This window comes from Lepidochelys kempii, chromosome 3 (genome assembly GCF_965140285.1).
Source record: "Lepidochelys kempii isolate rLepKem1 chromosome 3, rLepKem1.hap1, whole genome shotgun sequence".
NCBI classification, from domain to species: domain Eukaryota; kingdom Metazoa; phylum Chordata; order Testudines; family Cheloniidae; genus Lepidochelys; species Lepidochelys kempii.
The window spans coordinates 33,810,335-33,882,423 of NC_136382.1; positions in this window are offsets into that span (position 1 = coordinate 33,810,335).

The following is a 72,089-nucleotide window of genomic DNA, read 5'->3' on the forward strand; positions in this document are numbered from 1 at the left end:
AGTGCCCAGCGTGAAATATTGACATCCCCCACTCCCTAAGGTACTGTAGCTTGAAACAATCAGCAACAGTGACAGATCCAGGAAACCTCAAGAATATCAACTCTCTCACTGGTGACTGTCCTCAAAGAGAGATGTTGTTTTAGAGGGGAAAATTCAGATAGCGTAGAACTGCTTAAGAGTTAAATCTAACACCCAATATCAGGAACCTTTGCAGCTGCAGAAGGCCATGGATCCTGCCATTTGTCAAAGAATGGCCTAACTGAAGGAAAGATCAATCCACAATCAAAGCCCTTACACTATCTGACGATCTTAAACCAAAGCTAAGAGTTGTTAACTCACTAGGGAAGAAGAGCTTATAAAAACCACAAGCTTCCCAGTCATTTCTAGTGGGTGGTCTTGGCTGGCATTTAAGTCCAGAATTTTATAAACAGAGATAAAATACTCTAGTGTGTAGACACAGATTAATCTCTACATTGTGTGTGTCTGTTTGGGTTTTTCAGTTGAAATAAAAAAAGTAAGCAACATTCAGTGAAGGAATTAAGGGGATGTCATTAAACTCCGCAATTAGCATGTTCACTTTGACACATCTTTATAGCTGACACTATGATCTTATTTCTAGGTGCTCACATTAGGTGAGGGGGACCATAAAAGTTCTCAGAGGTGTGCCAAGATCTCCTCCAGAAGTAACATTCCCTCAATGAAAATGGTACTTCAAGGAGTGCTGTCATGGTACCAGGCTGGCACGGCACTATAATCATTTATGAAATCCAGGCGGTGCTTCTGGGGATGATGTTACAGAACATCTGGTTTGTGGATTCATAGCAGTGTTATTCCAAGCCTGAGCCTAAGTAGTTCAAGATGAAACTATAGCACCTCTTCTAATGGGAAACCAGTAAGGATGGGAAAACTAATTTGGATAACAAAAAGGAGTGCTTGTGGCACCTTAGAGACTAACAAATTTATTTGTGCATAAGCTTTCGTGAGCTACAGCTCACTTCATCGGATGCATTCAGTGGAAAATACAGTGGGGAGATTTATATGCATAGAGAACATGAAACAATGGGTGTTACCATACACACTGTAAAGAGAGTGATCACTTAAGGTGAGCTATTACCAGCAGGAGAGCTGGGTGGGAGGGGGGGAAGCTTTTTGTAGTGATAATCAAGGTGGGCCATTTCCAGCAGTTGACAAGAATGTCTGAAGACCAGTGGGGGATGGAGAGGGGGAATTCCAATTCAGCAGTTTCTCATTGGAGTCTGTTTTTGAAGTCCTTTTGTTGAAGAATTGCAACCCTCAGGTCCTGGGGGGCGGGCCAGTCCTTCCTTGCAGACAGCTCCCCAACCTGAAGCAAATACTCGCCAGAAACCACACACCACACGACAGAACCACTAACCCAGGAACCTATCCTTGCAACAAAGCCCATTGCCAACTGTGTCCACATGTCTGTTCGGGGGACACCATCATGGGACCTGGTAGCGTTGGCCGCACTATCAGGGGCTCATTCGCCTGCACATCTACCAATGTGATGTGTGCCGGCAGTGCCCCTCTGCCATGTGCATTGGTCGAGCTGGACGGTCTCTGCGTGGGAGAATGAGTGGACGTGAATCGGACGTCAGGAATTATGGCATTCAAGGACCAGTTGAAGAGTACTTTGGTCTCTTTGGTCACTGGATTGCAGACCTGAGGGTTGCAGTTCTTCAACAAAAGGACTTCAAAAACAGATTCCAATGAGAGACTGCTGAATTGGAATTAATTTGCAAACTGGATACAATTAACTTAGGCTTGAATAGAAACTGGGAGTGGAAGGATCTTTACACAAAGTAAAACTATTTCCCCATGTTTATTCCCCCCCTCCAAGCTCCACTGTTCCTCAGATGTTCTTGTCAACTGCTGGAAATGGCCCACCTTGATTATCAGTACAAAAAGTCCCTTCCCCCACCCCCCGCTATCCTGCTGGTAATAGCTCACCGTACGTGATCACTCTTGTTACAGTGTGTATGGTAACACCCATTGTTTCATGTTCTCTATGCATATAAATCTCCCCACTGTATTTTCCACTGAATGCATCCGATGAAGTGAGCTGTAGCTCACGAAAGCTTATGCTCAAAAAAATTTGCTAGTCTCTAATGTGCCACAAGTACTCCTGGTTTTTTTTGCGAATACAGACTAACACGGCTGCTACTCTGAAATTTGGATAACGTAAGCCAAATGTTCTCACTTTCCCTCCCGTTTTCAGAACAAAACTCGAATCAACTCTTTTTAGCTTCTAGAGTGTTCTTAAATTAATATTTTTCTTTGCAGCTTCAAAAAGCATGTCCTCAAATGCATATCAGCTTTATGACTCAAGAGATTTGGTTGGTTTAGAAAAGTGTTGGAGAAGTACACAAACTTTAGATATTTATCTGAAACGAACCCCAAAATGTCTGAAGTCACTAGCATTCAGTCTAAGGAAAGTATATAGGTCTCCTACTGACAGCTGAATTTCAACAAAGGCATGGTACATAGGTATTCTGAGGGTAAAGCGTACGGGGATTATGCCTCTATATCAGCAGAACAATTGCACATGAATAAAAGACAAAAGGTACTCAAGGAGGGGAAAACCTCTATCTCTGCTTTCTCTCCTAGCAGTTCATACATGACAATGAGATGTAGATAGCAACTTCATTATCAGACACATGAAAAGTTCTTTTCAAATTATATGTTTTTCAAACTAGTCAGTTCAAACAAAATTAGAATGATTATTAATTAAGAGTATGTGAATAAATTTGAATATATTACTGGTTTTTGCATCTTCACTGTTTGTTATCTTCATAGTCTTGTTTTACGGAATTTCATGGCTATGCAGCAATCCTATTTGGTGGGTTATCTCGGTGGAAGAAGAGACAGCAGAAGAATTAGAAAAGGAAGATGCTCAGTTAATTAGGAAGGGTATTAGTTCCTTCTCCTAATTAAAATCAAACTAAAATAAGAATTTGACAGGTGTTTGGCCAAAATGAAAGCATTAGCTACTTTTTCACTTTTGGGGAAGTGAACAAGGGGGGGGGGGAGAGAGAGAACTTGAAAGGCATTTTGAGGACATTTTATAATAGCTTTTATCTTGTTATTCAATGAATTCTCTTTGACAGTTCTTCTGAGACAGATTTTTTTCCCCTCTCATAGCTCTGCTCAGATATTTAATTTTTTTCCTTGTAGCGTAGGTCAGTTGGGATTCTTTTTTTACTTGCTTTACATTTTGTTTACTTTTTACAATGCTTATTTTTTAAATTATAGTTGGATTTTTGTTGTTTCTATTGGCTTATTTTATTGCCAGACTGAAAGAGCTGAACTGGGGCCTATCCTGAAGGACAGTTCCTGAGAAAATGCTTCTGATAGGACATCTCAACAAAGATCCCATGGTGGACATCCTTCCACATCATCCTGTCTGGGAAGCAGGAATGATCTCAACCCCTTGAAAAAGTTACAGGACCCTTCCCAAAATGGTGAATCCTCACCACAGATCCACATGAGGCAAGGGCAATGCATTGAAGACCCTGTGCTTCTACATGAACTCCAACCTCCAGTGTGGGAAACTTCAAGTCACATTATCTTTTCTGTGGCTACTCAACAGGGCTAGATAGGAGACAATGCGTATCTCCACTAATCACAGCCCAATGGTGCTTCAACACCCACAAACAATACAACTTAAGAACATAAGAAAAATCATACTGGGTCAGACCAAAGGTCCATCCAGCCAAGTATCCTGTCTGCCTACAGTGGCCAATGCCAGGTGCCAGAGGGAGTGAAGCTAACAGGTAATGATCTAGTGATCTCTCTCTCCTGCCAGCCATCTCCACCCTCTGACAAACAGAGGCTAGGGACACCATTCCTTACCCATCCTGTCTAATAGCCATTAATGGACTTAACCTCCATGAATTTATCCAGTTCTCTTTTAAACCCTGTTATAGTCCTAGCCTTCACAACCTCCTCAGGCAAGGAGTTCCAGAGGTTGACTGTGCGCTGAGTGAAGAAGAACTTCCTTTTATTTGTTTTAAACCTGCTACCCATTAATTTCATTTGGTGGCCCCCTAGTTCTTATATTATGGGAACAAGTAAACAACTTTTCCTTATTCACTTTCTCCACACCACTCATGATTTTATATACCTCTATCATATCCCCCCTTTGTCTTCTCTTTTCCAAGATGAAAAGTCCTAGTCTCTTTAATCTCTCCTCATATGGGACCCGTTCTAAACCCCTAACCATTTTAGTTGCCCTTTTCTGAACCTTTTCTTATGCCAGTATATCTTTTTTGAGATGAGGGGACCACATCTGTATGCAGTATTCAAGATGTGGGTGTACCATAGATATATATAAGATATTCTCTATCCCTTTTTTAATGATTCCTAACATCGTGTTTGCTTTTTTGATTGCCGCTGCACACTGCATGGATGTCTTTAGAGAACTATCCACAATGACTCCAAGATCTTTCTCCTGATTAGTTGTAGCTAAATTAGCCCCCATCATATTGTATGTCTAGTTTTTTTCCCCAATGTGCATTACTTTACATTTATCCACATTAAATTTCATTTGCCATTTTATTGCCCAATCACTTAGTTTTGTGAGATCTTTTTGAAGTTCTTCACAGTCTACTTTGGTCTTAACTATCTTGAGCAGTTTAGTATCATCTGCAAACTTTGCCACCTCACTCTTTACCCCTTTCTCCAGATCATTTATTATCCAGATTTACTTGGTTTTGGGGATGTACTTATTGTGATGGGTTTCCCCTGGAGTGCCACTTAAAACTGGGTTACCACTCAGCCCTCTGACCCACCAGCCTGGGCTCCCTCTCACACTGTGCTGCTGTGACAAGCTGCAGACCCACACCCAATCCTACACTTCCTCACCCAGCTGCAGTTACATGCAGGCTCTATGACTAGCCACTGCATGAACTAACAATAGAGAGGCTACAGCTAAAATAACCACCAGCTTCGCAGCATAGGACCCCCCCCACCCACTGGAGCATAAATCCAAAATTATACCATCTTGCACTGCACCGGGCACTGTACAGTGTAAGCTCATAGAGTTTGCCCCTCCCTAAATGTGGAGAGGAAATGCAACAGCCCCCTGAGCTAAGATCCCCAAGCACTTCACTCCAAATTTACTGGTTTAGATTAAAACATAAAATAAGTTTATAAATTACAAAAATAGATTTTAAGTGATAGCAAACAGATCAAAGTGATAAATAAACAAAAAAGCAAACTAATCTTAACATACTAGAAAGATAGGATTTGAATTAACAATCTCTCACCCTGACTGACGATACAAGCAAACTGGCAGATTCTCAAGGTACAAGCCGCACTTGCTTTACAGCTTGGAATCCCCCAGGTTTTTCATACACAGGCTAGAAATCCCTTTAGCCTGAGTCCAGCACTTCCCCCAGTTCAGTCTTTGTTTCTCATGTGTTTCCAGGAGTCTTCTTATGCGGGGAGTGAAGAACAACAGATGATGTCACTCCCCACCTTATATAACTTTAGCATATGGTGGGAACCCTTTATCCCAAACTCAGTTTGTGGAAAAACACTGATATCCCAAGATGGAGTCCAGAGTCCTGTGGCCTGGCCACATGACCTTGTATACCTTGCTGAGTCATAGAAGCCATTCCTTACAGGCTGTGTGGAGCATTCTCAGGAAGGTTAATTTCATCCATAGTCCATTGTCTTTGCTGATGGGCCATCAGCATGATCTGGCTTCTTCACTGTTGTTCCAGAATGGCTGCTTGTGGGTGTCACCCAGAGTAAGGCCGATTGAAATATGGATACATAATCAATATTTCTAACTTTAGATACAAAAGTGATACATGCATACAAACAGAATAATCATATTCAGCAAATCATAAGTTTTCCAATGACACCTCACATGACATCATACAAAAGGCATCATAATTATGCCATGATCATATCATAATAATATCACTGTGAAGAATATGGGGTGCAGTGTCACACTTCTATAATTTTGTTTAATATTATAAGGGTTTTATATATAATGGTGATACACATTAACTACCAACTTTTAAGGGGTCCCAGACAATTTTTCCATACAATCCAATGTAAGGTCCTTTTATTACAATCCACTTTTGTTTCCAAAAGTAGGGAGAAATAGAAATCTTTGAGGATCTATCAAGATTTCAGGGGAAACCCAACTGCTTGGGAAGGGCTCCTGAATAGTATTGCTGTATTTAATGAAAATACTTTAAAACTATAATAATTTTCACGGATGGAGTATTCACTCTACATCAGCCCCTGAAGGGGTTAAGGTGGACGGGTGTGCCAGTTAACTGTCGGGGCTGCACCTGGAGGAGGAGCCAGGGAGCGATGAGGACTAATTAAAGGATGAAGACCACCTGGACAGGAACAGGCTGGGATGTATGAAGCCAGCTAGGTGAGGGCAGAAAGGGGCTGTGGGAGGGAGGAGATCAGCTATCACTCTTTCTGAGGCTGGGGAGAAAAGGGAGCTTGGCTTGGAGGGAAATGTATGTCTAGAGGAGGGTGGTGAAGGAGTCTGATGGAGGTAATGTAGAGGGCAGTCCTGGGAAACAGCAGCATTGTATGGGACAGTGCAGAGCTTAGCTGCTGGTTGCAGGGTCCCTGAGCTAGACCTGGAGAAAATGGTGGATCTGGGTTCCTCTGTCAGCCACTGGGGAATTGGCACCATTGAGGGGCAGTGAATACGAAAACTCCCTGGAGTGGTTGGTACAGAGAGACTTTGGTACACAAATCCCTCATGGAAGGGGGAAAACTACAGTGACCTTGCTGGAAGGCTAAGCCCTGAAGAGGGAGCAGTCAAGTCCTGAGAGAGAGTCAGATAGACTAAGTATTTGCAGGAAGGAGCATCAGACTGGTAGAGCTAGTCCCTAGATGGGGCTACAAGGAGGTACTCCAGTAGTGAGTATAGGATCTCATGGCACTTCCATTAATCAAAAATAATATGCAGCAAAATAACTGCATATTATGAAATCATGCTCACTGTACCAAATCAGTAAAATAAATTAAAATAGCATCTGGTACAATCTAGAGTTTTTATCTGTAATTTTCTTTGCTAGAGTGGTTACTGCAAACATTATAGACCTTCTTATATGGGAACATAGCAACTGCCATACTGGGTCAGAGTTATGGTCCATACAGGCTTCTATTCTGTCTTTGACAGTGGCTACCAGCAGGAACTTCAGAGGAAGTTACAAGAGAAACCCTAATGGTCAGTTGTGAGATAATTGGCATCCCAGGTAAATTTCATCCTAATCTCCAGTAGTTACTATTTTAAATCCTGAAGGACAAGGTTGTATATCCCTGTGATGGGGTGTGCATACCTCACATAGGCGAGAAAGGGATAATCCCACGCTATGGGTGAAGGAAGTCCTGCCCCTCAGACCATGCTGGGCATGCTTCAACTGCTGGGCTAGTATAAAGGAAAGCAGCTCAGCTCACTCTGCAATGGCCACTGAGGAGGAAGCACACTTGGTAGAGCCTCTGACTCTGGGAACCAGAGATCCTGGAGACCTGTTATCTACAGTCGATCAGCAGGAGTCAGAGTTCCAGGGAACTACCACATCAGGGACCTGGAGACTCTGACAATATATGGATTACAGCTTCAGGAAACTTGGTAGGAAGTGGCCCAGGGAGGCAGAGTGAGTAGTATCTCCCCCTGTGTAAGGTCAGCATATTGTGGTTGGATCCCCACTGACTGGGCGGCAAACGCATTGACCACTGACAGGGCCCTGGGCCAGAACCCGGATCTGGCCATTGAACCGCACAGCTCTGAACTCTGAGGGCAGCCATACTGACTCTGACCTGCGGGCCATACTGCTGTTAGCCTAAGAGTGGTCTGGTAGACTGCCCCCATGGTAGAATCATGACCCCAATCTTGCCCCCAAAGAGGGATGGGGTCTGCACACCCTGCAACAATCTCTTACAAATCTTTCAACAGCATTAATGATAACTCTGGATATTCCCGTTGTTCATATAAATGTCCAGTCTCTGACATTTGCTAATATTTTGGTCTCAATTACATTCTATGGCAATAAGTTCCATAGTCTAGTACATACTGGGTGAAAAGTATTTTATTAGTGCTGAAAAAAGCCAAGCCATCTCTTTATCTCTCATCTTAAGCACTGACCCAGCAATTTAGATGAGTGGTCCCTTTCATTTTGCTGGAGTGGGGTTCTAGTTTATATCCCTTTAATTAAAAAAAAAAAAAAAAAAAGGCTTTCCCCCACGCTAGGGTGATCAGATAGCAAGTGTGAAAAATTGCATACTTTCTTTTTCGGGGGTGGGGTAATACTTCCCTATGTAAGACAAAGCCCATAACATTGAGACTGTCCTCTATAACATTGGGATGTCTGGTGACCCTCCTCTTTCCCCCCGCGCCCTCCCATGGTGAAATTAAATTCACTGCTTGGGAAACAGGGTGAAATTTCTTCCTTGTGCAGAAATCAATGAAATTGATTGAAATTCTAGTTTCAGTCACAAGTTTCTGAAATAAGAGGGTCATCCTAGACCCATTCAGTCAGTGAGACCATTTTGAAGTGACCTTTGAACGTACGTTCCCTAGGGTAAAACTATTATAGCTGTATGAAGTTTGTATCCAGTATAAGGATTTCCAATCAGGGATTCTGATATTGCCTATCTCAGTGAGAAACAAATTGTTGGCACTGACAAGCTTCTGGCAGCAGCAGACAGCTGGAAAATCATAAAGAGATTATAGAGGGCATTTTACTGGCAAGTGGAAGCTTTTACTTCATTGAACTGACCACAGATGAGTTTAGCTGAACAGCTGGAACTCAAGAGTATGACACATTGTCTAATACTTGATGCAAAGGTAGGAAAATACTGGTAGGTAAGCCACTTTTGCAGATACCATGTACAAACTCTTTGAAATCAGTTTGCCTCATCTCTATTCTAAGTGTCAAAAAATACATGCTCTGTGGTTTTGCAGTAAGGAACAATATACTTCTAGCCTGGAAGCCTTGTTACTAATTTCAGCACCACTGATGCTGTCATTATCTTCTCTGTTCAGGTCATCTTTGGACCATAAATGTTGTTTCTTCAAGAAACAAAAGCCTATGATAGATTTGGGGAGAGGGAGGGAGACAAACAAAATAAAAAAAAAATACTTTCACAGCTTTCCCATTAGTTCTGGGAAAACATAATAAAGCCACAGCTGGTGGGCACTTATTTTTTTCTTAGCATTTAATAATAGAATTAATTGGTAAGTGGAAAGCTTTCAACCCTTTCTGTTGTACATTGCCCTCTGCTATCATTCTGAATAGACGTTAGAATCCAAGCTAATTGTAATTTCTTAAATAAAGAAGAAATATATTTGAATCATCAAAAATCAACTTTTATTGTTTTTGTTTGTTTTTTCGTGAAAAAGTGTTAACGTTGTATATCCATAATCTCTGGAAAAGGTGTAGTTAGCATGAGGAATTCAGGCCCCTGATAAATTCTCTGTTGTACCCTTCCAATGTACACCCACCCACTGTGATTGTCTCATTGTGACATCACTTGCTTGAATGACATTTCAGTAAGTTTTGGGGTGAGAACAGCTCTGTAGAACAGTGACAAAAAAAGTCAAAGTTAGCAGTGTTAAGAATGATGAACTGCAGTTTCAACTGAGTCATCTACAGTAGTACATGCTGATTGATCCATCCCCATTGGAGACAATTATCATTTAGTCATTGTGCTTTTGCAACAGTATTCTAAAGCTGCAGGACATACCTAGCCAGCTTCAAATTAGGGATGGTGAACTTATTGTGATAAAATGAGAACTGGTCTTAATTTTTGGCCAGACCTGTAACTGAACTAAAACCAAATATTCATCCGTCATTATTTCAGACACAGATCTGAGTTCCTGTGCTTTCCAGAGTGGGTCTTAACATGGAAAAGTCAGCCGGTGCTCAGATGCAATGGTGATGAGCATGCTCTAAGAGCCTGAAAAGAACAGAACTGGTAATTTTGGAATTTTCCAAGCCCCCTCAATATGCATGTTTCTTTGTACAGTGAATACCTAGTGGTGGTGTGCTCTGCTGGACTTCCAAAAATCATAACTTCAGCAAAAATGACTGATATATAGGAGTAACCTGGTTTAAAATGCAAGATAATCTTTGTATTTGTTAGCTGATTCCAGACAAATAGCCCTTTAGCTGGTAAAACAATTCACAGAAAATATCTTGTTTCATCAGTTTTGATTTCTATCTCATTATACTTCTGCCTGAAGATGACGTTTATCATAGAACACTATTTATGAATCATTTAAGAATATTTAAAAGCAGCATCTAGCAAATTGTCCCCTTGCTTTCTGTGCAGATGCAGGGGAGAATGTCAGTCTGTAAATATACTATATACTGTTTGCTAAATTAGCTAAATCTCTGCCCCCCCATCCTATTACAGTTTATTGACTTGTCACCCCAAACTGGTGATAAGCAATTACACAGCCTGAGAAGATGAGTGACTTCAGGTTTTTAGGATTAGATTTTCAAAAGCACCGAAGTGTTTTAGGTGCACAAGGCCCATTGATTGACCTGTATCTATTTCCTGCCTGTGAACCATGTCAGACTTGTCACCCTGCCCCCAGAAAGTCTTGCAATATAATAGATAACACCCTAGTCCTGCTGTTGTTATCACATAAACTAATAGATTTCTGCCTGGTACAATGCAAGAATTATTGAAATGAAGTGAGTGAAAATGTCATATGAAGGCTCTGAGGAATAAAGTCAAGGACCTAAGTAAGGAGCAAGTCTATGACTGGGATGACCAATAGCATTTCAGATTATATAGATTGTGATGGTTACTAATAATGCCTAGCTCTTACATAACAGTTTTCATCAGTAGATCTCAAAGCGCTTTACAAAGGAGATCATTATCATCCCATTTTTTATAGAGGGGTTAACTGAGAGACACAGTAGTGAAGTGACTTGCTCAAGGTCACTCAGCAGGCTAATGGCAGAGGCAGGAATATAAGACAGCTCTCCTAAGTCACAGTCCAGTCCTTGATGCACATCACCACACTACCTTCCACAGGCCTGCCCTACAATTCTAATGGAACCCCGTTACACTGAAGTGGTATTTTTCAATAGAACGTAACCTTTCATTAAAACAGAAGAGGATCTGCTTGGCAAGCTATTCACTCCCCTTCATCATGGGAATGTTCATAAGAACTCCCTTCATCTCCCTGTAACTGTAGTGGCACAAGGGTAACCTCGGGAAGTCCATATCTTCACTTTCACAGGGAAACAGCTGAATGATCAACTGAGGTCTCTTCAAATCCCTATTATAGCAGATGCAGCAAGAGGGGGAACCAACACTTTCCTCTTATCTTTTCCCCCCAGAGGTAGTGGCACTTGCCTTCTTGTTCCTCTCCTTCTTTGCTTACCCTGAGCAGAGGAGTAGGTAGGTAGATACAAGGGGAAATTTTGGATAGCTATTGGGGGCTAATAGCACTCAAATGGACTCTAGTTACGTCCACACATCACACAGTAGCAGGAGTGTCCAAAGCCTTTCAGTGTTGGCCTATCCTCTGATCAGCTGGCTAGCTTGAGTTTAAAGCACTACCAGAGTTCAATTAGGTGCAACACTCTATAATTCAAGTAAACTTTATATTGAAGGAGGGGTGCTGGAACAATTGGCATAGTGGGAGTGCTGAGAGCCATTGAACCAAACTGTAAACCTTGTATATAACGGAAACCACTTCAAGCCACAGAGACTGACAGCACCCCTAGTTCTAGCACCTATGCAGTGAAGATGGTCTCTTAGATAGGCCTTTCTGAGCCCCAGTTGTTTTGAAATATTGTAAATGGGATGAGGCTTTTAGTGACTCCTACTACCATTATTGTATCTAACTATGCAGAATGGGGTTACTTAGGTTTTGCAAGGACCAATTTTTTGCATTGTCAAAAAACAAAGCAATTTTTTTCTGGTTAAATGGCTGAAATGTGAAGCTGGCAAAGAGAAATTATGCCTGTCTTGTTATGTTTTTATTTTATTTTGCACTGCTTCAGACATAAGCCAATGTGACTGATGTATTCTGGCATGATATTTCTCAGTGTGAGATACTGATATAAAGTTAGATTACAGTTTGACTGATACTTGTGTGAATGTTACCCTTCTCAACTGATTTAAGCAGACACTGGTGGTGGCATGAGAACATCCTCGTTAGCAGGTGATAATGTGAAAGCACTCTTTCGCTAACCTTGGCTTTTTATTGTTTTGTTTTGCTTCAGCCTCCCATTATTTCCAGCAAAATCAATGGCATCCACTTACTGCAAGACAGCCTCGTGAACTGGGCAGACTTGGTACAGCCCATGTTGTGGGGGCGAGGAACACAACATGTCCTGGCTGTTGGCTGAAACATTTAAAAAAATTTTTTTTGGTGGAATCCTGGTCAGTGTGCAGTGCACCCTACTCCATTAATACATTGTTAAATTGAAGGCTCAGATGTGCTTTTAGTAACCACTGACATTTTATCTGAAATAAGGATGAGAAATTTCACTTACTACAAAGCAGAGCATTAAAAAGGCTCCTTATCTAGGGGACCAGAATAAGGATATTAGTAACACTGCCTGCTTCTTTTTAAAACCCTATTAGTGTCAGGTAATATGTTTCTCCAATGGTGCTTGACATTCACTTGGCTACAAAAATATTGAGACTGAACTTTCCTAGGGAATATTTTAACATACACAAAGAACTATCACCAACTAAAGAAAATGGAATCTTTGATTGGCAATAAAATACATATTAGCTTTGTTCCTAAAATTGCTGTAGTGATCTATTTCTAAGCGGCGTGTGTGCACATGTGCATATTCACACGTGGCCATACACCCTCATTAACTAAGATGTAAACTTACACTTTTGTCTGAATTTAGCAATTATGAAGCATGAGCATTGGAATGTTCCACAGATCAAAATCCAGTGTTTATTTTCATACTGCATAACATACAATGGTGAAGGGATATCAGTCTCACACTGCTGTGTTGATATATACCAACCTATTGCATGCAATATTATTTTTATTTACATGGCATTTTAAGTCTGTAAGGCAAATACAACTGTTCTGTGCTAAACAGGCTGCCCCCCCCCCAGAGAAACTTGCATTCTAAAAGGCACAAGCAAGTGTTATACAAACGCATGATGTGTGATCATTAGAGTGGGAATGCCTTGTGAACAGAGGTGCCGACTCTATGGGTGCTCTGGGGCTCAAGCACCCACAGAAAAAAATAGGGGGTGCTCAGTGCCCACCAACTACAGCTGTTTGGTGGGGCCCAGTGGCTGGCTGCCGATCAGCTGTTTGATGGCTGATGGAGGTGCTGGGGGAGGATGGAGAAGAGCCAGGAGCAGGCCGGCGGAGGCCTTGGGGGAGGGGGCTGAGAGGAGCGAGGGACAGGTGGGCAGGAGGCTGGCAGAAGGGGGGAGTGGGTGCAGGAAGAGGTGGAGCGAGGGCTGGGCCTCAGGGGAAGGGGAAGAGTGGGGGCGGAGCTTCAGAGCCAAGGCAGGGTGGAGTACCCAGTGGGGAAAAAGAAAAGTCAGTTCCTATGCTTGTGAAATAGGTATGTTTTCAAAGGGACAACAGGGAGGCACCTTAGAATACCATACTTTAAATGGGAGGCTGTCCCAAGCAAAGGCTAGAATGCATGATGTCAGAAATATCCGTCACAAAAGAAGTGGGGGTAGAATGTAGATAGTGAGACTGGGTAGGACATGATGGAGGGAGATGTAACTGTGTGGCGTTCTAAAGAGCTTTGATAGTGAGCTTAATGCTAGAGAACAGAGAAAACCAGTGGCTGATTAGCCAGTGGGCCAATGGGGCCCTTGCCCAGGGGCCCTGGCTAATTGGAGGACCCCAGAAAAATAGGCACTCCTGTGCCCTGACCTGATCCACCCACCTGGCGCTCCTGCCAGGGAGCGGGGGCTTGCACCGCTCCACCTACCCCTACACCGGGCAGGCAGAGTGGGGCAAACCCCCAAACCCACTCCCTGGCAGGAGCGCCGGGAGGGCGGGGTGGGGCAAACCCTTGTGTTCCGACCCCATTTGTCCAGTAAGAGCATGGGGGGGTGGGGAGAAATGAAGGCAGAAGGGGTGGGGAAGGGCTCCCACAAAACCCTAAGCTGCCTCTGGAGAAAGCCAGCACTAATATTCAAAAATGGTGGGTAAGCCATGAGCAGAGTGTCAGGAAGCAGGAATGATCTTTACAGCAGCATTTTGGATGGCCTGAAGTAATGGAGGCTGGTGACTGAGTAATGGTCAAGATAACTTTGAAAGCGTTACATATAGCACATCCCAATTAAGGTAGAGGAGGAGACTGGAGTTTAGTATCTCTGCTAATTGACTTATCTAACAAAAACTATATATTTGAACTAATATACTATAATGCATTGACTGTCAGTTTCATAGCACTGGGTATTTCATTTAAGAACTCTGAAATATCGAGTAAAGTAGAGAAAAGGGGCACGGTCAGGTGGCACCTTTGCCACATCAATCCTTTGCTGCATTTTCAGTACCTTGGGACCATTAGCAGTTGGCATAAGTGACCCTGAGACTATTCTAACATGGTGCAGGGGTACTGGTTCTGAGCACTGTGTCGTCGGTTACCTTTGCCCACAACTCCCACCTGACTTGTATCATGTGCAGTTAAACAATAACAAAGGATCCGGTCCTTAAAATTGCCAAAGGAATTCTGAAACCGCATAACCTATAGTGGCAGGAAGTGAATCGGAACGTTGTATGTATATTATTATTTCTTTGTGTGTTGTTTTTAATTTTTCAGTTAGATCAAGTTGTCTGTCTGTCAAGTACCAATGCCACAATAAATAAATGGTCAACCCCAGTGTTATTTTGGAGGTGGAGGAAAGAGGCCAGCATGCCCCCATGCTTGCAGTGCACTAGTCTCACCACCTCTTTTGTTCCCACTCAGTCTCTGAAGTGCAAATAGAGAGGCATGTGTATAATCAATCAGTAAATTTTTAAGACATGACACATTCAACATTGCCTACATCTAACCCAACGCTAGCACAGGATCCCTTCTCCCATCACACACAAACTCCTTTCTTACATAACGCTCTTCACGAGTGATTTTTGTTGTTTTATTCCCCAGTGTCAGAGACTCAGTGTTGCCTGTCTCAGACTCCCAGAGAAGTTAAAATGACTGTCATACATCATAAAGGCTCCCCTTTGTTATGAGTGCTTTGTGGTTGGTTCTAATGAGAACAGTGAATTACTTAAGGAAACAGGAGGAATTAGGTGGTTCCCAGGCATGTAATTATCTATCCACTGTATGAGCCTCAAAACTCCCACTGGTAGGAGTTTTCCAAACCTTTCCTTCAAATGTCCAGTTTAAATATAAAACTTTCAAAACATTACTGATAATCTCCAACCCCCGCCCCCCAAAGAAAAAAATCTTTAGAACTAGTAAAATCAGATGCCTGCTGATCATTACAATTGTGCTTAGGATCGTACAGAGCAACATCTTGGCCATCTCATTCAGAAGATTACAAACAGCACCATGCACATTAATAGCACCTTTCATTTGAATTTCATTTCAGCACCTCTCAAATTGCTTTACAAACACTGGTTGAGGCTCCCAATACATCTGTGAGTTAGGTAAGTGTTAAGTCCTTTTTACAGATAGTGAAGCTAAAGCACAGAGAAGTTCATGTTTCAGAGTAACAGCCGTGTTAGTCTGTATCTGCAAAAAGAAAAGGAGTACTTGTGGCACCTTAGAGACTAACCAATTTATTTGAGCTAAGCTTATGCTCAAATAAATTTGTTAGTCTCTAAGGTGCCACAAGTACTCCTTTTTTTAGAGACGTTCATGTGGCTTGCTCAAGGCTAGGTAGGGAGTAGGTGGCAAGGGGACTTCAGTATTTCCATGCCTACTTTACCAAATACCTGGGGGTAAATAAGAATTGGTAGCCTGTGTTTTTCAAGCCAGAGTGCTCACCTGAGCTTTTGTAGCCTATAGCAAAGTAAACATAAATATTGCACATTGAGTATCACAATGAAATAAAATCAATTCTATTCCACCTACTGCTATATAACAGATGTTGGTTCTTCATAAAGAATAGGAAATCTGCATTCCTACTTTTTCAATGTGAAATTGACATATCCCTTACTGCATTTTTCTAACTTCCAAATGAGCTCTAACAAAAATAATATTGGTTGATAGGAACAGGACAAGTCCTCTAACCTTTCCTATCCTGCCAAACAACTGCTTAGGATGATTGTTTCTATTTTTAAGACCACCTACAACATTAGCCATCATCCCTCTTGCCATCTACATTTGAGATTTGAAAAACCTTTTGCTGAAGAAAAGGACAATGCTCTCATCCAAGCTTGCTGAGAGTACTTAGAAGTAGAAGCTGCCGCACAGTGATACATCACTGTCTGACAACACTCTAAACCTATTGTTTTCACTCTAATGTTGAAATCGGTTTTCCTTTTAAAATGATCTCCTTTGGGTGCTGAAAAGAGTCCATCAGTATAATGCTGATTGGCTCGACTTTAACTGCATCAGAAAATGTAACACATTAGGTCATCTATCAGCACTGCCATTATTATATTGTCAGGTGCTACAAAGCTTAGGAAGTTACCAGTTCCCTAAACCCATTGTATTGCAAGCTGTTCTTGGTTCTCAGAGACTAGCTTTACTATACATATGGTTGTGAATTTTCTAAAAGTGAATGGCCTCTACTAGGAGGTGAATCTCAAAAGGGTTGGTTCAGATGAGTGCAAAAAAAAAAAAAAAGATCAGTAACTCCTTTAGTATGTAAATCAGGTTAGAAATATCATGAGACTAGGTGGTCTTGTGAGATTTGCAGTATTGTCCTGGTTTTGGCCAGACTGAAAATAGTGGCAGAACTTTTCTTAAAGTATTTCAGCCAATCCACTACCGCTTCTTATCAAAACCAAGAAGTGATCATTCAAAATGCAAAGCAGGGAAAGGAAAGGTTTGAAAATAGATAACAACACACTGGGGCCTACTTCACAAATCAAGAAAAAGCCCCCTATCTCTGAGAAGGTGAGAACCATATGTTTGTGTGTATTCCTTATATTCTCTGTTAAACCAGAAACCAGAAAAATAAATAAATAAACCCTCCCAGCTCTGTCACAGCTTTCATTATTTCAGATCTTTCCCTTCATAATGCAAAGTAAACTTATTGTCTAATTAAGTTAATAGATGTCAGTCATTCAAACATAAAGAGCTGCTAGATAGGCCAGAACTGGGGAATTCTTTTCTTTAAGTATCTGCACTTAGTTTTAAACATAATGGCATTAAAACAACTGACTGAGGTCTTTAAAGACATCAGGGCTTGGATCAGTACTTGAGGCATTCACCTGTGAGGCAATTAGGCTTTTGCCTCATATTACAGTATTTTGGCAAGTTTCCTGAAGAATCCTCTTCGTGTGGCTTCTTATTTTCTTGAAGGGCTACACTAAGAAGATGTCTACAGTTTACAAAGATGCTGACAAGCTGTTTCTTAGTCGTGAGAGAGACCAACAGGCCTAGCTGTAATAGCATTTATAAGATGTCAGCTTGTCAATTAACTTCTATAAACATATTATGGTATTCTATAGTAATGACCAAAAAGTATTGCAGGGATTTTTGTAAGCTTTGAGTCATTAGTGTCAAATACTTTGACGCTTTTAAAAGCGGTGATGAAATATGCCTATTTCTCATGAGGCCTTGGGATGAAATACTTATTCCTGCCTCAGTGCAGGGGAATAGACTAAATGACCTCTTGAGGTCCCTTCCAGCCCTACATTTCTATGATTGTCTCTCCATAACTTATTTCATAATTCTCACCTTCTGTTATACTTTTTTCTACAAATATATCTGGGGGGCTGTTCATGAGAATATTCCCAGTTCCATAAGTTCTTGAAAAGTCTGACAATGCTGTAACTCAGCTTTAAACAGCAGTTCATCATAACTGACAAAAATAAGATCTGAGCCACAGCAGTACAAATCAAGCCTATTTTTTTGGGAGGAAAAAAAAGCAAACATTTTAACAAATATCGAGGCTGATATTTATACCCTTCTTTCAGAATCAAAATATTTGAGTTTGTGGTTGGTTGTTTTTTTTGTGAAAAATCAAATTTTTAAGGAAAACAGGCACTTTTTGTAGTTTTGACTGAAAATGTTCAACCAGCCCGAGCCATAACAGCCAATAGCAGGAGAGAAATAAATGCTGTTTGTCTGGGCAGTAGATAATGTTTCTATCCTGCTAGGTATATAAGAGGTGAGCCGGCCCAGTAATGCATTAGTCAGAATATCCAAATTGATGGATTTATATTAGGGCTGTTGATTAATCGCAGTTAGTTCACTCAAAAAACTCAAAAAAAATCATGGTTAAAAAAATTATTTGCGATTAATCGCAATTTTAATTGCATTGTTAAACAGTAGACTACCAATTGAAATTTATTAAATATTTTTGATGTTTTTCTACATTTTCTACATCTTTACATTTTCAAATATACTGATTTCAGTTACAACACAGAATACACTGCTCACTTTATATTATTTTTGATTACAAATATTTGCATTGTAAAAATTATAAACAAAAGAAATTGTATTTTTCAGTTCACCTCATGCAACTACTGTAGTGAAATCTCTTTATGGTGAAAGTGCAACTTACAATCAGGTTTTTTTTGTTACATAACTGCACTCAAAAACAAAACAATGTAAATCTGTAGAGCCTACATGTCCATTCAGTCCTACTTCTTGTTCAGCCGATTGCTAAGACAAACAAGTTTGTTTACATTTATGGGAGATAATGCTGCCTACTTCTTAATTACAATATCACCAGAAGTGAGAACAGGCGTTCATGTGGGACATTTGTAGCTGGCATTGCAAGGCATTTATGTGCCAGATATGCTAAAGATGCATATGTCTCTTCATGTTTTCGCCACCATTCCAGAGGACATGCTTCCATGCTGATGCCACTCATTAAAAAATATTACTGTATTATTGAAATTTGTGATTGAACTCCTCAAGGGAGAATTGTATGTCCCTTCCTATGTTTTACCCACATTCTGTCATATATTTCATGTTATAGCAGTGTCAGATGATGACCCAGCACGTTTGTTTTAAGAACACTTTCACTGCAAATTTGACAAAATGCAAACAGGTACCAATGTGAGATTTCTAAAGATAGCTACAGCACTCAATCCAAGGTTTAAGAATCTGAAGTGCCTTCCAAAATTTGAGAGGGATGAGGTGTGGAGCATGCTTTCAGAAGTCTTAAAAAAGCAACACTCCAATGCGGAAACTACAGAACCCAAATCACCAGGAAAGAAAATCAACCTTCTGTTGGTGGCATATGACTCAGATAATGAAAATGAACTGCTTTGAATTGTTATCGAGCAGAACCCATCATCAGCATGGACACATGTCCTCTGGAATGTTGGTTGAAGCATGAAAGGACATGTGAATCTTTACATGTCAGATGCGCTAAATATTTTGCGGTGCTGGCTACAACAGCGCCATGCAAACGCCCGTTCTCACTTTCAGGTGACATTGTGAACAAGAAGTCGGCAGCATTATCTCCTGCAAATGTCAACAAACTTATTTGTCCGAATGATTGGCTGAACAAGAAATAGGACTGAGTGGACTTATAGATGCTAAAGTTTTACATTTTTATTTTTGAATGAAGTTATTTTTTGTGCATAATTCTACATTTGTAAGTTCAACTTTCATGATAAAGAGAAATTGCACTACAGTACTTAGGTGAATTGAAAAATACTATTTTGTTTTTTACAGTGCAAATATTTGTAATAAAAATAAATATAAAGTGAGCACTGTACACTGTATTCTGTGTTTGTAATTGATCAATATATTTGAAAATTTAGAAAAATCCAAAAATATTTAAATAAATGGTATTCTATTATTATTTAACAGTGATTAGTCGCGCGACTAAGCGCGATTAATTCTTTTACTCACTTGACAACCCTAATTTATATACAAATATTGTGTATTCTGCCATGATTTTCTGCCTTCTGTGGCATAAGTTGAACATTTGTTTGAGAAGTGGATGTGGTGATAGTTACACTCAGACAACGGTGAAGGGAAGAAAACTGTCCCCATAATGGAAGCACAAGCAGGAGATGTATAATGTCTTGGGTACTAAGTTTAGAGCAGGGGAACTGCCCTGAAGAATGTGCTTCAAGTAAGCTGGCTGGGATCAGTGTCAGGGTCTGGGAAGAAATGGTCCACCAGAGAAGTGCTAGGCCTGGTAACAACAGCATTATGCAAGTTACATTTAATTTTCCTGCTTAGAAGCACCTTGAAGACTTGCACAATAAATAGAACTGAACATATTTTCAGCACTGTTTGATTTTTCTTTGCAAATTATTTGTGTTCAATCAGGGAGCAATAATAGTGCAGTAATTAGTAAAAGATGTGTATGGAAATAAACAGAGAGCTAATAATGTTTCTAATTTAAATCTACAGTGATAAATATTACCTTTAGATTAGAGACTGCATAATCAAATGGAATGGAAATTGAGCTGCTCTCCCACTTAAAGTTTTAATGCCCAAATGCACCAAAAAAATGGCTTATGTCCTGTCTGTGTGCAGGTGTCAGGCTGCACGTTGTTCACTCATATTAACAAAGGCATGTCAGCATGCAAATTGGTTATGTGCTGGGATATAGGTAGGTCAATGGGGAGTGGAAAGCACAGCTGAATAGAAGATGAATAAAGAGAAAGCAGGTGTTGTTTGATGTTGACATCCACAGGCAACTTAAAATCTACTAGCCATAGAACTGCTTTAACAAACAAGCCATTGGGTTTTTTTAAGGAAGACTGAACTATGTAGCAGCCAAATATTATTATTGTTAATTATTTATTTTATTAATTAGGAATTGTGTATTTTCCATTGTTTTCTCATAAACAAAATTATGAATCTAGTGGGTCCTTATTTAAACAGTCTGAAAACATAAACAATAAACTATGTTGGGCAAAATTCCACCATAATATTCACAAATGTTTATCTTATGAAAGTGACCAGCAACAGTAGGTGAAGTGCAACAACAATAATAGTATCTGTATAATTCTGCTCCCGGGTGCATTTTCTGCACCTGAAGGGAAACTGTAACCATTTTTTCTTAGATGATAAGTCTGAAATTTCAAAAGGTAAGAAACATCTCTCCGCTGGAGTGAACAGAGAGTTGTTTTGTGCAGGGGCACCTATTTTGTTATATTTGGGTGCACAGTGGGACCCTGATCCCTGACTAGGGCCTATAAAGGTTGCATTGCTATAATCCTGTTGGGAAGTCACTACAGGTATTCATAAAACTTTTTGTTTGTTCTTGAAGGTGGTATGCAGAATCAATTTAATAAAAACATTACTCACCATCCACTTAATGGTGTATTAGCGAGACAAAAACAATACATTTCGTTTATTAAATTTTGCAGTAAGAAATACAGTAAACCCAATGATCCATTGTAGTATTTTTCTTTATGATGCCTACTCCTTGCTAAATCTCATCAATAGAGTTAGAATTCTATAGTTCCATTCCCCTTTCAACAGAAGTGAGCACAGCATTGCTAGCATTATTACTCCCTGAATCCAATGCTGAATTTGCAGACCAGCTGGCAGAAGAAAGGCCTCAAACCTGAAAAAAATTAGTGATTTCATATGTTATATTATTTTAAAGGTTGCCTGCAAAGATTGTATATTTTTACCTTCCTTTCCAATCTATGGAAAGGCAGATTTAGGGTTATAATAAATCCTCACAGGCTCCAGGGAAAAGGCAGCACAGACCTGTATTATGTTACTCTTGGGTAATTCATGTGACGACAAACATAACAGTATTTTTCAGTCAAAATGCAACAGTGAATGGTTTATAATACAAGTGAGTTTAATGGATTAGTGGAACATTATGGAAGAGAATCCCTCGTCCATTTCAGCCGTGGAAACACCACATTTGACCAACATAAACATAAATAACCCCAACCTGTATTAATATCTTCCTCCGACCTGTACCCATACCCTATGTATGGAACGTCCTCTCTGTGCTTATTCAAAGTCCTTCTGCAAACAAATTGACTCTTCAAAGCTTTTCAGTGATAATGCTGAATTGATAATCCAGATAACTGAGTTATAAAAAGGAAGAGAAAACCACATCACAATGAAACTATACCCTCAAGCTGTGCATAATTTTGTGTCATAATTGTAATCCTCACAGGACCATATGTAATCTAATGGACTGGAGCTTGAGACCAGGGTTCTATTCTTGAGTCTGCCACTGACTTGATGTGTGACCTAACTTCCTTGAGACCCAGTTTGCCCTTCTGTAAAATGGGGGTAGTAAGTTTCATGTATCTTTGTGGCACTTTTTAAGATCTATGCTAACCAAAGATGCCCCACCAAATCATACTATTTAAATAATTATAATACCTTCTTTCATTTAGCATTTTTCATCCCTTGATTTCAAAGTGCTTTTCAAAGGAAGGTAAAAATCATTACCTTCAGTTTACAGATGAGAAAACAGAGACACAGCAGGGTGAAGTGACTTGTGCCAAATCATACTGTGAGTCAGGGCTTTGGATGAGCATTGCTCTATAGGATAGGAAAGTATCTAGCTAATAAGTCTAGGGCCTAGAATCCATGTTATGATTTTATTTTATATATAACCATTTGTTTCCAATACTACTTCTTGCTGTCACTTGAATCACTACGCTTTGTTAAATAAAATTTTACTTGTTTTCAATATGAATATATCTAAGTGTTGTGTGTTAAGTGGAACGGTGATCAGAGGTGTGACTGGTAAGCTGGGTACGGCTTCTTTGGAAGCATTGAACCTGTGAGTGTCCAGTGGACCAGGGGCCGGAGACTCCAGGGAGATGCTCAGAGGTTTCGGGGTTGGAGGGTTAGAATCACTAACCTGCAGAGCAAAAGCGGGACCTGCGTAGGCCTGGAGGGGAGTGTTTGTATTGTATTGTATGGCCAGTGGAGTTGGGGAGCTGAGCCCTGGCAGGCACAGACAAGGCTTTCTCACATTTTATGTGAGATAGCTTGTTGTTCCTTTTTAACTTGTCTCCAGTTCACGGGGGTAGGGGTAGGGGTGGGAGAGAAGCAGGTGATCAAAATCACATCGGTAAGAAAAGTGTGTTTCTAGAGAACAGATGAGAACACCATTTACATACATACAGGAGTTCTTCTTACTGTCGCTATTATGCAGTCTTGCAAATTAATGAATCCCAACAGCTGTACCCCACTCACAAGTTGTAGTTACCTCTACTATATACAAATACAGAGAAAGCTTAAGCTGATTGACTGTGTGAGTTCTTCATTTTCAAACAATCTAATTTTTAACCAAAGCTAGATCATAAATAGGCATGGCAATCATGCAAGGAATATTTTCTATGCAAAATCAAAATTAAAAGGAAGAGATTCTGCCATCCATTCATAAACTCCAAGGCTGGAAGGGACCACTGTGACCATCTAGTCTGACCTCTGGTATAACGCAGGTTACAAAACTTCCTCAAAATATTTCCTGGAGCATATCTTTTAGAAAAACAGCCAATCTTGATTTTAAAATTGTCAGTGATGGAGATTCCATCACCACTGCCGGCAAATTGTTCTAATGGTTAATTGAACACTGTTAAAAATTTATGCCTTATCTCCAATCAGAATTTGTCTAGCTTCAACTCCCAGCAATTGGATCATGTTATATGTTTCTCTGCTAGATTGAAGCGCCATTATTAAATGTGTTCCCCATGTAGGTACTTGCAGACTGTAATCAAGTCACCCGTTAACCTTCTCTCTTATGCTCAATAGATTGAGTTCCTTGAGTCTATCACAAAAAGGTATAATCCTTTAATTATTCTTGTGGCTCTTCTCTGAACCCCCTCCAATTTATCTACATCCTTCTTGAATTGTGGACACCCGAACTGGACACAGTTTACCAGAAGTGGTTATACCAGTGCCAGATACAGAGATAAAATATATCTCCCTACTCCTACTTGAGATTCCTTTGTTTATGCATCCAAGGATTATATTCACCCTTTCCACCACAGCGTCACACTGGGAACCTATCTTCAGCAGATTATTTACCACATTCCCCAGATCTCTTTCAGGGTCACTGCTTCCCAGGATAGAGTTCCCCATACTGGAAGTATGATGGTGTGATGGGAGTGTAGGAACTCTGCACTGAGGGGGAAAAGGTTTGGGGAGGTTCTGTGTGCTAAGGTAGGCCTTCCCCTTTGGCCCTGCCAATCATGCATGGTAGGGAGGAGGGCTTTAAAAGGAGGAAGCTGCAATATGCAAGGAGGGAAGCCCTGAGAAGGAAGCAGCTAGAGTGGCTCCTGCAACTGCAGGAGGAACCCTCATGCCAGAAAACACCCAGCTCTGTGAGGAGTCCAGCCAATCCCAGGGGCAAGCCCCACATGGAGGGACTGACTCAGTCTTAAGGACTCCAACAAAGCTGCTACCCAGGCATCCCTGAAGTAAGGTGGTGCCTTGGACTTTTTTTATTTTTTGGCCCCAGGAGTGTCTTGGTTAGTGGACCTGAACTTTTGCTTTTCCTCCACCAAGAAGCAAAGTCAGCAGGCACACAAGGGTGGGGCCACTACCACCAGTCAGAGGCTGTAGCCTGTACTAGGCCAAGCCCATGATGGAAACTGGGCATGGCAAGAGGCCGCAGCCCAGCTAGGGAGGCACCTGGGGAGACTTTTCACATATGACCTACATTCTTTGTTCATAGATGTATACATGTAAACTTAGGTATGGTAAAACACATAGTGTTTGCTTGTGCCCAGCTTACCAAGTGATCCAGCTCTGAATCAGTGATCTGTCCTCTTCATTATTTGTCACTGAGACATTCCTCTGGAATCAGTGAGTAGGCCTGATGAAATAGGTATGAGTAAAGGAAGCAGAACATTGCCCAGTATGGTAAGAGGGCGATTTATTCTTTAAGTTACAGACATGCAATGTAATATTTGTAAAATAGTCAAACAATACACACAGATAAAGCAACATTCAACTGTATCTGAATTCACTTCAATTAGTGTATTTTAATATATTGATTATGCATTTTATGCTTGTATCTTTCAAATTACAGCACAACTTTGCAATAGATCCTTCCAAGTAATTATCTATTAATTTTGGCATTTGTTTTTTCTAGAGTGTAGATTTTCCATCCTTTTGACTCGTGTAGTTAAACACCACACTGGTGGCATGATTTCATTGTTATGACTCAGGAACGTGGCCTAGAAGACAAAGTAAGAGAGAGATATGGCGGGGGAGAGGGGGAGTGGGGGGGGGAAGGAGAGGCAGAGGAAATAAAACAAAGAAAGTTCATACTTCTGTGCCCCTACAATGTTATTCATTTACCCTCTCCCCTACTCAGTGATCTAGGACTTGCCATTCCCTTTGGATATATATTTATACATTTATCAAACATGCACCTATTGCATAAGATTCCAGGTGGCTTTTCAACAGTTAAAGCATATATTAATACCAGAAGTTCATAACAAACTGCCAGCAACTGGCAGGAAGCAGACAATCTCTGTATTAATTACAACTAACAAAACCATAAATTGAAAGAACTGTATTACACAATCCTTTAGACATGAGGCACCTTTTATCCAAAAACTTATTTCAGCAAAAGTCTGGATAAAAAGGCGCATTTTGCATCATGCCTTGTAGGTCAACTAACTTGGGTACTGGTGGAATAACAAGGGGAATGAATTCCAGAATCATTGATGCAGATACTGTCTGCTTTGGCTGAGCAGTGTAGAATACAATTAGGAGAGTGGGAGAAAAGCTAGTTTTCATAAAATTTTGTGCTTCGCTTTACCCTGGACCATCTAGTCATTGGCTGACATTAGAGTAGCCCAAAGGTTTTATTATGGTGGTTCAACCTGGCAGTGGATTTGATCACGGTTAGTTGAAATGGTGGTGAAGATGATAGATCCTTATCTACACTTAAACTACACCAGGTTTAGCCTTGGTTCATCTAACGTGATTGCTGCCAACAATGTTTTGACATGATTAATTTTTGTAGTGTAGACAGCAAGGCTTAAAGGAATAAGTGAGGGCTCTGATCTTGGTTCAGTTTCAGGGTAATTGCTCCTAGAATTTCAGTTGAAAGTGGTGGCCTGTAATAAATTTTTTTCTGTCCATGCTTGGTTTAGATGCTGGCTGTCTTTTTCTCTCAGATGTGGACCTGTATATTTCCTTTGAATTTCTACTTTGGATGTTGGGATATAAAATTATTAACTAGAAATAGGACTCACACTGGACAGTTGATGTCTTTAATACATTTGCATTCATCATAGTTTTGTTACGCTGTGTTTAAAAGAGAATACTTTATTTTTTCCTCCTCTCTTCTAAGGGAAAGGGTAAAGAAAAGCGTATAGGTCCCAAAAACACAGCACCTACAAATAACAAACATACATAGAGTGGTCCCCTTATTTCCTCATCATTATCATGTATCTTTAGTCACTGTTGCTTTGGAAGCATTTTGTACTGCAGACAAGCTTTTCTTGATTGAATCTCACCCTTCTTCTCCTAACAGATCATTAGTTTTAAATCTAACAGTGATTTTGATTTTAAATTCTCAAGTTGGTCTGCTTGACTCCAAATTGGATGCTGTGGTCCCTAAAACAGTGTCTTTGGAAGATGTTATTATGTTACAAGATAAAACTAATGAACTTCAAATTATATTTGAAAGTTCTAAGACTCTGTTGGAAATTGGAGGTTTCTGAAAACTATATTAAATATTCTAATCTTAGACTAATAGGTCTACCAGAAAATATAGATGGCTTTTGTTTTTGTGTAAAGCTCCTGTTCCTTCTTGGAAACAGTACTGGGATAAGACTTTAGAGAGCCATCATTGCAGATGCTTTTTGTGTCTCAAGACCTTTTTTTTCACTTTTTCTAATTCCTCTTTATGTCATAAATTGATTTTACCTTTGGATCAATAACTGATAAGCAGCGGGTAATGTGAAAGCTATGGAATCACCATAGTAGCCTGTCATATTTAGGAAAGAAAGCACAGTATCTTTCTGGATGTTGCATAAGCAGAAGAAAAGCTGTTGTTAACAGAGGGTCTGGTTCTGCCACCCATATTCATACCGAACAAAACTTTATTTCGTAAGTGGATATTTTTTCACTGCTTTGTTTATGAATCATGAGAAGTACAGTAGGCACTGCAGTGTTTGGCTGTTGCATTGTGGTCCTTGAATGTTCATTCGAGGTTAAAGCTTCATTGGAAGGAAGTGTCAAATGATGAGCTGCTGTATTATGCAACAAAACTTCTTACTATACAGCATCTTGGTTCAAATAAATATAACTAGTAAAGACCTGATTCTGCAACCACTTTGAGCACAGGACTTCCATTGAAATCAGTTTCACCTGTTTGCAAAGTCCTATGTGTCGAGTGGCTATAGAGACATGCCCTTTGAAAACACTTTTGCTAGCCTGCTCCTGTATCACAAATGTAGTGGTAGCGGGAGCTCACCCTTGGATTGGGGACAGCCATTGCTTAATTAAGAAATCAGGTCTTGGGCACCCGGACTAGGATTCCACAGAAAGTGGAAACCTTTGCTCTTCCAGCCTGTTGTTCCTTCCCTGTGCATGCTCATTCTGACACACCAGCATTCTGACACACCAGGAATAGTTAGGTGGCCTGGGATAATCTGATAGGTAAATTGAATAAGATTCTGATGCTATTACATACAGTATGCAAAACAAGGTGTTGGTCATACAAATAGTTGCTTGTGTGTGCCACCAACATTTGCACACACACGTTGCATACACAGCTGCATATTTTGCATGCACTGTTACCACTACACCTTATTGGTATCATTCGGAATAGAGGGTGCTCAGCACCTTACAAGACAAAATCCTGAATAGACTGGTACAAAAAGACATAGTGCACTGGTTAATCAGGGTAGAAAAATCAGAGTTAGCTTTTAGGGCAGCTGAATGTTAAATAACATTAATCTGTTTTGCCCCGTGCCCCTCGTTCCCAAAGGTAGAGGTTCCAAGGATTTTCTGTTGATCTGACACAGCCCTGAAGTGACAAAGCTGACATCTTTCATGGGCTGTCTGGGTATTTCTGCACTCCAGTTAGGAGTGGGGAGTCTGTCTACTCGCACGGAGAATCACTCCTCCCAGCTACAGTATAGACATAATCATTATTTTGGCTGTCCCTCTGTTGGCCATAGGCTATGACTGAGGAGAAGTTATAGAGAAAACTGAAAAGAGCACGTCGAAAGTCTGCCCCTTCAACGGCAAGAAAAATGGATTCTGAATTACCGTGAAGTAGGCTCAAACACATACTGTTATGATATTGTGTGTTAGCTGGGCTTTCGGGTAATACAATGAGTGATGTAGAAGTAAACTTGTCAGGGGAAGGATATACAGTAAGCTGGACTTGCCTATTTAAGGCTAAATGGCAGTACTACAAATTCCTGAATTTTTGGAACATTCTCAGTGTTTTACACTTAGGTTGTTAATAGAGCTCGATCAATTTGTTAGGAAAGCTCCTTAGTGTTTGCATCTGTTCCTCTTGTCAGATGGGCAAGTTACACATCCTAAATAGGAAATTACAGCTTGATCCTGGACCTATTGAAATCAATGCTAATCCCCCCCATTGGCTTCAGTGGATGCAGAATTTGGCACATAAGCCCAGATCCACGAAGGAGCATAGGCTCCTAAGTCCCAGGTTTGCTTCCACAGCTATCCACAAAACTCCTGCTGAACTCCTTGGCACCTTAATATTCCAAGTAAAAATTCTCTAGGCCTATCTTTCTGCCTTTGGACATGCACACTGGTGTCTCCCTCTAGGCATCTGGATGTTTATCTCCCCGTGTAGAGCCCCAGAAGGATTCACAAACCAGGAAAAGTAGGCATTTGGCTGGCTAAGTCTCATGCAGGGCCCGATTTGGAAGGCGTGCTCAAAGGCCACCTCACAGATCGGGTCCCATTCAAAATTCTGCTGGAGGAGGAGCTAATGCCCACCTTATAACTTTTAGCCCAGGGATTAGAGAACTTGCTGAGATGAGGGAGACCCAGGCTCACTCTCCCTCTCTCTGCCAGAGGGGGAAGAAAAGATCTGAACAGAGGTCTCCCACCTCTCAAGATAGTGGCCTAGCCACTGAGCTATGGGATAGTCTGATGTGGGCTCCCTCAGGTCTCTCCTGTGGACGTTATCCCACTACGGATAACTAATGAAAGAGTGATTGGAGCGGGGGACTGGAGTCAGGGTCTCCCACCTCACAGTGGGTGCCCTAACTACTGGAGTACAGAATCAAATTATCTCTCTCTCACACACACACTGACTGTCTGTTCCACTGTGGCTACTAGATTAGACCCCTCAGACGAATTAGATGGCCAAACACCTGTATTCCCCTGGGTTGTGGATCACTCTGAGGCTTAGGTGGGAGATAGGTGCTTCCTTCAGAGAAGTAGCAGTGTGCATGCTCAGAAGCATAGACTCCTATGGAACGCTTACTGCTAAACTGAGTGAGTTTAGGTGCCTACAGGGTTTCAGCAGGAGTTTTGTGCATTGCTGTGGTCCTGAAACTGGGACTTAGGCACCTGAACCAGAGACTTAAGTGCCTAATTCTATATTGTGCATTCAGGCCTTAGTAGGGGAATTCATATGGGTAAATTTCCCAGGCTTTTCACAGGGTTAAAGTCACTGGAAATTGGTCAGTTAAACCCCCATTCAGTGCCTTGAGACCTGATCCCGTAAGAAAAAAGAATGCACAGATCCTCTTCATCACTGAGCATTTGGGCCGATAGTTCAGCTAAACTGAACTCAGCAGACAAGAGAGTGCCCATATCTAGCTAATTTAATTTTGAATAGCTTAGTTAATTAAAATAATATCTGTGACTCAGTTAATTAAAATAAGGAAATCTGAAATGAGATTTTTTTAGTAATTCATAAAATGTGGACTTTACAAAAGTTTTGAAACCTAATTAAAGCTTATTACAAATTCAGAAGTGAACTCAAAGTTATTTGTGGGGTTACAAGAGGGTCCTAAATATCTCTCCACAACCCATCTCTGAGCCGTTTTTATCTGACACGCAGTGGAAGAGGTGGAGATTGGTAGGGAAAATATAAATGATTACATTTGTTCATGAGTAGGAATGGCATGTACCATGGAATCCCTCTTATCGAAACTTCTGATTTCCTGAAAGCCTCATAATCCATAATCAGGTCATGCTCTCTGCCTTGCACCAGTTACATAAACAGCAAACTTTCTTACATATGCTGTGTATCCAAATACAATCTGAGGGCTTGACCCAAAGTCCAATATTGCCACGTTCCATTTGGATAAATGTAAATGGGGGTTCTTCTATATCCACAGGACAAACGTTCTCTTTTTTTCAAATATATACAGTATTAAAATCATAATGGACACTTCACACACCTTGACAAATGATACTAAAGGATACTAAAACACTGGCTAATATGCTAAATTCTGCCTTCACACTGTGGATACACCATGTCTTCCAATTTACTTTGTGGATCCTTTTATAGGTCCTTGAGTCATCTGTTGGATGTGATATATCTTGTTATTTAAAGTTTGATCTTGGCATTGATGATTGTTCTACATATAAAACATGGAAAGATTCTATCCTTATTGGTTTAAATGCTTAGCTCTGGGATTCCCATATATTAAAAGTTAAACCGTAACCATTGACTAGTTCACATATGCTGAAACCCCTGTTTATGTCCATAACTAATATGACCATAATTGATTTCACTCAGATATGTTATTTTATTTCGAAAAACTTACACAGTTGCAACTTCTGCTTATGTAAAATTCAGTGCTGCCGCATTGGATAGTGTAAGAAAAACAAAAACTAAAACTGGGGGAAATGACAGGTACAGTCTGCATCATAAGCATTTGTTGACTAGGGAGAGAGAAAAATCACACCAGTCAGTTAAATAAACCGTGTTAATTGCATCATATGGGCATATAGAAGAGACAACAGAGAGAGCGATAATACTGTCTTTAGCAATGCCATCAGCTGTCTGAAACATGGGTACAAATCCTGTTTGCCTTATTCACTGTAACCTCATCTGCAGAAATCTGGGAGTCTAATTTGTGTAAGTACATCAATCAGGATTTGACTCCGTTTCTTCATAATTCAGCTGTTGAAGAGGAAAGCAATGGTAGATATTCACGAGGTATGCATGCGTGCGCAGGTACACACACGGTGACCCACATTCCCTTTGTCTTACTCAAGCAAGTAGTCTCACTAGCTTCAGCATGTAGGACTACTGGCTTGAGGAAGGTGAGCAGAATTTCACTGTGTGTCAGATTTCATATGCGTATGGGTGTACACTCCTTTATAGCATCTTGTGTAGAAACTAAAACTTGTTCTTTAATAACTTGAGAAGCAGGCACATTTGAATCAAGGAATGTCTTAGCCTGATCATAATCTGAAGGATGGGGACAGTCCAGTATTTAATTCCATCTCAATGGTTCGTTTTTTCAGTGGAAAAACAATGGTGCTTCCACATCTATTGAGACAAATGCTGTGTGAAGCAATTTCAGTCTCTCTGTTTGAATATAGGTTTGGTGATGGCAGCTATGGAAATTGGCAGTTGCTGATCTAGATTCATAATCTCTTATTAATCCTCATTAAGTATTATATATGGTGGTTATTTTACTAGGTATAAGGCGCACTTTTTCTATGTTAAGATGGATCAGACACAACCATGAAAGAAATTTCTTTTAGTTCCCGTACCCTGACAATGCTATCGACTCAAAATTTTCTTGTACTCCAAGTAATCTCCAATTTTTACTTTTTAATTGATTTTCCATAAATTCAGTTTTATGATTAAGAGCAACATTATCTCTAATTAAAACAGTTGAAAGCTGCTTAGCATTATCCAATTCCTGATTTAATCCTCGTGTTTTCCACTCACTATTTGAAGAGTCTCTTCAATCAAGACTTTTTCTTTCAATCTGAAAATATGACCTAAATCTCCAGTTTAGCAACAATGTGGTCTTCCAATGCCAGTAGCCTGCCAAATCCTATGTAGTGACTATTCTCAAGACGAGATGAATTACAGTATCTCTTCAGCTAAGTAACACCCCTGTTCCATGGCAAGGGTATCCCAGGGTCCTGGCAGAGAAATACTTAACCACAGCCTGATCCCTGAAACATTAGTGGCAGACCACAAATACATATCCAGCAGTCTTTGGGACTCTATAGACCATTTAAAATGCATTGGCAATTAAGGATTTTTCCAGGTTTCCCTGCATTTAAGGTACATGTAGTTAGAAAAGATAATCTGTTCCTCCAAAAAATCACTGCAAAATAAGGTCTTCACTTTCTAGAATTTTTAAAGGTGAACTCCTACTCCTGCTCCATGAACCCCAGAAACAGAGTCACACAATACACCCATGTCCTCTGGTTATGACAGAATGGCATTGCTGCTGTGCTGTGATTGTCGGGGAGTGCCTAAACTGAAGGGTTCCTCTTCTGGGCATTGATGCGTGTGATTTTTTTCCCTGAGAATCACTGTTCAGCATGCAATCAGGAAGCCAGAATACTGCCTCCTTCTGCAATGGCACTAGCCCTGCCAGGTCAAAGGGCGCATGTGGTGTTTTCCATTACCAGCACTTTCAGCTACACTTTCTCATTCTATGTATTCTTACATGGAGAGGAACATAAGACTGTAGTGTGAACAGAATGTAATGCTACATTCTGGGATTTTCTCAGGACTTGAGGTGTTACCGTGTTAACTACTTGGTAAGGCAATGAAAGTGTTCTAGAAAAACAGTTTGGATGAAGATTTACATGGTGCCATATGGAACAAATAGACACTTTCAGCCACAATGACCTTTGTTTTTGATTAAGAAAACAACACAAAAAGGAACCAAAGTAAAGTCTCCATGAGAGTCGTGTGTGTGTGTCCCCTTTAGGATAGTGAACTGAGGAGGACACAAAATTGCTTCCTAACCCTACAGACAGCAAAGTCCTTATAGGATTAAAAGTGCAGTTCATAGAAAACAAAGGAATAAGCAATATGTAGTGAAATCCTGCGAACATATCAGAAGATTTCCTTTTGCTGTTATACCATTTACAGAAAAAGTGCAACTTCACATTGTCAAAGCATCATTTTTTCTATCAAAACCAGGTGTTATAACAAACTAGCAACTGGGAGAATACATGTTTTGAGACAAAGAGAGGGAGACACTGGTACTGCAGACTTGCTATGCCCATACCTTTACAGATTTATGGGTCAAACCTGTTAAAAATAGATGCACAAAAATGGGGCACACGTCCAGTGAGCACCTCCATTTTATAGACACAGCTGGTATAACTGCACAAATAAATGCCTAGTAATGTTTTTAGGAACCTGTGTTCTCACCTATGTGTGAGTAGTTATTGTAGTTATACACCCAAATGTAGGTGCATTATTGTGTGAATAATTTTTGCATAAGCAAATATGCTACTTTTTAAAGAATGGGTTCTTAAGGTAACCTCTTAGACACAGAAACATAATATTTCCTTCTGTATGTATAGCACAACTTTATTATTTCCACATAGAGTAGAGACCTAATCCAAACCCCAGTGATATGCTGTGGGAAGACCTCCCTGACTTTAGTGGGCTTTGGATCACACCCAAATTTTTGAACGTTAACTGGAGACATGAAAAGGTTCCCCAAGAAACCTGTTTGCAGTGGAATGTGCTCTTTTTAATTCTAATGATTTCCAGCTATTTTTATGTTCAGCAGTTAGTTTTCAGACTGATGAGAAGGAGTCTTATTTGTGCAGATGGGAAATGCTTATTATGCTAATAGTGTTCTGCATTGTTAGCGGAGATTATTAGACAGAGATGTTAGAAATGCCTCCAGTGGAATTAAGTAGGTGACAAGGTAAAACAAAGAGATAAATGACAACAGTGATTAGGAAACGGATTGTGCTGAATACAACAAGTGCAAGGGAAAAACAGAAAGAAACTCGATTTCTTACAAGAAATAGGTTGGTCAATAATGTCATCTTTTTGGGGGGAGGGATAGCTCAGTGGTTTGAGCATTGGCCTGCTAAACCCAGGATTGTGAGTTCAATCCTTGAGGGGGCCATTTGGCATCTGGGGCAAAAATTGGGGATTGGTCCTGCTTTGAGCAGCAGGTTGGACTAGATGACCTCCTGAGGTCCCTTCCAACCCTGATATTCTGCGATTCTGTGAAATGATAAAAATATCTCTGCTAGTTCACTGGTCATTGATTCTAAATATGGTCGTTAGACTACAGTGTAATATTTAACCTGGAGAAAGCGTGAGGAAATGTCAAAATGGTCAGTGGGGAGCAAAACCAGAACACCTGAAACCACGGAAACCACAGACACCCTTGTGTTTTATATAATTAATATATTCAGCCAAATATCTGTATCATGTACGGCCAACTATGTATTTTTTACATTTAATCCAATGAAATGTACCATTCATCTCTCTGAAGTCTTAGTAAGTCAAGAAAACCCAAACACTAGAGGCAGGTGTGCTGGCTCAACATACTCTACCAGTCATCAGAACAATATTTAAAACTGTTGCTCTTTAGGTCCATTTGTGCTATACCTACAACCCCTGTTCCAGCCATTACCTGGTTTATAATGGTGCCAGTGGCACCATGGAGCCGGGCCCATGCTCAGAAGGGGCCCTGGCCTGCTCTGCTTGCACTGCACCCTGAGACCCCACCAGACAGCTGGCTCCCTCCCCCCACTTGCTCCTCTCAGCCTGCCCACCAGCCGGCCAAGGGCTCCTCTCTGGCCCCACCCACTGGCTCCTCTCTTCCCCCTAGCCAGACCCCAGTGCACCTGTGGCTCTGGGCAGTCTCTGCTTCCCACCACCTGTGGGGCCCCGCCTGTCTCCCTGGAGCTGAGCTGCCTGGGAGTGGTGCAGAAGCCTGGCCACTCTTGGCCAGTTGTGGGCATGTGGGACATGTGGGCTTAGCTGGGCCCCTCCAGGCAAGAGAGTCCTGATACAGTCAACTCCCAGCAGGGTCGGTGAGTGTGGCTGGGAGGCAGGGCATGGGGAAGTGGGTCTCTAGGGAGTCTGGGGAGTGGGGTGGGTTGTGAGGGGGGCGGGGAAGATCTGTGTGTGTTGGGGCACTAGGGAGTGGGTTTTTTTTCCTTAATAATTTCTACACTCACACTCCTTCAAATTAATCAAACTATTGCTCCTATGATGGACTGGAAGAAAAAGGGAGAGAAAGATTGTTAGTGTTATTTCTATTTTTAAATGCTCACGTGTTACAGTAATGAGGGCCATAAAATAGATTAAATAACACTTTTTTTTCCATTATTCAGCTCTCTCTAATTACAGTGCTGCCTCTTTAAACATAACCCCCCCACCCGCCCCCCCAAAAAAAACAAACCACAAACAAAAAACCCAAACCCAGAGACTTATTTTGCAATACTTCAAATAACAGGACTGTACTATACAAATCAGAGAAGGCTAATTCCGTAATGATTGGTGGCTGAGTTACCTCTGATATCACAAATGCACCACCATCCCATCCTCTCAAATTACGCGATAAATCAAGTTATTAAACATTTGCAAGATTTTTCTCTTGTTTTTTTTCCTGAGTGTTTCTTTAAGGAGACAGTCCCTTCTGCCCCTTTTTCACACTTGCCAAAAGAAACCACACACATTCAGGAGGGCTCAGAGCAGTGGGACATTTTGTACGAAATATGATTTCAGTGAAGGCATATTTTCCTTGCAGAATCTTTAACATGGAAAAAGATATTAAGAAGGCTATGCACACATCTCAGGCTTTAGATTGCATTAAGTAAATGAGTTCCTAGTATTAGAAAAGATTGAGTACTGTTTTCGGTGTGTATGTTTAAAATCAGTCTGGTATGCGTGTGTTTAAAGTAATAAGGTAGACATCCGAAAGTTAATGTTTTATTAACGGAATGCCTAAGGATACCGGGGTTCATCTCACTGAAACTGACAGCTATTATGCTTCATTAGGAGTGACGGCCCACCCCAAGAGCAAAGGACAGGCAAATCATATAGTATCATGTTCCTCCTTGATTGAACAACTTCAGGGGCTCAGAGCTAATTGCATGGCCTCTCCTTCAGCTGCAAAGCTGTCTTTTTGTTTGTTTGAGGAAGTGTACCATTGAATAAGAGGTGAAAGAAAGGCCATTTCTCTTTTTTTCCCCTAGTCTCAGAAAGGTCAGGAGCTGGCTTCATCTGTCATGCTTAATCAGCTGATGAAAACTCTACTGACGCCTGAGGTTTGTGTCTCCTCTATTTTAGGCATAAATCTTAATGGGAGAATTATTCTGTAATGTGTTACTTCCTGAAATGTGGTGCTGCTCTTTTAGGAGTGAGCTGGAGGCTTCTGGTAGCACAGTATATCTGAAGCCCTCCCTGGGTGACATACTTTTGTCTAGTGATATGTGACAGCTTCCCAATTGCATATGATAAGGCACGTGCACTCAGACTCCAGTGAGAGGTTCTAAGAAATGGAATGTATATCGGATTTGAATGCAAGGCAAATAATTACAGCAATTTCAATTAACAGGATGCTGTGGAGTGAAGAAAGAAGGTGGGAGTATATTTAAATTACCAAAATCCTGTTTCTCCCCTTTCCACCCACCCCCTTCTTTTAAATTCTAAATGTTAGATGAACAGGAAAATACTGCAGTCTATGTATCTAAGAGAGAGAGAACATTATAGTTAAGGTTCTCAAGAGAGAGCTGCAGTGGTTATCCACATGGGTCTGGGAAAACAGGGTTGTCCAATGGTAGTCTTTGCAAAAGAAGCAGGACAGAACCACTGCTCTTGTCACATGACTAGGACCTGGGTAGTTGTGACTAATGGTTAGAGCAGGAGTCAGCCTAATGCTCAGACCAGGAAATCAGGAGCCAGGAATCAGAGCTCAAGGTTAGAGTCAGAGGCCAGACGCCAGAGCCAAGGGTCACAGCCAGAGTCAGGAGCTGGAGCGGAGGGTCAGGGTCAGGAATCAGAGTCGAGGGTTGGAACTGGGTACCTGGGGTGAGGCAAAGCAAGGGAAAAACTGGGAACAAGCAGGTGCTATCACAGTTGTGGGCAAACGCCTTGAGCAGTCACTGAACTGTTGCTACTGCTGGGCTTAAGTCTGCTGACTCTTCCCACCCATCAGGCTGTGCAGCCAATCAGGCAGCGGTCTACAGGCTAGCTGCACATTAGGTTGCCCAGAGACCGGCTCTGCTGAAGGCCTTGATTCCTGACAGCCCTGTTCCCTCTGCACAGGTCAGCACAGCTAACAAGGCAAGGGAACAGACACTACACCGTCTTTCTCCAAGACTGCAGCAGCAACCGGGCTCCCCAATTCCTTCCAGAGCTCCTGGTGGCATGGTGCAATATGCTCTGCATCACCCCCAAGGTCAGGCTTTGCCTATATGCATGACCTAGCTCCCAGTGTTCAGAAAAGAGTGGGCTCATAGGTTACTATCATCATGTATTATTATGTTGAGGTAAGGCTCAACAGTTACCATCTAGCTGGAATGAGTAACAGCAGCAGTGAAGGCGTGGTGGCACGGCTTCAGCATGGGCCAGTAACCCAAATATGTACCCTGGGCCGCTGGCAGACTTGTACTTGGAGGCTAAAGCCCTTGCTGCTGCCTTTTCGCTACCAGGGTTACCTGTACTAGCCAGATTAAAGCTAGCATGAGTATGCCTACCTGTGCTACAATCACACCTTAATTTGCAGTGTAGACAGTCCCTGCCTTGTAGAGTTTGCAGTTTAAAAAGACAAGCAACAGACAAAAGGAGAGTGAGATGCAGCATTCAAGCAGGGTGGTTAGTGTGATCATACATACTATTTTTCCCCCCAAGGCGAGCAACATATGAAAGTTGGAGGCAAGCGAAACAATCCAAATCTGCATATTTTATATAAACTACATATATTCTCATAGCTGCACATTTTACATACGTTTTATATCTTTAAAAATTGCATCAAATCTGCCCAGCAGCCTGCCAACCTAACTGAATAACACTGCAGAAGTGGGTTATAGGAGATTTTAAGGACAAGAGAGGAATGGCCTACAGATCAGTTCAGACAGGATATTCTATGCACAGGGCCGCATGGAAGACAACATGGAGATGTTTGTGGTAGAAGAGAGTGAGTATAGTACTACTGGCAGTGTAGAGGCAGTGGGGGTGATGCAAGAAGGATAGCAGGGACAGGGTCAGCTGTGAAAGACCTTGAAGGTAAAGGCTAAGAAGCTCAAAGGAGGGAGTCCGGGCAGGATTTCAAAGAAGATCCAATAATGGAAAAAGGAAGATGATCTTAGTAGCTCAGTGGTAAATTGACTGGAGAGGGTTGGTGTGATTTACAGAGAGACACAGAAGGAGGAGGGGTAGTTAAAATGGGAGATGAGGAGAACCTGGGCCAGTGTTTTCATGGTGTGGATAGAATGAAAGAGTGGCTCTTAGAAATGTTATGGAGAAAGATGTGGCAAGATCTGGACAAAGCCTGGGTGCGAGGGACAAAGGAAAGGGAACAGTCCAAGATGACTCCCAGACAGTGGCTGAGTGACAGGGAGGATAGTCGTTATGCAGAATACTGGTGTCTACAGAATAATCAAAGAGACCAAAGCAGTCATTGAGGAGAGCAATAAGTGTGAGGATTTTCAGTTTGAGGAAGAATTAAAGGATTTTTGTTCTATGAAGATCAGAAGAAGGGTATTGTATATATTAAGCCAGTGGCTCTCAACCTTTCCAGACCACTACTCCCCTTTCAGGAGTCTGATTTGTCTTGCATACCCCCAAGTTTCACCTCATTTTAAAACTACTTGCTTACAGAATCAGAGATAAAGATACAAAAATGTCACAGCCCACTATTATTGAAAAAATTCTTACTTTCCTATTCATACCATATAATTATAAAATAAATTAATTAGACTATAAATATTGTACTTACATTTCGGTGTATAGTGTATAGAGAGCAGTGTAAACAAGTCATTGTCTGTATGAAATTTGAGTTTGTACTGACTTTGCTAGTGCTTTTTATGTAGCCTGTTGTAAAACTAGGCAAATGTCTAGATGAATTGATGTGCTCCCTGGAAGCCCCAGGGGTACATGTACCCCTGGTTGAGAACCACTGTGTTAAGGTACTGTACTAGATTTTTCTTCCTGGACCTGGAATCTGCAATTCAGGCTGAGTCTCCTACTGATTAAGCAATCAGATGAGCTCCTCCCCCTCAAATATGGAAGCAGTTAAATATTCTTACTCCAAACCAATGTAACCTACAGAGACAAAACTTCTCTTGTTCTTGTTGTGTAGAATCTGCAAGAAACTTCCTATAGACAGTAGAAAAGGAAATTTTATGCTCCTCTATGCTCTTCTTGTGGGCCAGGAGAAATCCAGAAGGATGCATCTATTCGCAAATCTTTCAGCCCTGCCCTCACTTGCCAACTGTGTACTGTCCTGCTAGGAGCCATTGTGGACTGAAATCAAACCTGCTGTAGGTGTGATACCCCTGTGTGCCCCCTTGAAAATCTTGTCCCCACTTGCATGGCAGGAATACACTGGTTCCACTTCTAGGGGACTCCTGGCATCTGCAGACATAGTGGCCGGATTTGAAATTTTATTTCCTATTGTATTTTTATTTGCAATTTGTTTTTTTTAATGTATGTATTATTAAAACTTTCTTTGGGGCTTTTTAAAGCTAACTGTATGCCTGATGCTTCAGTCCCTGTTCTAAATGGCAGTTATAGATGAGGAGGCAGGGTCTCAGTTTCCCCATCTGTAAAATCGGACCAGTAATACTTGTTTGCCTACTGCAGAGATTGGATGAAAACTGATTAGTTAGGACTCCATCCTGTAAAGTGCTGAAAAGACTCTGTGAGCTCTGAGCATTGGAGTTGGTTAAAAAAAATCATAATGTTTGTATGACGTTTTGGACAAAAAAAAGTCATCATTTTGTGAAAAAGTTGTCTTTTTTGACCACTGCCATTGATCACCCTCAACTTTCACTGACCTGCACAGGAGTCAGGATTTCTGTGCTCAGCACCTCTTAGAAAAAGGGTCCTTAATATTTTTAAAGTCTTCTTAAGATGCAAAGCGCTACCCAGTTATTGCATGTTGAACATTGTGATAGGCTATGTTTATGTGAGCACCCATCAGACTTGCTCCAGGGTGTGTGTCTCCCTCTAGTGATGCAATACTACTCAACAAGCTATGGTACTGAATCAGAAATGTGTATGAGAGTTTTATGCAACCAGTTCTCCCCCTAGTGGCTGCAGTCTGTAGAGACTATAAACCTAGTACTTCCAATGTGCCAGAGGTTATCACTGGTTAACCCCATAAAAATGTGTGGATCAGCTAAAATGATAATTAAAGGTACTGGGATTGCAGGCAATCACATATGAAAGACTGCTTGGTTTGTCCTGTATGGCTGGCCCCCTTGCCACTGGAGAACAGTGTTCAGATTGGGCAAGTTTCCCTTTCCCAGCCACTGGAGCATGATGGCCCAGATGACTATATTTATGGCTGGCTTGCTGAGGGCTGATTTGTCTGCCTGTAGCAGCCTGTGGTTCCTTAGTTCCAGCTGCCTATTCAGCCATGCTCTCTGTTCTCACTAATCGCCATTTCAGAAACCAAATGACCGGGGGGTGAGCGTAACTATCATTAGGAAAAACTATGACAATTAAATATAATTAATAAACACTCCTATTACAGGGCATATGCATGCTGTGTGTCTAAACTGGAGTGAGTCTGAAAATTAGCACACCTCATTACCCAAATGAATTGGTATTACCCGGCATAACTTCCACTATTAATATAGCTTAAAGAAATCTTCCATTTGCTCATGTGTATCTATTTCCAGCAGACTATGTGCTTTTTAGTCAAAGAATATTAGAATGAACCTTGCTAATCACATCAGTCCAGATGGTTGCCTCTCTTCTTGCCAAGTGAAGTACTGTAGCCCCTTTAATGTGTCATTTACATAAGCTTTGTTTTAATCAAGATCCATGAGCTACACTCTACTCTTCTCTGCATCTTGGGTTCAATCCTGAGAGGTTCTGTTCCTTGTTATCAGCTCCTATTACAGGTAAGGGCGCTTAGCATTTTGCAGGATCTGGTCCTTCATCCCAGTCTTCTCACAGAATTATTGGACGCTTTAATTGATCAATGTCCCCTTTTGTTCCTGAAAGTGCAGATGGGCATATATGTGCCAGTCTTAGCCAAATCTGTGCAAAGGGATTGATGCAGACATAGAACCCATTCAAAACAAACTCAGACTTGGGTTTTGTTCAGCCTGCATTCCTGGACCAGCTGTGATATGTTAGAACTGTTTTTGGGTTCAGGGATTAACCAGTTAAAACTTTTGCAATTTTTTTTCTCCCTCTGGATATTCACTAACTTTGAGGCTACTTTCAGACAGTCTTCCAAGTCTGGTCAGAATCTGGTAACATGGGGCAAATCACAAAATGTTATCTAATACACAAACCGAAATATTGTCTATGTATTATTGTAGTTGCTAGAGGCCACAGATGAGATTGGGGCCCTTTTTCTAAGCACCGTACAAACACATCATAAGAGACAGGCTCTGCCCTGAAGACCTTACAGTCTAATAGACAGGACAGACACAGGGTGGAAGGGGGAACCAGGCAAGGTGACTTGCCCATGGTCATATAGCAATGCAGTGGCAAAGCCAGAAAAATAACCTAGCTCTCTGAGAGCCCTGTTCACTAGGCCATACTACTTGGGTTGACAAGATGTGAACGTGAGAAAATTGGATAATGTGAATCTGAACCTTTTCAACTTTGAAGGCCTGCCATCCCATGTGAACTGGTTCCAATGTTAAAAATGTGGAAACCTATTTCAGGCCAGGCTTGGGAGTATTCACACACAGCTAGTCATACTAGCTAGGGAGGTGTGCATAGTGCGGGCACTACCTAGTGTGTTAAAAAGATGCAAAGAGTAGAGCTGTGTGAAGTAAAGATTTTTCAGTTCACTGCCAATTCTGGGGGAAAAAAAGTTGTGGGGTCGAATGACACATTTATTTTTGGCAAAAAGGAACCATTTCATTTCAGTTGGGACCATTTTAAATTTTTTTACATTTTTTAAAAATAAAGTTGAGGACATTTTGAACGGAAAGGTCATTTCAAATGAAAAATGTCACCATGAAACACTAAAAAATTTGTGAAAAATTAAAAGGTTTTGGGGTTATTTTTGCCCAAACCAATTCAGCAAAAATTATACAAATTTGCAACGTGTTTTGGAGATCCCAGATTTGTATTTTTCAGTGCAAAAGAGTTTTGACCAAAATATTTCACCTAGCTCTAGTAAAGAGTAACAGGAAGGATTAAAAAAAGTATTGTGCAGTTAAAGCACCTGTGCTATTGTGATGGATGGAGAAAGCATTGATCTAGAAAGCTTGAATGTAGTCCAGCTACCCACTCTGACCTTGCTGCATAGAAATTCTGATACCAAACAGCTTTTATTTTAGAGGAACTCCCGAGCAGACCCCACTGCCCAGAGTTTGCAGGCATCCACTGTCATAGTGTGCTTCTTCCCCATTTCAAACAAAGAGTACGTACAGAGCTTTTGTATCAGTGACACCTTTCTAGTGCCCCACCCACCTACACTTCACTGGTAGCTCGGGTAGCATAGCCATTGATGCAGCAGAGAGGAGTGAGGAAGAGGTGAGTTCATGCTACATCAGTCCATGTAGTTGGGCAAGGAGAAACAGACTATTTAAGTGGATGTTACACACTTCTCCCACATACTGTAGAGCTTAAGGGAAGGATTATGCCTTCTGTTGTACAACCCCTGCTGGAGCGTCTGCTGGGGTGGTCCAGCTTTGAACAAGTCCAAATGCCACTGCCTAAAGGGCACAATCTAGCTTTAAACTGGAAACCAACAACACCGGCAGAGATAGTTGTAATGCCTGAGTAAGAAAGCAGAATAAAGATAACAATGACCAGAAAAAAACATGTTGACCAGGAAGGCTGCTTCAGTTTTGCTGCTGAAGATTTCAGGGCTGCAAAATAAAGCTCTCAAAACCCCAAGAGAAAGAGCTTTCAAATATCTCAGGTGTTGGAGACTCCATGTCTAGAAAGTATTAGACTGACAGGAAGAGCATGGGTAGGAAATGTTCAAATTAGTGGAAACTGGATAGCGTTTCTGAAAGAAGCTGTTTTATTTGGTTTTGGTTTGCCTGCAGCACTTGGTTTCCAACTGAAATGTTGAAGAAAAACCTGCTAACAAACATATTCTCTCCATCCACACGGAAGGAGGGAATTACTGAAGAGTGATTCCTTCTCACCACCAGAGAGTGAACTCTTACAGCCGCCTGTTGTGTTGCTGCTTCCGTTGCCCCCTACTGCTCCTGCCTCTGTTTTACCGCAGATTTGTTGTGTTTTGTGACACTTTAATCGAGTCTTCTTATTAAATGTTCAGGCGCATTGTTCATGTGAGGCAAGGGCTTGAGAATAACCTACATCAATGCCTAATGACATCTAATATAGCACGGTGAGTGTAAATGGGAGAACACCGCAACTTTTCTGGTACGATTACCGACAACGTGCTCACTCGTTTGATAAGTTACAGAAATCTTGATAAACCCGGCAGTCTGCCTTCACATAACGCCATCACCCCGAGTGCCCTGCTTTAGTGTTTGCAGGAGTAGGTTGTAAATTATGATACATTTCCTGCGTTTGCTAATACCAGCTGAGTCTTCCACATCCCTTGGAAATAAAAAAGTGTTCCTTAATTACATGTGCTTGCAAGGAAGAGATCTGCAGCCAGGACTAGAACCTGGAAGACAAATTCTCCTCTCTTTTACACACGTGCAACCCCACTGAAGGCATTGGGAGTTGCAGCCATATAACGCAGAGGAGAATTTGGCCTTGGGTTACAGACAGGTGGTGTCACTTAAGTCAAAGGAGCAACATGGCAGCAAAAACAAGGGTAGTAGCTTGTTTAATACAAACAGGATTATTTTATTTTATTTTAGTCCCTTATTAATTATTGCTATAAATTAATATGTATATTACAGTAGCACCCAGAAGCCCTAAACTGGATCGGGGCTACAGTGCTCTAGATGCTATTCCAACACATAAGAAGACATGGTCCCTTCCATGAAGAGTTTAGACAGGTGTAAGAACAGGTGTAAGAACTTGAATAGAATAGAAAGAAAGCTGGTTTTGTATTGCACAGAGGTGCCATCACCTTTCCTCAGCCTCTGGCAGGTGTGTCATCTGGAGTAGAGGTGTCACACCAAGACAATATTAAATCCTATTTTGGTCATTAATATTTATTTTCTGTCTTTGCTCCTGATCTTGTGACTGGCTCCAGGATGATTCAGGAATCTCCCTGCATGAATCTGTTTGCAGGATCAAGCCTTTACAAAGCTCTTGTGTCTAAGTGCTATACAGTAATTATTGGAAAACATACGAAGCTCATACCACCTGAGAATCCCTCTCCTTAATCAAAACACATCAGGTTTAAGGCAGCCAACTGATCGGGGGAGGAAAAGAGAAATAAACAAAATAAAGATTTAAAAAACAAAACAAACAAAACAATCCTAAATAGATGAGTGAATGATAAGGCCTTGTACCATGAACTAGAATTCACCAAAGCAAAGGGGAAGAAGCAGAGATACGGAGGAGCCACTTCACGCTTCTTCGAAAGAGCACTGGAAACAAGTCAATAATACCACCATGCCGCTGACAGACCGAGTATGCAAATAGTCTATGTCACTGATTTCTACATTACCGGAAAATATATTTGCTTAAATATATCAAAAATCTAGCAGGAAATGAAATAAATGAAGGCAATATAAAAATGGTGCTTTTGGGGGCATACTTCAATAAAAGAAATTGGAGAAACTTTGTGTTTCATGATACTTGTTAAATTTTTCAAAAAGTTGATATGTGGACCCATAACACTTCCCTCCCTCCATTTTTACAGGGAAATGTCTCAGGGCTAGATTGTTACCTTGCAAGCTGTCCTGAGTAAGGGGCAGTGCAGCATTGCACTGCCTCAGGAGCAGAGCAAACTGTGATTCAGAAAGTCACAGTTTAGTCCCTGCTTCACTCTTGCTCAGTAGGGGAAGTAAGCTGTGGCAGTCCTTTTCCTGGTGCAACTTACTTCCCATCTGCACTAGCTCAGCTGTGCTGGCCAGCCTATTGTGCAGGAAGAACCATACCTCCTCGCTGTCTGCAGGGAGCTGTGGAGTAGGCAGGCAGGGCCAGAGAATGGGTGGAGTGACTACATAGCACTGTGACCCCAAATCCAGGTAGCCCGTGGAGGAAAGGCACCTTACATCCCTTTACTTTCCTGGGTGGGCACGTAGGCCGGGTAATGATTGACTCTGATAAATGTAAATGACAAAATTTTGGGTCTCCCTGGAAACCCTTCATTGTCTGCCAGCTTTCAGAGAATCAAGTCAGTGACAGAAATCAGTTTACACCTAAGGGAGAAATTTATTGCAGTTGAGAGATCCAATGACAGAGGAAGAGAAGACCTTAATCTGGCCTATATAAAGGATAATATTTCTCCCCCATCTCTCTCCTCTTGTTCATTGGTACACTTTGATAGGCTGGCTATTGGAAGGTATGCACACACTGTATTTAACAAACTTTGCATCAGCACTGCAAAAAATCATTCAATCAAAGTGGAATAGCATTGTGTGCAGTTTATCCTCTGACATAGTTACATATTTCCTGAACAGGATGTCATCAAGATGCTCACCGTGATAGCAAATGAAAAACTATAATACACTTTAATAGTTGCCAGCAATTGAAAAATGCCTCCAGACATAGTAATCACCCACAATATCCTGTACAGGCAATAAAAAATTATGCCAAACACTCCCCAAAAATGTTACTTTGGTATTGACAAAAAGTGCTTAACCATGGGACCTTGACTAATATAACAACAAAATTCAGCATATGCAGATGGCAGCTAAAGAGCACCAGTGAGTTAGCTGCTTGTTGACAACACATCTGTTATGCGGCACTCATAGCTGTATTCAAACTGTGGCACAGTGTTCTTGTTTAGGGGCGAAGGGGTCAATAATATATTTAGAGAAAGTAGCTAACTTCCTAATAGATAAATACGTGTCTGGCATTTGGATGAATTGTTGGAAGATTAGCAGGTTGACTGCAATGATGTTTGGCCAGATTTCTGAGACATTTACCCATCTTGAGTAGCATCTCAATCCACAAGTAAGCTTAATCTCTTGGAGTGCAAGGTATTAAAAAAAGGCCCTTTGTGGGGGACCAATATGGCAGGTTGTTCCCCTGAGACAGACAACCCATTATAGGGTCTGTTTCAGCTCTTGCAACCATATAACTTTTGAGTAACTCCACTGAAGTCAGTGAGGCTGCACTCGTGCAAAGGAGACTCAAGGCTGTAGTTTTCTAAAACTCGTATCATAATTCCACAAAGTCTGTCTGCTAGCACAAGAACAAAGATGGCTGCCAAAGCTTGAGACCCTCATGTGACCTTCTACCCAGATTGTTTGGTATACTACCCTATTAAAAATACAGTGATGAGCAGCACTGAAACCGGCATAAAATAATCATATGCCATACAAAATCCATCCAAATGAAATAATAAAGAAAGCATAAGTCTTAAAGAGAGGGATCATGAGTTCTAGTTGATAGCCATTAAACCAGAAAACACATTGACAATGGATTGTCTTCAGCAGTTCTTTAGAGGACAGTAGGCACAGGCAGATTTCCAGATGAAGTGATTTCTGTATGCTCGAGGTCACTGCAGCAAGTGCTTGATCACTCCCTGACCAGAGGCATCCTGTGGAACCTATAAATGCTGACTAAGTGAATAAGAGTACAGATAGTCATTAGGACAGCATTCAAGGAAGGGGAGTCTGTGTGTGTGTGTATATCTATCTATCTATCTATCTATCTATCTATCTCCAGGTCTCTCCTCATTAAGGGCCTAATCTAAAACAAGTTAGTGGAAAGGCTCTCACTGACTATTATAGGCTTTGGATCAGTCCTAAAAGTTTTAAAAACCTAAAAGGCCAGCATAAAGTCTGTCTGAAAAAGACATGCCAACAATATGAAATAGGAGAAGTGACAAAAGAAAGACAAACATGAAGTTAGAAAGATTTTCTTCAGATAAAAGGGCAATTAAGTTTACACAATGTCAGTTCATAAACAAGGCTTCTTCTGCGGTGATAGTTTTGCTTATGTTTCCTTTGTGGCGCTGACTGGGGGAACTGAGTTACATGCCATGCATTGTAGTGAGATCCTGATGAGAACTCACGTTAAATCCTCACATCAAAATCCTTTCAGCTTCTGCAGAATGGAGTCCTGCTCCGAAGGTGTAAAAGATGTTAAAAATGTAGACATTCAGTGTGGTAACAAGGGGTGGGTGGTAGTGGTGCTGATATTATATCTGAATGTCAGTGCATGTCACGGATATGTGTGGGTGCAAAGAAGGGTGTGTGTGGGAGCGGGTGTGGGAGGCATGTGACTTTTGTGACAGGATGTCAGAGCTTCAACATCCCATTGAGGATGGGATTTTTAAGATTGAGAAGAAAAATGTTGCTTTGTAACTAAATACAGTCCTACCTTTTGTACATTTGATTATTCTGAAGTTTACATAGAATGATCTGAGCCATTTAGGATTCCCTGATAGGGAAAATCAACACCTATTGTTGCGGGAGATTACACAATGTTGTAAATTATCAGGAAGAGAACTGCCTTCTGGCTGCTGTCATACTGATTTTCACTGTTCAGTTTTTCCCACCAAGGTGCAGCTGCAAAACACAAATGTGCTGTGTGGCAGCACACCACTCAAAGGAGCAGGAACTCTTTGTGCAACAGGGTGGGAGGCACATTGCAAAAGTGGAGATGATTTTTAGCAAGCTCCAAATGCATTTTTTTAGCTTTTACACTAAAAAATATGTTTTTGTTCAGCACAGATCCGATAAAGTGCCTGACTGAGGACAAATACAGCCAATTCAATTAAGGGCAAAGGGCAAAGAGGCGGGTTGTTTCTCGTGGGTGTTTCTTGATCAGATGACGCAGTTTGTTGTGAAGTGAAGATGTGAATATCAGCAAATGTCTGGCGCTTCACCGTGCCCTAGGGGATTTCTGGGAGAGGTTGTGCCTGAGGAAAGTACAAAGCCACACTCTGCATGTAGTTGTACACGGGGGGTGGGTACCAGTTTTGCCATGGCTTAATTATGGTGCATATGCACCAACTAGATCCTATTGGCCAGCATGGAGGTGGTGTTGGGAAGGAGCATTCCCAGCATCCTATAACGTACAAGGAGTGCGAAGAGCCTGGAGCTGTAAGGGATGCTAGGGTTTCAGGATGGAGTAAGGTTGCTAGTGCACACACTTTCCCTTATTTACCAACACAGCAGCCAAACACAATCTAGCCCTAAATGAAAACTGAACACTTTAAGCATACTGGAATATATTCTAGGTGTGAGCAATCAATTCAGATAAAGTAAAGATGCCTCAGAAGCCCAGCTCTGCTAGGTGTCACGTATTGCTTAGTAATAGCAATTTGTTAGTTATGTGTGGCCTGATTTTTCAGATGTCAGTGACTTTACTGGTGGTTGAAGACGCTCAGCACCACTGAAAATCAGGTCAGCAGTATGCTAGGTGATTAAGGAACATAAGAATTACCATACTGGATCAGTCTCGAGGTCCATCTAATCCTGCATCCTCTCTCCAACAGCAGTTGCTTCAGGGGAAAGTGCAAAGATGTCACAGTACGCAAAGATAATATAATCTGTCCTGCATTAAGGTTTCATCCTAATCCCTGTTAGAAAATGGATTAAACCCTAAAGCATTAGGTTTTCATTCCTTCCAAAAATGCATTAACTGTTATAACTCTGGCTATTTTTGTTATCCCTAAAAATGTCCAATCTCCCTTTGAATCTTACTGTTCTTAGCCTTAACAATTTACAAACATAAGAAAAGACACTTTCACAAAGAGTTTACGATCCAAAAATGCAATCATGTGTATGTGTAAATTTACTTACATGATTATCCCATTGAACTCAATGGCATTTCTCATGAGGGTAAATTTATACACATGCTTATCTGTCTGCAGGATCGGGGCCTATATTAGGAACATATAGACAATGTTGGGAGAGAGCAATGGTTGGGAAATGATGCAACATAAAACTTTTATTAATCTGTTATTCTTTTACCCCTTTTTAGTTTTCTTTCTTGACTCTTTGTCCCATTTATTTCTGTTTTCTTTCTATATTATTGAGATTGCTTAATGGTTTCCACTCTAGCTCCCTGTTTTCAGTTACTTTTAATGTTATGAAATGATCACCTTTAGAGATAAACCTTTTTCATGCTTGTACTTTCTGTGAAAGCGCTTTTTTTCTTTTTAAGTCAAAGCACAAAGAGTCCAGCTATTTTTGAGCATGAAGAGAGTAGGGAAATAAATATCTTTCCAATTATAAACTCATGGCTGTGACTTTTTTAGAGCAGCCTTAGAGCCAAAATTGATTGGCACTCAAAGCTGAAGTTTAACATGGAAATAGCCCTTAGTTTCATGAGATTTCCATCACAATTTTGCAGACACCAAGGGCGAGATTCACAAAGGGTCATAGGCAGGCCCACTGACTGGGGTGGGGGTGGGGAAAAGGGACAATTGTCCAGGGGCCCAGGTGATTTAAAAGGGTCCTGGTGAAAGTTCCCTGTAAGCAGGCTCACAGGGAACTCACCCAGGACCCGGCCCCCAATGTGCTGCGGCCAGGACCTGCAGCCCCAACTGTGCTGTGGCCTGGACCTGCAGTGGCCAGGGCGCCCAAACCCAGGTGTGGCTGGGGCAGCGTGGCCCAGCCCCAGGTGCAGCTGGGGCGCCCCTTTCCCACCCAAACCCATCCCTGGCCCGAACTTGCTGGGGCTGCGGGGGGTGCCTATCCTGCAGCCCCCACCCCTGGAGCTGTTGCAGCAGGGAGAGGTGCCTCCCCCTCCCCAGCCCAGGTGCTGCTGCAGAGAGAGAGAGCTGGGGGAGTCCTCTCTCCGCACCGTAGCCCCGGAGCACCCTCCTGCACCCCACAACCCTCATCCCCAGACCCACCACAGAGCCCACACCCCCAGCTGGAGCCCTCAGCCCCTTCCACACCCCAATCCTGTGCCCCAGCCCTGAGTCCCTCCCCCCCACACTCTGAACCCCTCAGCCCCACCCCCATGACATGAATTTTGTTATGTGCACCAATATGAAGGTGATGTGTCACACATAACAAAATTCATTCCACACATGGGTGGGAAAAATTAGAGGGAACACGGTGGCTGGGAGCCAAGGGCCCTTTTAAATTGCCCGGGCAGGCCGCAGGGCTACTAAGCACGCGTGGGGTGGTACTGGCAGCGGCGAAGGCAGCCAGGCGGGCATGTGGAAGCCCTGGCCATGCGGAGAGTGTGCCCAGCAGCGCAGCCAGCAGCAGCTCACTGGGCACTAACCAGTGCAGGCGTGGCACTGCCCAAATATCAGGCAGACCTTTCTAGGGGCCCATTGACTGTTTTGCCCTGGGGCCCGGAAATTGCTGTTGGCTGGCGGGCCTGGACATAGGTATTGTGATGGCTCGAACATCATTGAGATTCACAAAGCCTGGGTTTGGCCCCTAAGCTCCCTATACAATGAATGAGTTGCGCTGGGACTTAGGTGTCCAGCTGTCTAGAGTGAGGCAGCCGTACATGTGCCCAGAAGCGGGAACATAGCTACCTAGGGAATTTTTTTTTAAAAAATTAGGCCCCGAGTGAGTTGAGATATGTACAAGATTAGGCGGCAGCTGAAAGGAGCTTCTGTGAATTTTGTGAAAAAAGTGGTGCCTAGGTCGCTTTGTGATAGCTAGGTGCCTAAAGCCTTTTGCGAATCTAGCCTCAAAGGCCTGATTTTCCACAGCCTTGTACAGTGTGCAGCTTGTTACACCTGTGCAAGGGGGGACCAAAGTGAATGGAAAAACCTACCGACAGGGTAGCAGAAAGGCAGCGAAGAATCAGGCCCTGAACCTGTGGCAGCTCAGCCATCAATAGTATATTCTCCCTTTCGATGTGCACACGTAATGGTAATAAGAGTGACATATTCACATTGAGAGGAAAGTATATCACATTGACTGAGCTCGTTTTCCCCCTTCATTTTGTCATCCGCTCTCAGACCCCTCCTATTCTATGCTCTTCATGGTTTCCCTTCACTGCTGGGTTGGTAGGAAGTCATTTCATACACTGCAGGCCTGCCCAGACTAATGACCGTCATGTGTGGTTTAGTTCAGAAATCAAAGCTGTTGCATTAGCTTCCTTTCTGCTAAAAGGTTATAGGTCTAATAATTAGAGCGGCCCCTTGATGAGCACATTGAAATCCAGTTTGCCTGCCTTAATGGCAGTGATCAGAATAAAATTATAGCTCTTTAGAGCAATCATCTTTGATATGATGTTAGCTCTGTATTGTGTTAAGTTAATGCACTGTTATTATTTCCTTGGACATTAGTGGGACTGCTCTCATGGGCAAAGTGAGCGGGTTTTGGCCCCTATGATACACTGTGAACGTCGCTACCTTTAAAGAAGAAAAGCTGCATGCACGTATCACCCACACTAAACGTTTTTATTCTCTTCATATCGACATGTGATAGTTATTTCCTACAGGGCCTCCAGACAAACAAGACAATTTGCTCCTAATCAAGGTCACAGTCCAGGAAAGCATGTGCTTAAGTCCCACGAACTTCAATGGGAATTATGCACTTACTTAAAGTTCAACATGTGCTTAAATGCCCTTCCTAAACAGAGGTGCTTGCCTGAACTGGGGCCCAAATCTGTGAAAGTGCTGGACAATGGAAACAATGACAGTACTGGCTTTTAAATACCCTGTAATACAAACACACATGCAAAAATCTACTAGCAAATTATTATAGAAAAATAGAGATTTGAGGGTTGATGCAAAGCTAGGGTTGCCAACTTTCTACTCTCACAAAACTGAACACCCTTGCCCCATCCTCTGCCACACCCCTCCTCTGAGGCCCCGCCCCTGCCTCAGCCCTTCTCGGAGGCCCCACCCCCACTTCCTCCATCCTCACTCCCTCTGTTGCTCACTCTCCGCATCCTCACTCACTTGCTCATTTTCACCAGGCTGGCTCAGAGGGTTGGGGTGTGGGATGGGGGTGATGGCTCCAGCTGGGGGTATGGGCTCCAGATGGGGCCAGAAATGAGGGGTTCAGGGTGCGGGAGGGGGCTCTGGGCTGAGGCAGTGGATTGGGATGCCAGAGGGGGTGAGGGCCCCAGCTGGGAGTGGGCTCTGGGGTTGGGCCAGGGATAAGGGTTTTGGCATACAGGAAGGAGCTCTGGGCTCGGGGGGGGCGGGTGGAGCTGATGGATTTGGGGTACAGGAGGGGACTCCAGGCATGGCAGGAGGTTGAGGTGTGGGAGAGGGTACGGGCTCTGAGCTGGGGGTGTGGGTTCTGGGGTGGGGCCAGAAATGAGGGGTTCCGGGTACGGAAGGGGTCTCCAGACTGGGGCAGGCGGTTGGAGTGTGGGGGGTTAAGGGCTCCAGATGGGGGAACAGGCTCTGGAGTGGGGCTGGGGATGAAGGGTTTGAGGTGGGAGGGGGATCAGAGCTGGGGCAGGGGGTTGGGGCATGGGGGGGTGTTCGCAGGTGCAGGCTCCGGGCAGTGCTTACCTCAAGCAGCTCCCTGAAGCAGTGGCATGTTCCCCTTCTAGCTCCTACATGGAGGCACGGCTAGGTGGCTCTGCACCCTGCCCCTTCTGCAAGCGCCACCCCCGCAGCTTCTATTGGCCATGTTTCCCAGCCAATGGGAGCTGCAGAGCTGGTACTTGCAGTGGGGGCAGCGTGTGGCGCCCCCTGGCTACCCCTACGCGTAGGAACTGGAGCGGGGACATGCTGCTGCTTCTGGGAGCCGCTTGGAGCCACAGCAGGCAGAGAACCTGGCTTAGCCCCTCTGTGCCGCTGACCAGACTTTTAATGGCCTGGTCAGCTCTGCTGACTGGAGCCACCAGAGTCTGTTTTCTTCTGGTTGAAAACCAGACACCTGGCAACCCTATGCATGTTGGGAGTCTCGCCATTGATTTTAGTGGGCTTTAGATGATGTCCTTAATGCACTTGAACCCACCTATCCAAAAAATTGTTCATTATTTTGGAAAGGTACAGTTCCCAATACATTTTCAATTGAAATCAGTATTCTAGGAATGCATAGCCAGGGAGGATAAAGAATTGACAGATACTGAAATTTCTCTCTCTGCATTCTTATACCATAACCATTACTATGCTATCCGGATACTAAAATGCTCTACTAGTTTTATGCCCTGATCCTACAATGACATATGCATAGGTGCCTGACTGATTATATTGTTTGCTGCATATTCAGAATGCCCTTACTTGTTTGTCTTTAACCTTGGAAACCCAGGGAGCTATGTAAAATTTTTTGAATGGAAAAAGAAAGTGGTTCAAGCATAATTACTCTGTGTTTTAAAATTATTGTATGTGAAGAGGAAATAATGTTGCCTGTATAACTTCTACTAATTCCAGAAATCTCTGTAAATGACTTGTGAGTCTGAAGGGTTTGTTCTGGCCAGAGATAAAGTGAAATAAGAAAAATCTTAATTTATCTTTGGGCAGTTTTGATTGTACAACATTCAGTACTTTGAAGTGTCAAAACAAGTTTAATACGTTATGGAAACAGGCTTCCAAATATTTTTTTCCAGTGCAACTATAATTCCATAAGTTCAAATTCCCTTTTTTATTTGAGTTAAAACAATAAAATGGAACATATGTAAGATTTTAAATGGAATCTCCTGGAAATAAAATCCGTCCTCTTTGTCAATTTTATACTTTTTTCATATGTTTTGAACTTTATAAAAGGAACATCTTCCAAAATTATATTAATCAAAGTCCTGGGTAGAGAAAAATCTTCCAGAGAATGCTGGTTTCATGTTACTGCTAAATTGCTTCCAGTGTTTTAGATCAGTTCCTTGCATAACATTGCATTATTCTCATTCTTGTGCTTGTTCCCCTATTGCCATTTGTAGTCCTGATTCTTCTTTATCCAGTGACATAATCTGACAGTTTTTGCCACCAGAAGAAGACAGTTGTTACCCAACTCAGAAGATCAGACTGCAATCAAGCAAGTTACTGGTGTAATGCTGCCCCTGGTTGGGTTGCCTGCAGGGATTTAACCTGGGACCTGTAGATTTAAAAGTATGAACATCTCCTGCTTACAGCTAAAGGACCAAGTTCATTAGCTTTGAGGAAGCAGCAGACTCATATTCTACTGTATATGGACAAACTACTAGCAAGAGAAAGAGACCCATATTGCGTTAATGTGATTTACATTTGGGTTTCAGTGGTTTTAAAGACTGCCATTTCTCCCAACCATATCTGGTATGGGACATCGTGAACTGTATTCATCAGTACCTGCTATGGGATAGTAGGAACATCATTATTCCTCCCATGGGTTGGTCTGCTTCACATCTGGCACTTCAGGTGAGGCCTCAGCTGGAGTACTGTGTCCAATTCTAGGTTTCACATTTTAGGAAAGATTTGGACAAACTGTAGAGAATCCAGAGGAGAGCAACAAAAATGATAAAAAGTTTAGAAAACTATTAGGAAAGTTTAAATAAACTGGGCGTGTTTACTCTTGAGAAAAGAAGACTGAGGGAGGACCTGATAACAGATTTCAGATATGTTAAGGCCTGAAATAAGGAGGAGTATCATCAATTGTTCTCCATGTCCACTGAAGGTAGGACAAGAAGTAATGTGTTTAATCTTCAGCAAGGGAAATTTAGATTAGATATAAGGAAAAACTTTCTAATTATAAGTATAGTTAATTACTGGAACAGGCTTCCAAGGGAGGCTATGGAATCCCTGTCATTGGAGGTTTTTAAGAGCAGGTTCTACAAACACCTTTCAGGGATGGTTTAGATTTACTTGGTCCTACCTCAGCCCAGACAGCTGGAGTTGATGACTTCTTGAGGTCCCTTCCAGCCCTACATTTCCATGATTCTATTCCTTCAAGGAGAACAGGACAAGGCTCTTCCCTGGAATTCAGTTCATGCCTATATCTTGATCAACAGGGCTCAATTTAAGTAAGATTCTCCCCCCCCACACACACCTTTTTCTACCCTATAGCTGAGACTAATACCTCTTCAATATGTCTACCTTTATGAGCCTGGGAAGCAAGATACATGAAGCCAAAATTAGATTGCTCACATGGCAGAGATTAGTGTAGGTCTGCGGTTTTGAGCCTACTCTCCCTTATTTTTTATTTCTTACACTGTTAACCTGTTGTTGTTTTTTTCTTTTGCTCCATGGGGAAATAGCCACAGCCTTGGGTTAGCTAACATGGTTCACCCAACAGCTTAAAAAGTCTTTTAAGACCAATTTTCTCTTTAACCCAAAGTAAATCTGTTACTAAAGCACAAATTCTCTGCTTTGGAAAGCAGACTAACCAGCACAGAGAGTGTGAGCAATGACACTGTTGTGTTCGGTGCCCGCACTGCCCCAGCTCAAGGCTAGAATGCATTACTTCTCAATGGACCCACCTTGTATCTGTCTGGAACCTGGGACTCCGGGGCCACCTCTTACATACACATCTTCAAATTAGCAAGTCGCGGTAGGGCTGTCACATCAACTAAGAATGTGTTGAGGTTTATTTAAAAATGGCTTCTACAGAACAGCAATTCTTTGCTGAAGTGCTCAGAGATTAGGGGGTCTGATTCTGATGTGCACTAAGGCCATTTTATACTGCTCTGACAATGTAAAAGGGATTTAAAATGGATGGAAATGAAAATGACTTTCACTTTAAGGCCCATTTACTTTGAGGCCTGCCAGAGTGGTGTAAAGGGGCCTGGGGTCTTATCTGCACACACAAAAGTTGTACTGCTGTAACTATCTCAGTATAATCAAAGTAATACAATCCCCTAGTGTGGATTTAGTAACTGAAATACAAAAGTGCTTATATTGGTATAGCTTATTCTCATACGGGAAATGTAAAAGAGAATCAGGCCTTGGAGTCTTTTGATTTTAATAGAGTTTGTACCTGTGAGAAAACCCAGTTCCTCCAGTTTTCTGAATGTTGGTTTTGTTTTGAGTAAGGGATTTTGTGTTGTGGATAAGGTGGTGGTTTGTCAATTGAGAAGTGATTCTTAAAACAAAAGGGAAAGTCAGGAAGTTCAGTGCGATCAGACAAAAGTGATCAGTAGTCTTTCCTCTTTCTTCTTTCCCTTGGACCTTCACTCTTTGAGTAAGATGCTATATCTTTAGCAGTGGAAAACTACTTCTCAACTAGTGGGACTTTTACCAAAAAAAAAAAAAAAAAAAAAAAATAGACATGTCCTTCCATTTCTATGCCATTTTTAAAGATAATGAAAAATCTAACCAATAGGCCAAAATAACATTTTTCGGAGCAAAACCAAATCTACTTAACTGTATTCTTATTATATTTTGGGCTCAAATCTGATCACTGGCCTATGAAATATGATACACTTTTGAGAAGCTAGCAGCAACCCCTCCTCACAAATATAGCTAAGTCAGGATACTACTGTCTTCCAAAAGGTGCACTAGGATACATATGTACTTGTACTTCAGTATCACTAAAATGAGTTTAGATACAAATACAAATACAAAATGTATTTGTTAGAGTAAGAAAAAACATATATCTCCACAGGTGCACAATCAATAGTAAGCAGTCTGCCCATATGTGATATACATATCTTTCATGCAGTCCAACATGCATGAGACAGATTTGTGTCACTTGCTGGGGGTTTTGGGTCCATGCAACAATAAATGAACTGGGACTGTCCTTATTGGGTCTGATTCGGATATAATTACCCATGTTGAGTAGTTCCTTAATTTGCAAGTTGTCCCACTGAACTCAATGTACTCTTAACATGAGTGAAAGCGATAGAATCCTTGGGGCTAGATACTGACCCAGACTGTGAGCCTGCAAGAGAGGAAGATGGAGAAAGGCTTGTTGATGGGAATAGGATTGTACTGCGTTGGGATGGCAAGCGCTGGCAGCCTCCACAGATTGAACATCGGAATTGCCATACTGGATCAGACCCATGCCCCGTCTAGTATATCCGGTCTCCAACGGAGACCAGTGCCAGTTGCTTTACAGCAAGGTGCCCCAATAGATAGATGTGGTACTATCTGTCCCTTACGAAGGTCTCATCCTAATCATGTATAGTTAGAAATTGATTTAAGCACTGAAACATTAGATTTTATCTTTCAATATTTTTGTTATCATGAACTATTATAATTCTGGATAGTCTAGTTACTCGTATAAATGTCTAAGCTCTCCTTGAATCTTGCTAATTCTTTGCCACAATGACATCCATGTGTTGTCTGCAAAAATATTTGCACACGTCTTTATCAATTTTGAATTTGCCACCTTTCATTTTCATTGGTTGGCATAATCTGGATAAGCATCTGAACTTTTGGAAGGTTATAAAAATCAAAATGTAAACCTTTTGAGGTGCCTCTATCCGTAGAATGTGTATGTAGTGTTGCTATGTTAGGATACTACATGGTCTTATGTGCATTTTTTGCTACAAAAGCCTGGAGGAAACCAGCAGCAAAACAGAACTGGTGCTAATGCTGGGGGTTAGTTTCCAGCTTGCTCCAATATGTATGTTGGCAATGATGAGTGGCTTACTGACTGCATGATCCTGTGTATATTTTGGCACTTCTAGGCCTGGTTTACTCTCGGCTCCTACTGTATGTGTACTTTGGCATGTTGGTTTAGTGTATGCTCCTAAACAGTATGTAGATTTGTCATGTTGACTCTGGGGTTTGCACGTTTTTATGCCTTTCATAGTACTTGGACAGAATAAGAATAATTGAAAAGGGAAAAGGCTATTAGTCAGTTAGCTTAATAATATCACAAGTCAGCAGCTAAAGTGGGAAAGTATACAATACTTAATATCACTTTAAGCTGTGGATCCAAAATCCAAACGAGGTTTGGTTTTAAGTTGTGTCACTGGAACAGCAAAACACAACATGGGAGGTTTTACCAAAAAACAAAGCTTAGCTGCCTAAGCCCATCTTTAAACATACGAGAAGAGATTTATTAGCCATCCTTTTCTCTTCAAAGACCACCCAAAGCACCCTCATACATATGAGGCCTGATTCTTCTCTGCAAAGTCAATAGAGTTAAGTTTGTGTCAGAGCAGAAACTGGCGCACTAAATACAATTCTACTCCACCGTCTTCATTTAGCCACTTATCTTTATTTCTTCCTTTGGTGGTTACTTAAGCCAAGTTTTACTTAATATCTTTGCAGTGAGAGTAGCTCTGGTGTAAAGATAGGTTGTGGTCTTGTTTCAAAAATAAAGACATTGGTTCAGATCAGAATCCCTCATATTCACACCTGGAGGGATGCCCCATGCCTGGACCTCCCTCCTTCACTGGGACAAGAGGCTCAGGTGCCTCTGCAGCACTTTACCTCTCCTCCCTGGATGTACAAAGAGCTTGCCCATGCAGGCTAGGGTCAGCATGGAGGAAGGGGTTAGAATTAGGGTGGACCAGAAGTGGGACAAGGGAAACAAACATCTCAGTGGTGGGTATCTAAAAAAGTTCTATTCTAGTCTCTATAGTCTTATACAGCACTCATCACCGTAGCATGGGAGAACCTAGTTAACACAGTACTGGACTCTACAAAATTGTTATATCAACAAAGCAAACTCCCGGTGGTGAGAAACATTGCCTGCTATTTTGGGCTTCATATTCATGTAAGAGTGAAACAGGAAGGTTTGGCTAGTGGTTAAAGCCTAGTATGAGCTGTCAGGAGATCTGGTTCTGTTTTCTGCTCTGTTACAGGCCTAATTTCTGACCTTACATGAGTCACTTAACCTCTCTATATCTCTTTTTCCTTTTCAGAGTAACAGCCGTGTTAGTCTGTATTCGCAAAAAGAAAAGGAGTACTTGTGGCACCTTAGAGACTAACCAATTTATTTGAGCATGAGCTTTCGTGAGCTGTAGCTCACTTCATCGGATGCATACCGTGGAAACTGCAGCAGACTTTATATACACACAGAGATCATGAAACAATACCTCCTCCCACCCCACTGTCCTGCTGGTAATAGCTTATCTAAAGTGATCATCAAGTTGGGCCATTTCCAGCACAAATCCAGGTTTTCTCACCCTCCACTCCCCCACACACAAACTCACTCTCCTGCTGGTAATAGCCCATCCAAAGTGACAACTCTCTACACAATGTGCATGATAATCAAGGTGGGCCATTTCCTGCACAAATCCAGGTTCTCTCACCCCCTCACCCCCTTCCAAAAAACACACACACAAACTCGCTATCCTGCTGGTAATAGCTCATCCAAAGTGACCACTCTCCCTACAATGTGCATGATAATCAAGGTGGGCCATTTCCAGCACAAATCCAGGTTTTCTCACCCCCCCACCCCCATACACACACAAACTCATTCTCCTGCTGGTAATAGCTCATCCAAAGTGACCACTCTCCCTACAATGTGCATGGTAATCAAGGGGGGCCATGTCCAGCACAAATCCAGGCTTTCTCACCCCCCCCTTTTTTTCAGGGACACACACACACACACACAAACTCACTCTCCTGCTTGCAATAGCTCATCCAAACTGACCACTCTCCAAGTTTAAATCCAAGTTTAACCAGAACGTCTGGGGGGGTGAGTCATATAATGACTTAGCCACTCCCAGTCTCTATTTAAGCCTAAATTAATAGTATCCAATTTGCAAATGAATTCCAATTCAGCAGTTTCTCGCTGGAGTCTGGATTTGAAGTTTTTTTGTTTTAAGATAGCGACCTTCATGTCTGTGATTGCGTGACCAGAGAGATTGAAGTGTTCTCCGACTGGTTTATGAATGTTATAATTCTTGACATCTGATTTGTGTCCATTTATTCTTTTACGTAGAGACTGTCCAGTTTGACCAATGTAAATGGCAGAGGGGCATTGCTGGCACATGATGGCATATATCACATTGGTGGATGTACAGGTGAACGAGCCTCTGATAGTGTGGCTGATGTTATTAGGCCCTGTGATGGTGTCCCCTGAATAGATATGTGGGCACAGTTAGCAACGGGCTTTGTTGCAAGGATAAGTTCCTGGGTTAGTGCTTCTGTTGTGTGGTATGTGGTTGTTGGTGAGTATTTGCTTCAGGTTGGGGGGCTGTCTGTAGGCAAGGACTGGCCTGTCTCCCAAGATTTGTAAGAGTGTTGGGTCATCCTTTAGGATAGGTTGTAGATCCTTAATAATGTGTTGGAGGGGTTTTAGTTGGGGGCTGAAGGTGACGGCTAGTGGCGTTCTGTTATTTTCTTTGTTGGGCCTGTCCTGTAGTAGGTGACTTCTGGGAACTCTTCTGGCTCTATCAATCTGTTTCTTCACTTCCACAGGTGGGTATTGTAGTTGTAAGAAAGCTTGACAGAGATCTTGTAGGTGTTTGTCTCTGTCTGAGGGGTTGGAGCAAATGCGGTTGTATCGCAGAGCTTGGCTGTAGACGATGGATTGTGTGGTGTGGTCAGGGTGAAAGCTGGAGGCATGTAGGTAGGAATAGCGGTCAGTAGGTTTCCGGTATAGGGTGGTGTTTATGTGACCATTGTTTATTAGCACTGTAGTGTCCAGGAAGTGGATCTCTTGTGTGGACTCAAATACGGATGATACCATCTACTGGGATCACAGGCAGACAGAATCATGTAAGTCTTAATGTGTTAATAGTTGTAAAGTGCTTTGAAATCTTCAGATGGGAGAAGCTATTGATGGGAGATACTATTAAGCAGTTTTACTGAAGATTTAAGTCTGAGATTGGCCAAACTGGCTGAGATAAAATAAGAACTCTTAAATTTTCACAATTCTTCTCTTTAGATCTGAACTCAAAACCACAACTTTCTTAATATTCTACAACATTATGACATGTCTACATCTCTGGGGTGAAATCCTGGTCAATGAGAACCTCACCATTGACTTCAATAGGGCCAATATTTCCCCACTGGTTTTCAGCCATGCCTGGGACCAGCGCTATTGAAATACTATGCAAAAAAATATTCTCATGGAGTTTCAGATTGTGCCGGGAAGCCGATACGTTGAGAAAGCAAGTCATGAGAGAGCCTATGTTTGTGAGATTTCTAACCTAATTTGCAGACTGGGGAGATTTAGATAGTTGGAATAAGCATCCAAGCTTTTGAGTACTTATCTCTACTAAAATCTTGCGCCATCTTGTTTGGGGGAAACTGAGGAACAGATATGGTAAGTGATTTGCCCAAAGATATACAACAGTTTAATGGTGGAGTTGGGAACACAACTTGTGCATCCTGAAGAAGGAAGTTTCTTCACACAATGCACAGTCAACCTATGGAACTCTTTGGGGAACGTTGTGAAGGCCAAAACTGTAACGGGGTTAAAAAAAAACCTATACGAGTTTGTGGAGGATAGGTCTATCAATGGCATGGGATAGATCACTCTATGACTACCTGTTCTGTTCATTCCTTCTGTAGCACCTGGTATTGGCCACTGTGCGAAGACAGGATATTGGCTAGAGCAGGGATCAGCAACATTTGGCATGGGACCTGCGGGAAGCGATAGCCAGCACATTCCTTGGCCCGCATCGCTTCCTGCAACCCCCATTGGCCTGGAACGGCGAACCATGGCCACTAGGAGCTGTGATCGGACAAACCTGGGGACGCAGCAGGTAAACAAACTGGCCCGGCCCACCAGGGGTTTTACCCTGCTGGGCTGCATGCCAAAGGTTGCCAATCCCTGGGCTAGAGGGACCATTGGTCTGACCCAGTATGGCCATTATTCTGATCTGACTCTTAGTTCCATGCCCTAATAATAGGACTATGATGCTGCTTTCTTAGGAGGCTTCAGTGGGAGGGAATAGTGAGGCTGATACAATGCTCACTGAAGTCAATGGAAAGCCTCCCATTGACTTCAGTGAGAGTTGGATAAAGCCCAGTGGTCTTTTCCAGTAATATGTACAGAGAGGAGCTGTGGTAGAACTAACTTGACTCAGCTAAGGTCATTATGTTGGCCTGGTGGACAGACAGCACGGTTTCAGTGAAAATAGATGACAAAATTAAATGATGCTTGGTAACCCTTTCCGACACCTTTTTTCCCCAAATTCAACAAGTGCCTGCAGTCTTTGTCAAACAAAATTTATCCTTAGAAACTCTAATGCAGAGTATATACAATTACCATAATTCTCCTTTATCATTTGTACCAGCTAGTTCCAAGATACTGAGCACATTGTTCATCATTAATTGTACTCCTATTTGCTGCAGAACATTTTAATGGATTGTGAGCATAACATGACATCAGCTTCCCTGAAAGTTACTAAAAATACCAGTTTTGTCAAGGAAAAAATCTTTGAGGAATGCTATTCTCTTGGACCTTTTCAGTCCTACATATGTCTCAGCTAAGGTTTCAGTAAATTACCAGGTTTCAGAGTAGCAGCCATGTTAGTCTGTATCCGCAAAAACAAAAGGAGGACTTGTGGCACCTTAGAGACTAACAAATTTATTTGAGCATAAGCTTTCATGAGCTACAGCTCACTTCATCGGATGCATTCAGTGGAAAATGCATCCGATGAAGTGAGCACTAGCCCACAAAAACTTATGCTCAAATAAATTTGTTAGTCTCTAAGGTGCCACAAGTACTCCTTTTTTTTGTAATTTACCAGTTACGCTTTGTGAGCAGCAAAGAGGCATGTGCAAAGGTGAAGTTACTGAAGAAGCACATTTAATGCAAGTGGTAACTAGGACACTTCTGTTCATACATACTTCTTAAACAAGCTAGGATTTTCAAAAGCAATAGTTTTCAGAGTGTTATATTTTGGACACCCCAAAACCACTAGTCACTTTTGCTCAAGATCACTACTCAGTTTTAAAAATCTTGGCTCTAAAATGTACTTTGCCACTGCATGCATCCAATGAAGTGAGCTGTAGCTCATGAAAGCTTATGCTCAAATAAATTTGTTAATCTCTAAGGACTTTGTGCCACAAGTCCTCCTTTTCTTTTTGCCAAAATAGTTTCAAAAAGAACTCTAGGAGATAATCAACAAATTCTCAAATCAAAGTGACACTCATTCAGGGTCCACAGTTTTCACCTTCAGTCTTGAAAATAGCTTGGTTTGAGTTCAGTTCTCAGAATGCCTGAAGACGGTCCAGAGACAAAGGAGTGTTGTTGTAATTTAACCAAGCCATCTTGCCCATTCCTACTGTATGTTCTGGGACATCTGAATCTTGGCAGCAGTTCCTGTAGTATCACTAATTTCATGTCTCTGCCCTGTCAAGAGTATCCCCTTGGTAGACTTTGGCACTCAAACAAATATCAGTCACGAAACCCAGTATCAAGAGAACGCTGCAGGAACAGTTCCAAAAAATAGACAGTGGATGTCCCTGAAAATTCACAGTGCTTTAGCATTTTATTTTTCAAAATGTTCTTCATTGTATAAAAACACCTAGAAGGATATTATTGATTTGGTGACATATTTTACAAACAGTTTTATAGCAGGCTTCAAAAAAGTTATTAACTTCCCTACAAGACATTTTCCTCTCATGCTATTTGAAAATCTAAGGCCAAATTTTGCTGTCAGTTATACTGGTGTAAATCCAGAGTAATTCCATAGGTGTCAATGAAGTTAACTCAGATTTATATGGCTATAACAGAACAGAATGTAGCCCCTGGCATTTAATGTCTGCTTGTCCTGCCCTGTATTTACTTTGCAGTCATCTGCCATTTATTGCTTTCCCCTTCTGTATACATTAGCTCTCTTTGTGGGATGTTTATCAAAACCGAAGTATTTCTTAATTTTGCTGAGATTTATTTTGTTTTCTCAGACCAGAATATAGCAAGTCTCAGATCAATAAATTTCCCTTGGAAACTAATACCCTGCAACCTGGCTTTTACACAGAAAAATGAAATAAATATTTGTGAAATAGTGAAACATTGTTGCCTTATCTTGAATTGTGGCCATGTATACAGTTTTTTTGCCAGTCTGTTTTCCCAGAATACCCTCTCACTATTAACAAAATCTCATCTTGTCTTGGATTTGTAGTTCTTGTAGATGCCCAAATCATTTTCTTTTTGGCAAACTTTGTTAAATTTATTTGACAACTAACCTTCTGCCTTTATAAACCTTAGAGCAGAAGAAACAGGCATAGACTGGGTAGTTTTAATAAATGAATGCACTATTAGTAATACTGTACCAGAGCCTTCTTTATCTGGACATGAGTGTTTACATACCGTTTGTGTTCACCCCCAGAAAGAAATAAATTTAGAATTCAGTGGTACGAGATTCAGTTTGACTCCTACTGCAGGCTCTTGATGAAAATTACACAACATAATAAATAGAGTATTAAAACAAAGGCCTGCCCAGGTCAAATGAGGCAACAATAGTGTGAATACAGTGTATGGCTTGCTCCAGTTTTATGCCAGATTAACTCTACTGAAATCAATGAAATGACACTGGCATAAAACAGGAGTGGTATTGTTCAATGGGCTGATGAAGACTGACCGTATTATAGAGGTTAGGTGCTTTAGGTATATTTCTTCTGGTACTTGGAGCAGGGGAGTGAGGAGAAGAATGTGACTAGATAATGTGCTATTTCCAGCCCACTGGTGGCCACTATATTCGAAACTTGCTGATTCTTTTGTATTATTCCCAAAACACACTATTGGTGTGGATTGAAATAAATGGTCATGAAACAGTTGAAGAGGTGAGTGGAAAATTGAGAAAAAAGTAGTAAAGTATGTACTGTCTGAATGTATAAAAGAGCTGGGCCTTTGAAAATGTGTGTAATGATTTAGGGCTAGATTGCAATACAGCTTGAAGAAGAGGTAGCGTGTAGCCATGTTGACCTAGCAGCCCAGCAGGGACTGGATTGTGATTCTGAGAGTCACAGTTCAAGCACTACTTCAACTTTGCTCCATGAGGGAAGTAAGCTCCAGTAGCGCTTTTGCAGGCTCAGCTTGCTTCTTCCACTACACTGCCTTGTACCACTTAAGGAAGGAGGGAGAGTGAAGCAAGGCTCTGCCCAGCCTCTACTTACCTGCATGGGGGAGTAGCATGCCATGGCAATTTGGGTAACCAATGCAAGTGTGTAAGGGGGTTCCTACACCCTCTTGTTCTCCTTCCCTTGTGAGTAGCCAAGCTCACAGCTAAGCCCTTAACCACTGTAATATGTTACTTGCTCTATTCATCTTAAGCTTTTTCCTCCCAGAAATATTATTTTGGTCTTGCTAGTCAGAAAAATGAATATGAATCTTAGCCGAGATACAGCCCACCATCAAATGCCCACAGCAGAACACAAGCCAAATCTGAATGTCAAGATCTGTGCACATTCCTAATAACAACTCGACTGTATAAACAGACGTTAGGAACATAAATGAGTGAAGAGTAAAATAGAACAGCGCCATTTTTGGTATTTAAGTTCCCATTTCAGACACCCATTATCTATGCCATAAATCAAGGCGTGAGATTGTAACTCAGTGTAATTTCAGGGGACTATGTATGATAAGATTCTTATCTAAGACTTATTACAAGATTCAAGAGCGGTTTGGACATTTATATGGATAACAGTAAGAGTTATCAAAATTAATGATACATTTGGGGTAGGCTATTAAACCTCGAGCTTCAGGGTTTAAGCCAATCTCTAACTATTAGGGTATGTCTATGCTGCAATAAAAAAAAATCCATTGCTCTGAGTTTCAGAGCCCATGTCAACTGATGGTGGCTCACGGGGCTCAAGCTATGGGGCTAAAAATTGCAGTGTCAATATTCGGGCTCAGGCTGGAACCTGGGCTCTGATACTCCATGAGGGAGGTGGGTCTCAGAGCCTGGCCTTCGGTCTGAGCTCAGACATCTATGCTGCAATTTTTTGCTGCAAAGTCTGAGCCCTGCAAGCCAAAGTCAGCTGACCTGGGCCAGCCCTAGCTGTGTTGCGGGTCTTGTATTGCTGTGTAGACATACTCTTAGAGACCTGGATGAGGCCTAATGTTGGCAACAGATTAACCCACATCCAGCTACTGCAGGGTTCTTACATCTTCCTCTGAAGTATCTGGTGCTGGCCATGGTTAGATATGGGATACTTCAACCATTAAAACTAGGTTATGTATATTGAGTGGATCAACAGAGGCTGCTGTACATAGAAATGGAAGAAGAGTAAAGCCGTGGGAAAAGTTTCTATATAAAGCAAAATGGAAAAAGTATATATTTTCAATAATTTTGATAAATATTTTTTTTTTAATATTCTTTGTCAGTAAAAAAAAAAAATCGAACATTGTTTTTTGAACAGAATGACCACTCTGGCTGCGTAGAATGTAAAGTTTATCAAAAGTGATAGCAACGTTCACAAACTGTCCGTTAAATTTCAGTAAAATGACAAATTTTCAAAAGAATATCACATTTGCAAAATGGAATGAAATACATGAATAGAAAACTAGATGTTTCACCCAGTCTTAGTGAATTTCATCCTGCAAGGAACTGAATAGAAGGCACTTAGCCCTGCACAGGATTGGCTTTGTGACCAGGAACAGGTCCCCTTCCTTGACTGTTTGATATTGTATATGATACCTATATTTATGTTGATAAGCCCTGGGCCAGGTTTAGCTATCAGGTACACTCAAATGGGCTTAACAGGTATATAGCTGAGGGCAGAATTTGGCCCTTGTTTGAGTTGCCTTATTTGGTAGAACAAAAGGAAATTGTACTGCTTGGCGGTCCTCACTTATTCCAGCCTCCAGAGTCTGTAGTTCTTCAACCTTCTTAGTTAGGCCTGTACTTTTTCAGTGTAAAACAACAAGGCCTTGAAAATACAGTGCTGGCTTGGCAACTGACCACTGCCAGATAACAACTGACACGAGGACTAATTTGGTAATGTGCAGCATTAGAGAGTGACATTTACTGTATCTCCTGGTGCAATTGATACAAAGCATGCAGCCGCGGCAAGCCTTGCATGGTATTTGCAAAGTGTCAACTTGAAAGAGTCAGGCTGCTCTTATGTCAGCTCTCAGAGGCAATTGCTGCAGCCCATCAAATCAACCTTCAAGTAGTATAAACAGGGAGATGCTCTCCCCTCCATTCAGTGTTACTATTCTGTGTGGTTGCTAGTTATATCATATGTCAACACATTGTACAGATAATGAAAATAGGGAGTCTGAACTTGTACGGCAGATAAAGGTTTCCCTGGAGAAGCAAAATTACTGTGAACTTGTCAAGAGAAGATTAAGGATTTTGCAGAATAATCAAAGACAGGGAAGTTAGCCCTTTCAATATGCCTGTTAGCCTTGGTATGACTTACTGTTTGGAATAATTCTCTGACTAGTTCATTAATATGTAAGTTATAATAGTCTCAGTGAAAGGATATTTCAGGTACAAAATGTTGGTGATTCTCTCATGCCTTCCGCCTAGGTAGGGTATAGCTATTGTGACAATGATCTCAAAATTAGAGATCTCATGAAGGACATTTTCATTTGGATTTGCTTAATAGATCAGAATTTCTGGGGTTTATGCGTGTTATCGAATTCTCAAATGGGGTTACTGTTTTCATTTCTCCCCTCTTCTCGAAAAAGGCTGGGAACCAATGGGAGCTCTCCATCATAATAGGGTGGGCATGTGCAATTTTACTTTCACCCATTGACTTTCTACCAAAATAGGCAAAATGCTTAGATCTCAATAACACAGCGGCACTCTTCATTTAAAAATGCAGCTGTAATCTGTCAGAGGGTTCAGAACAGAATATCTAGTTTTAGCATTCAACCTCATTCCCAGTCAGTCTCCTGGTGAAACTAGCATGGGGCTATCAGTCAAACCCACTGATAACAGAGGGTTAACAGCACAACTCTTTCCACTCCAGAGGCCTAAAAATGGCATGCAGACAAACAAACATCATCACACATTCTCCTTGGTAACTACTGCACTTACGAGGGTAACTCTACCCTTCAAAACACTGCTTAGACAGAGCACAAGTCTATCTCAAACTGCTCGCTCTCTCTCATATAGGGATTTGAGCAGCATTTTCATTACAGCTGTTCAAAAATTATTTGAAAATGAAATTTCAAAGTTGTTTCCATTCACAGTTTGAAATGGACCCATTTTCTATTTTTTTACATTTGTTGCAATATTTCTGAACCAATCAGTTTCATCAACATCATTTGCTGAGCCATGTCTGATGTATCAGTTACTGAAAGCCAAATGATAACACATTTCCCAAATGATTTTGATAAATATTTCAGTAAAAATGTATTGAAGGAAAATACTGTGAAAGGGGAAACATTTTACTAATGGCAACAATTTTTTTGTGAAAAGTTCTGTTTCTGAATAAAGGCTTTTTTAATTAAAAAAATGTCGTGAAAATTTTCAGACAGCTCTAATATTTATAAAATAAATGGTTGTCCATGCTGGATTGGCATTGTAATTTATTAAAAGAACATTTCTGTACACATAAAAAGATGTTGTGAAGATGAACTCATTAGCCAGGACTGGCCTTGCAGTTACAGGGAGTGCTTCAGACATGGTAGTAAGCCACCTTTGCAGATTACCAGATCCCTATCCAGTCTGATGGAGTATATGATTTTGGCTGAGTATGGATTGAATGCAGCTCATTCACCTCTAAATAAAATATACGTGAGATGGATCATGAGACAAAAAACTGAATTACTTTCCTTTTTGACAAAGAGTTAAATTTGTGAAAGTCTTGAGATTACATATGAACTTTTAATGGCTTGCGATTTGTTACAATACTCTGGCTAGGAAAAAAAAATCACCGTTTTGCCCTGTTGTGAAAACAATTCCTTGCACTGTTCCATAGTGAATGAATTCAGTGCTAATCTGTGCACTGAGAGCTTTTTTTGCCCTTCTGTAGAAATATTAGACTTCTGCAAATATGACAATAATAGTCTCAGTGCATTGCTAAAAGAAAAGGAGTACTTGTGGCACCTTAGAGACTAACCAATTTATTTGAGCATGAGCTTTCGTGAGCTACAGCTCACTTCATCGGATGCATACCGTGGAAACTGCAGCAGACTTTATATACACACAGAGAATATGAAACAATACCTCCTCCCACCCCACTGTCCTGCTGGAGAGTGAATTTGTGTGGGGGGGTGGAGGGTGAGAAAACCTGGATTTGTGCTGGAAATGGCCCAACCTGATGATCACTTTAGATAAGCTATTACCAGCAGGACAGTGGGGTGGGAGGAGGTATTGTTTCATATTCTCTATGTGTATATAAAGTCTGCTGCAGTTTCCACGGTATGCATCCGATGAAGTGAGCTATAGCTCACGAAAGCTCATGCTCAAATAAATTGGTTAGTCTCTAAGGTGCCACAAGTACTCCTTTTCTTTTTGTGAATACAGACTAACACGGCTGTTACTCTGAAACCTGTCAGTGCATTGCTGTAATTTTTGTGTTCAGAGCGTGTATATTCAGGAGAGAAGGTTGTATGTGATACCAGATTTTTTCCTTATTTTAAGGAGACAAGTATTGGAATTATATGCCATTTTAACCAGTAATTTGGCACATCTTTAGACTTTACATCATTTGTTGTGGAAAACATTTTTACAGAACTATAACAGTATGTCCAAGACAATTCACCCATGTAAACATCTCATGAGATAAACTTTGGCTGTAGCTATATGAATTAAAGTTTATACTGTTCTGAAAATCACATCACTTCCTATGTTCTGTACAATTTTTTATACTCTTTAAAAGATTTTTCTTAAAGTTGTTTGCAAAAAGCTTCTATGTGCTGTCCTATACTTAAAAAGAAGACAACACCTTTTGTTTTAGGAAAACTTTTCATACAGAAATTTAATGATTAAAAGAAAGTGGAACAATAATCTTCAGGATAAGAACTGGACTGGAACTCAAGAGATCTGGGTTCATTTCGCAGCTCTGCTGTAGACATCTTATATGATCTTGAAGAAGTGACTTCATCTTTCTTTGCATTAGTTCCCCATCTGTAAAATGGGATTAATACTACTCACTTTGTCTTTCTTGGGTAAAATTTTCAGGCGTACTCAAGTAACTTAGGAACCTAAGTCCCATTGACTTCCCATGACAATGAAGGGAAGGGAAGGAGTTTTTGTATGTGGCTGGCTGAGTTCCTGTTGAATTGATCATTTAATGCTGCTGAGTTTTAATTGTATTGTTAATTGTAATGTGTTAGGGTACATAAAGTCTTGGATAGGTGTGTTTTTACATATTATTTAAATCATATAAATAATTAGTAACATTTGAAAATACGATTTAGCCTACAATATCACTGACATACTTTTGAAAATTTTACTCTCTGTCTACTTAGACTATAAGGGCTTTGGGACAATGACCATCTCTCATTATGTGTCTGTACATTGCCTTGCACAATGGGACCCTGATCTCATATGGGGCATCAACAGGGTACCATAATACAAATAATACTAATTAAAACATATACTATTAGGGCCAACTCCCCAAACCTTTGCTGCTCATGAAAGTAACTCTAATTCACAGAGTTAGATGGAGTTATACTCACATGTGTAAAGGGTTGCATGCCATGTCTTTAAATGAGAACACCAGAACTGCAGCATGGACAACAGCTGTAGGAAACCTCTCGTAGAATTTTGGGCTGGTCAGTCTATTTTTTCTCATATTTTCCTCTTCAAAACAAAATTACTGCTTCCAAATGAAAATTACCGCCTTTTCAAAACCGGCAGCAGCAAATGCTTGTAAAGATTTCCACCTGTTTTAACTTTAAAACTCTTTCAATACTGAGCATGCTAGTAATCACTTATGGTTTGATCATATCCATGGATTGTACAATTCCCGAGTGCTGCAAGCCCATCATGAAGTGTGTGGCTGTTTTTAGAGGTAAGTCCAGAGTTTGACATTCAGATCCAAACTCACATCTTATTGTTCATGGCAAATATTGCTTTGCACCTACTTTTATTGTTACTTGTTTTGGAGTGTTTATGGTAATTAACACTGACAAAGTTTATAAAGCACTTGCATCTTGCAGAGGATTTTGAGGATGTTTAAGTTGCATGTTGCTAAAACAAAAAAGCAATCTTGGGATGTGAAAATTTATTCTCGTTATTAGTAGTTTTTCAAAGGATTATTACAATATGGATTTTTAAAAAGCTGTGCAGATGCTATCAAACTGCATAGTCATTATTTTAAATGGACTCCTTATAAACTGTTTTCAAGTTATTCTGAGTGTCATGTTGGCTACCTACAATCATTATTGAAAGAGTTATATAAAGTAGATTTCAGGGCAAGAAATTCCCAAACTGGCCATACCTGTGTATAATTCTGAAAATGAAGGCTTCTGAAAGCCAAACTGTGAAAAATGTGAGATCAGTTTAGTATCCCTCAGAAACTGTTGTGAAATTTTTGAATTAACAAAGTAGAATGTCTTGGTGACTGCATCCTGAAAGAACTTTTTCTTGAATCCCAATTCTGGCCTTCAAACAATCCCCCAACCTCGCCAAGCTCATCATCAGAACCAAGCTCCCCACAGATCAGGACACAGCAACTCAAAGAGGTACCAGACCCTGCCAGAACAACAGATGCAAAATCTGCAGGCACATCTCCTCACTGCTACGATGATTAATAACCCCCACAACACACCTTTCAGGGTCCTACACATGCCTATCACCACATGTAGCATATCTTGTGGGGGAGGGATAGCTCAGTGGTTTGAGCATTGGCCTGCTAAACACAGGGTTGTGAGTTCAATCCTTGAGGGGGCCATTTAGGGATCTGGGGCAAAAACTGGTGATTGGTCCTGCTTTGAGCAGGGTGTGGGACTAGATGATCTCCTGAGGTCCCTTCCAACCCTGATATTCTATGATTATCCAGTGTGCTAAATGCCCCAATAACAACTATGTGGGTGAAACCTGACAATTACTGCACTTTTGAGTGAACTCACACAGAAAAAATATAAAAGACAGATATGCCATCTCACCCATGGACTAACAGTGATCACAAAACAATCACTCTGTATATGACCTCTCAGGCCTTGTCCTCACAGGAAACCTGCATAACACTTTAAAAAGAGGAGCCTGCTAGCTTAAATTCTAGCTTTGCTAGACACTAAAAATCATGATCTTAATAAAGGCACTGGATTTATGATTTATTACCGCCATCCGTAATCCATTAACACCCCTTT